We start from the raw sequence: 72,089 nt of genomic DNA, 5'->3' as shown, positions 1-72,089 counted from the left end.
AAGGGGAGGTGAACCATGAGAGACTATGGACTCTGAAAAACAATCTGAGGGGTTTGAAGGGGCAGGGGGTGGGAGGTTGGGGGAGCCAGGTGGTGGGTATTGGAGAGGGCACGGATTGCATGGAGCACTGGGTGTGGTGCAAAAACAATGAATACTGTTATGCTGAAAAGAAATAAAAATAAATAAATAAAAATTAAAAAAAAAAAACAAAATGAAATTCTAAAAAAAAAGAAAGAAAAGAAAAAAAAAGGAATATTGTTGATATAACAATATATAAAACAGAGTATGTGATTTATGGCAGGGTACTAGAACTTGGAACACTGACCAGTTGTCCCATTCTTTCTCATGCTCTGCAAGCTCTGAGACATTTTTGGAAAACTCTGTTCTCTGAGTTTCTCTGAGACACAGAAAATGGGAAAGAGGAGGTGAACTACAAATACTGCAAAGGTAATGAGTTTCTTTCTTCCATGCTGGTGACTCATCTTTTCCTGGAATAGGGGACATTCTTTTTTAAACTAGTGTTGTAGTCTATCCCACCCTTTGCTCAGGACTCCAGTGTGGAGCCTCCAAGAATGTCCTTAATTACTCATTAGTCAGTCTGTCAGAAGTAACACCAGAGGTTTTTTGTTTTTGTTTTTGTTTTTCCTTATTGCTTTGGTTACTGCCATGGGTTTATGATGGTCTTACCACATATCCTAGCATGTAAGAAGTCACCAACAAACACAATTCCCCTCACATGTTTGCTGGAGAACTCTTCCTCTCCCTTCCCATTTTATGTTGGATAAACAGGTTCACATATTGTGTCTGAACACCTCTCATTCCTTCTTTCCACGTTCTGAACGAGTTCAGATGGCTGAAATTAAACATATTTTTTTCCCACTTTTGGAGAGCTAGTTTCTTGGGATGCTAGTGAAAAGACAAATCGGTAATCCCTAAGTAAGATACAAGTAAAACCAATGAGACAGATCCTTGATCCTTGGCTAGAGAGATACCATGGTCTTAGTCTCAGAGAAGTCTCCTAAGTGGCTGTCTGATCCTCTGTTGTATATTTAGCCTTAATTCTTTACTTGGCAGACCTTTCTGAGGGGTAATGAAGGGCTTGCCTGCCTACAGAGTTTGTGCTGATTTTCCCACACATTTCTACTCTCCTTCCTGGATCCTGGCCTCTGTCGCTGTCCCTGACTCTCGTCTTTGGAGGTGCTCTGCATGAAGTGGGGCAATGAGACCCTGGTGAGGGATTTCGTCTTCCTTGGCTTCTCTTCTCTGGCTGGGCTGCAGAGACTGCTCTTCATAGCCTTCCTGCCCCTCTACCTGTTCACCCTGGGCACCAATGCCATCATCATTTCCACCATCATGCTGGATAGAGCCCTTCACACCCCCATGTACTTCTTCCTTGCCGTCCTCTCCTGCTCTGAGACCTGCTACACCTTCGTCATTGTACCCAAGATGCTGGTGGACCTACTGACCCAGGAGAAGACCATCTCCTTCCTGGGCTGTGCCATCCAGATGTTCACCTTCCTCTTCCTTGGCTGTTCTCACTCCTTCCTGCTGGCAGCCATGGGTTATGACCGCTATGTGGCCATCTGTAACCCTCTGCGCTACATGGAGCTCATGGGACACCGGGTGTGTGTGGGACTAGTGGCTGCTGCCTGTGTCTGTGGCTTTACTATTGCACAGATTATCACCTCCATGATATTTCACTTGCCCTTCCGTTCCTCCAACCAGCTCCATCATTACTTCTGTGACATCGCGCCTGTCCTCAAGGTGGCATCCCACCACTCCCACCTCAGTCAGTTGGTCATTTTCATGATTGGTGTATTCGTCTTGGTCATTCCCCTGCTACTTATCTTGGTCTCTTACATCCGCATCATTTCTGCCATTTTGAAGATCCCATCCTCCACCGGCAGGTACAAAGCCTTCTCCACCTGTGCCTCCCATCTCATTGTGGTAACTGTGCATTATGGCTGTGCCTCTTTCATCTACTTAAGGCCCAAGTCCAGCTACTCTTCAAGTCAGGACACCCTCATATCTGTGTCCTACACCATCCTCACTCCACTGTTCAATCCAATGATTTACAGTCTGAGGAATAAGGAGTTCAAGTCAGCCCTTCGAAGGGTAATGGGCCAGATTTCATATCCTTTTAATTAAATTGATTCATTAAAATTAAATTTTAACTATCAGTGAATTGTATGCCTTTTATGTGCCTTTTATTTTATCAACTGTATGTCTATATCCATACCATTTCCTACTTTAGAGTTTTAGTTTTTATCCATCACTTTGTCATAGGTTTTTATCAACATTTTTATAATCTTTGAGAAATTTCCTATTGTTTTCTAATATTTTTAGTTGTGTCTATGTTGCAAGTAAATATTTCATTTTATACAAATCATTGATTATCCACTAATCAAAGAATCTGTTAATATCTTTAAGCTTAGTTTCCAATTTTTTCATTCATTGGTATAATTTTTCTAAGTTTAATTTGTTTTTGCATTTTATTGATATAGCTGCAAGATTTTTTAACTTTTGTGATTTGAAGATTTAAACAGGTTTTTCTCTTTTTCTTAAAGAAGATTTTACTGAATTCTTTGAATGTTAGGTTGAGATCATTTCATGTTTGAAGTTTTGTTGAAATTCTGTGAAATAATACAGGCACACTGTCTATTTGAGGCATAGTCTCATGATAATAACTTCCATTTCTTTCAAGAAAATTTTCCTGCATTTTCATTTTTATTTTTAATTGATCATATCTGAAATTTAGTGCTCTACAAAATCATTCACTTCATCTAGACTTTCAAAATTCTTTGTAAAATATCTACAAAATATTTTGAGATATGAAAATTCCTATAATGGTTTTCTCCTCTGTCATTTTGTATTATGCATATTTTTGCTTATTTTTTTTTTGAATTTATGGTTCATATAGTAGTAGTTTGTATATTTTATCTGTCTTGTCAATTGTTTTCAAAAAGCTAACGTACATGTGAATGAATGGATGCATTCTAGGTTTTTCCCCCCATATTGTTATTTTTAATGTTGTTTGTATTATCTTTCATTTGAATTTTCTTTTAAGTTGATGTTCTATTTCTGACCTTCTCATGCTTTCTACATGACATTTTTTTAAAAAGTTTTATTTATTTATATAATTATTCTGCGAAATTTCCTATCATGCTCGCTTTAAATTTAATCCACATATTCTGCTACATGGAATGTAATTTATAATATTTCCTAGAACTTATTTCACTTTGTTTGGATTTCCTTTTGACCCAAAAATTATTTCATAGATTTTAAAATTCTCAGGTGGAAAAGCCATTTTTCTCTGTTAGTCATTGGATAGTTTATTACACTAGGATTGAGAATATTGTTTGTTATTCTTAGTAGTTTGTGACTTTGGTTGAAATTTTTATTGTGACTTAATACACAGCCAATATTCATACATACTTCATGTGCCTTGATAAGAATATGTGTACTCTTTCATTAGAATACAAATTCCAATAAATATTTATCTGACATACTTCACTATTTTGCTCCTTAGGCCTCCTAACCTCTTGGAGATATTTTTCATCCTGATTTGTTTGAGCAGAGTGCTTTAGGAAAGTTATCCATTATCACTGTGTCTCCTTATAAACATCTTACATTTTCTCTCTTACAAAGGTTGCAGCTATGTTTTGGGGCGGGAGATGCAAATTCATATCTATAATAATTTCATTGTGAATTATAGTTGTTAACATCAAAATGCTTTTTGTTACTGTCTTTTGTTGTTCATTAATACTCCTGGTCTGAATATTATATACTATACTATCAAGTATCCAGATTCCTCCCTTGTTTGGTTTGTGAGTCATGGGCATAATTTCCCATCTCTATATTTTTAGTCCTTCTCTATCATTTCCCTCAATGTCTAGCATTTGCCCTATTTCCAGCCCAAGTGTCTGGACTCACTGGGAGAGGGAATAATATGCCATCTGAAAATAGGAGGACATTCTACCAAAGGAGACATCTAAGCTAAAAACTTTCTCTACCAGCGCGCCCCCATATTTTTCTCCATGACCCAAATTTACCTTGTTTATTTGTTTATTGAACAAATACTAATCATGCTCACAATATATTCTAGGAATGAGTATGTTTCGCATGAGTCTGAAACACTTATGCTGCCTCTGCCGTTCTAGTAGTCTGTCCTTTGTTTGTCCCTTTCTTCCCCTCCTACAGATGTCAAAAATGAGACTGCAAAATTTACATTTTCCTCCAACCTGAGAATAAAAATTTAGAGTCATTAGGTAGGGAAACTCAAAGGAGGCCCTTCCATTGATGTTTGTCTTAACAAATGGTGCCCAGAAAATGTTCAGCTTCCTAGTATGTCCCCAGAGAATTTTGAAGAGGAAACCAACTAATCCCCCTGGTGTATTAAAAACGGCCTTCTCTTTGACCAACAAATTCTCTTAGTGTATTACTATCATTCCACCTGTTAATTGGGGAAATTATGGACAAGCACCGGGCACCATGTGGTAATTAGCTCCTTGTGGAGGAGGGGATCTCAATTCCAACAAGGCATTGAGGCCATGCCAATGCAGAAAGGAAAAACACCCTTAGTGATGCTCATCGAGTCATTAGCTAAACCACCCATGGAGAAGAGGCACAGGTGATATTTTCTGTGGAGTCATATAGACAGTTTCCTTATATTGGTTCAGACGGTTGATGGAAAACGAGAGAAGAACTCTAGTACATTATGACACGGACGACAATTTTGCAAGTTTCACCTAGAAAACCTCATAGAAGATTCAAGGAAGTGTCTGAGAATGAAGAGGCCGGCATGCCACCAGGCACTAGCATTGATTTGAAGGACTGTAAAATTTTTATTTTTATTTAGGGACTTTGGTTTCCACATTGAGAAGAATGGTGACAATCCTGTCATTTCTTGTATGTCAAAATTTAAATCGAGTTTTCTCATGAGTCAGTGACTTACTTTCCCCTCCTGATCAGTAGTGGGAAATGTGATAAAATGTCAAAAAAGACAACTGGATGTTAAAAACTTTGAGGCTGGAGATGGAGGTCACAAGAAGGCAGGGCCACAGACTCAGTTTGATTGTTTCATGTGAGTTTGGGGATACAGTATGAGACTGAGAAAGGATGAAAATGAAAATTTATAGAGAACATGGAATGGACAAAGAACGCAGGCTGTGTTTTCACTTAGGAGCATGTGGTGGTGCCCAGGGAACCCAGCTGCTGTAGAAGGAACTAATTGGGATCCTGACTAATTCATTAGTGGACTATTCGATTTACTTATTCATCAAGCACTTATATGTTATTAATTTAAACATTGGGTAAGTTTTGAGGATTCATAGAGAGTAAGGTATGGTCTTTGTTCCTGAGGTTTTCCAGTCTACTGGAAGAAATAATTTGTACAAAACAGGTTGAGTATTTTGATAAAGACACAGGAAACAATCTTGAAATTCACTAAATGTTACATATAATAGAAACTAAATGTTACATATAATAGAAACAACGAACTCTCCCTGTACAGATTAGAGAAAGTTCAGCAACTGGTGTCTTTAAAAAAAAATGTGAACAATGAGGGGGCCCTAGATGAAGGCAAGAGAGTATAGAGGCCTCTACTTTCTCTCTGTCTCATTCTCTCTCCCTCTCTTTCTATCCTTCTCTCTCCCTCCCTTTCTGTCTCTTTCTCCCTAATTCTGTCTTCTGCATCTGTATCTCTTTGCACACACATTTTCTCAGCATGAAGTCTTGAAAATCAAAAGCATATATAGAAAACTCTAAGTATTTCAGGGATGCCCGGGTGGCTCAGTTGGTTAAAGATCTGCCTTCAGCTCAGGTCATGATCTCGGGGTCAGGATAGAGTCTGCATCAGGCTTTTTGCTCAGTGGAAAGACTGCTTCTTCTGCCCCTTCCCCTGTTTGTGCTCACTCTCTCTCTCACTCTCTCTGAGTATATTTTAAAATATACTTAAAAAAAGAGAAAACTGTAAGTATTTCAGTTAATTTCTGTGTGATGGAGATTTAGAGGAGAAAGTTGTAAAGAAAATTGGGGGTGAAGAATTAGCTGTCTTTTTAACCAGCTTAAGGAACTGGCTTCGCCTCCACATGAAGTCATTGAGCAAGGTAATGAGAAATCAATTCACTTTTCCACTTGTTAAGAAGACAATTGAATTACACAATTTTATTTATTTTCTCCCCTGCCCTTAGTTTCCCAAAGCTTTTCTCTGAATCTGTAGATTCTTCCCTTCCAAGCTCTTCTATTCACCAAATATTTTATGCAGCATCCTCAACCAGGTTAAGGAGAGACAGTATGTTTGTTTGTTTGTTTGTTTGTTTGTTTGTTTTAATAAGGAATTTCTTTTCAAATTTCAATTATCGCGTAGATTCCAAGGATGACTCTGAAAAAGTAGGTGATGTCTTGTGAATGTTGTGGGGGAGGGTCACAACGTGGTCACCCAGTAACATGACCTTTCTTTCTTTCCACACAAACCCCAAACCTCCCTGGATGACAGATCACTGCTCTTTCTGGAGATGGTCCTATGAAAGAACAAACTCAAAGGATGGAGACTGGGATGCTGGAAAGTTGACAATGGCATCTCAGGAAGAGCCACAGGGGAGACTGTTCCTGGTCAAGACCATGGTGTGTGTTTCTTACTTACAAAGTCCACAGATGGGCAATTCAATGATACCAAAATAGAAGTGAAAGCTCCTGATTTTAGTCCCATTTTAAAATTTTCTACACCTTTGGCTAAGCAAAAGAGCAAACGATGATAGAAGTTTTGTTATTTGCACAGGTCTTTAAGACTAACTATTCAAATGAAAATTTACAAGTTTAGTTAGTTAAGGAGGAAACCACTTGATGGTCAGAGAGCAGTAATTTTTTTTAAACTGGTATTTTTACTTTTATTTATTTTCTTTCTTTTTTAAAATTAACATATAATGTATTATTTGTTTCAGGGGTACAGGTCTGTGAATCATCAGTCTTACATAGTTCACAGCAGTGTAGCACATACCCTCCCCAATGTCCACAACCAGCCACCCTATCCCTCCCACCCCCCTCCCTTCTAGCAACCTTCAGTTTGTTTCCTGAGATTATGAATGTTCTTATGGTTTGTTTACCCCCAGGTCACATCTTGCTTCATTTTTTCCCTCCCTTCCCCCCACCCCCAACCTGCCTCTCAAATTCCTCATATCAGAGAGTATATATGATAACTGTCTTCCCATGATTGACTTATTTCACTTAGGGTTAATACCCTCTAGTTCCATCCACATCATTGCAAATGTCAAGATTTCGGGTTTTTTTTTTTAATTATTATTGCATAGTATTCCATTGTGCATGTGTGTATGTGTGTGTGTATCCATTCATCCGCTGATGGACATCTAGGTTCTTTCCATAGTTTGTCTATTGTGGACATTGCTGCTATAAACTTTCAGGTGTATGTACCCCTTCAGATCACTACATTTTTATCTTTAGAGAAAATACCCAGTAGTGCGATTGCTGAGTCATAAGGTAGCTCTATTTTCAACTTGTTGAGGAACCTTCATGCTGTTTTCCGGAGTGGCTGCACCAGCTTGCATTCCCACCAACAATGCAAGAGGGTTCCTCTTTCTCCGCATCCTCTCCAACACCTATCATTTCCTGACTGGTTAATTTTAGCCATTCTGACTGGTGTGAGATGGTATCTCACTGTGGTTTTGATTTGTATTTCCCCGATGCCAAGTGATGTTGAGCACTTTTTCATGTGTCTGTTGGCCATAAGGTTAGTATCCAAAATCTATAAAGAACTTGTCAAGCTCAACACCCAAAGAACTAATAATCCAATCAAGAAATGGGCAGAAGACATGAACAGATATGTCTGCAAAGAAGACATCCAGAAAGCAGCAATCTTGAATGGATCTTTTGACTCTGAGTTTAGAGAATGACACTAGAAAGAGTTTTTATCCTAAAATGTTGAAGGTTAATATTATATATTAAATAAATATTAAGAGAACAAGTTTGGAAAACCTTGGGGGATTTAAAGTTATTTAGAAGAAAACCTGAGATCATGGGTCATTACAATTTCAGCAAGTTTTTTTTTTTTTTTTAACACCTGTCCCTAATAGTCTCATTGTATATGTTTATTGAGATAGAATTTAAACATTGTCTCCAGCTTTACTGAGATACAAGTATAAGGTGTACAGTGCATTGATTTGATACATTTATAGATTGCAAAATGATTACCACCATGGCCAGCGCCTTCATCCTGCCCCATGATTGCCTTTTGTGGTGTATGTAATAGAGTATTGCTGTTCTGTGTCTTTGGATGAATTTAGTGCAGGTTCCTGTCATCCTGATTACAACACAAAACATTCCAGTTGCTATAAGTTTGTTGAGTGCCTCGCTCCACTCAGTTCTACCCAACAGGCACTTGTGTGTCTTTCTTTTCTTTCATGGAGAGTGTTTCTGGAATGCATCCATGTTGCGTGGATCTCGAATCTCTTGTACGGGAATCATCGTGAATCATTACAGTATGTGACCTTTGTGTCTGGCTTTGCTCATTAAGTTCTTTGTGGAGATGAAGAACCAAGAGAATAAGCAGTGAAGCTTGTGGGAAGAATTTGAGATTCCATATGGGACGAAGGGAGTAGATGTTAGGGTCTTGGCAGCAGCCAAAGTGGACTATTTGTGGCCAACAGAATGGTCTGGGAGAACCTTCAGATTGGAGCATATGCTGAGTTGGAAGGAAGGTGTTGGGTGGTCTGTGTAAACCAGGAAGGCTTGGTGGGCACCACGGGGGGATTCTGGAGGGGCATCCATGGGTCCCTTGGAAGAGCTGGTCTTGACTTCTGCTCCAGCTAATTGCTGTTTGGCTTTCTTGAGTTTTGCTCTGTGGTTCTTGAACCAAACCTGCAGTACGGTGGGATGGATCTGCAATTTCGAGGCCATTTCTTTCTGAAGGCTGAGAGTGGGGTATGGGTTCTTGCTGAACAAGGATTCCAAATCGGCCAGTTGTTTCTCAGTGAACATGGTCTGTTTCATTTGTGAATGTTTCTGGTACTTTCCTTTAGGACGGTCCCCTGTGCTGGACATCCCGAGATCTAGTTGTGTCCCCATGCTCTAGTCTTGTGTCTCAATTTCAGCAAGTTTTCAAGCATGTGGTGTATACTAAACACAGCTGTATGTGTGTAGATTTAGATACTGGTCTCTGGTAATTTAAATTTGTGAAGTAAAAGACAACTGCATAATGCTAGTGTCAGATGAGATACTAGTGATTGCTAAGGAAACCAAGGGAAAGTGATAATAAAACATGATTAAGAAGGTATAGAGAGGAGTCAATGTGTAAATGTTACTTAGAGAATTTAAAGAAGGTTACAAAAATAAAAGAAGAAAAAAAAACAATAATCACAAACAAAGCGTGGATAATTTCCAGATTTAGGAGGTAGGACAAAAAACGACATGGTTGTTCAAAGTTTCCCAACACTAAAGCATGTGTGGAGGAATATATAGTGGCAGTTATGTGTGCAAAGTTACATTTGGGAAAATACGAGACACAGTGTATGATTGCTTCAAATTTGCAGATAGTTAAGGGTCATTTAGGTTTGTTAACAGGGTAAGGATTTGTCCTATAAGAAGACAGCTCTGAGGGCACAAAGGAGAATGGCTTAGAGTAGAACAAAATACAATCCAGCAGGTCTGTCAGTCATGCCCTTGGAATAGTCCAGACAAGAACTAATTTCTTATAGAAAAGAAGAAGTGATCCTAAAAGTATTGTAGATCAAAAATAGATTGCATGTGAGGATGAGAAAAATCATGTGTTTAAAGATGTCTCAGGAATTTACAGCTTACGTGTTGGGGAGGATTTTGGACCTGTTTACTGAGACACAGAATCCTTGTGAAGGAATAGATCTGGAGAAGTGTTGGGAGAGGACAAGAATGGTTTTGATTAAAATACATATAATCTATCAATAGGAACAATAACTTATCAGAAACATTAGGGAAATTATCTGAGCCTGCCTACTCAGGAATTCAGAGATGGATCCTGGGAAAGACAGTTTGTTGAGTCTCCAAGTCGAGTGTATCAAGGATAAGACATGAAACCCAATGGGCAACCAGCTAATGTGGAATCAAAGCTAAATTCCTCCAGCCATGGGTTTTCTGCAAGATAAATCAGGTTTACTGTCCTACGAGGGTGTGCAGAGGATTCATCAAACTAGCTCTAAGACAGAAGGAGTAGTTTTAAACCAAATTAACCTTTCATGAATGACTGCATGGAAATGGGGTCAACGGTCAGTAAAGAAAAGGAGCTGCATTCTTCAGAAGCCAGCGGCACAAAGACAGATCAAGGATGTTTCCCTAGATGATGAATGTATTAAAAGCAGGTGAGAGGCAGATCCTCAGGTATTGGTGCTATTGCTTATGGAATATATGTATCAGCAATATGGATAAAACTATGATCATGGAAAATCATAATTAACATAAGGTTTCTTTTGAATCTTAGGTTACCAAAGAATTAAGTAGAGAGAACATAAGTCTGCAAGAGTGGAGTGGGGGGGGGGATGAAAAGACTGGTTTTATGTCAACAAATATTGTGCCTTCATGTGAACACTAACCCCAGACTCACTGATAAAATCATCGGCAGAGAAACAGCACTGTAGATACATATTAATTTAGGATAACTTTTGGTTAATTTATAATACTTTTTTTTCCCTTTATTTCCCATTCATACCAGACTGGCACTGGTTTTGTTATGAAGGGTATGTCTCTCTGATTCCTCCATCCCAGGGGTCCCTGGACCTGATCACACTGACTTTGTTCTGCAGCATCCCCTCCATGGCCAATTCTTCCCAGGTCACTGAGTTCCTACTGCTGGGTTTCTCTGGCTTCGGTGAATTGCAGCCTGTTCTCTTTGTGCTTTTTCTCTGCCTCTATTTGATCATCCTGAGTGGAAACTTCACCATCATCTCTGTCATCCACCTGGACCGCAGCCTTCACACACCCATGTACTTTTTTCTCTGTGTCCTTTCAACTTCTGAAGTTTTCTACACAATTGTTATCCTGCCCAAGATGCTTATCAACCTGCTCTCTGTCCTCAGGACACTCTCCTTCTTGGGCTGTGCCACACAGATGTTCTTTTTCCTCGGCTTTGCTGTCACCAATTGCCTGCTTCTGGGAGTTATGGGTTATGACCGCTACACTGCCATCTGCCAGCCTTTGCGCTACCCCGTTCTCATGAACTGGAGGGTGTGTGGACAGCTGACAGCAAGCTGTATTGTTAGTGGCTTCCTAATATCTCTGGTGGGAACGACTTTGGTCTTCAGCCTCCCTTTCTGTGGCCCCAACAAAGTCAACCACTACTTTTGTGACATCTCACCAGTTATCCGTCTTGCCTGTGCTGAAACCTACATCAATGAGCTGGTCATCTTCATCTGCGGAGTCTTAGTGCTTCTTGTACCCTTGATCTTCATCTGTATTTCTTATGGCTTCATTGTCCATACCATCCTGAAGATCCCATCTGCTGAGGGCAAACGGAAAGCCTTCTCCACTTGTGCCTCCCATCTTATTGTGGTCATTGTCCACTACGGATGTGCTTCCTCGGTCTATCTTCGGCCCTCAGCCAAATATTCATCAGGCAAAGACAGGTTGGTGACAGTGACCTATACTATCATTACCCCACTGTTGAACCCTATGGTATACAGCCTTAGGAACAAAGATGTACAGCTGGCTATTTGGAAAATGATTGGGAAGACTGGGGTTACTCTTAAGACTTGATAGAACGTTTTCACACACATTAGGGCCAAGTGTGTCACTACATGTTTAGTCCATAACAGTTTCTGGTAATATCTGTCCATATAAGTGTGTGGCCTTAGACAACTTGTTTGATGTTTCAGGGTCTAAATGTTCTCTTCTTAAAGCAGGCACGGTAATCCGTTCCTCTCAAGGCTCTTGTAAAGATTCAAAGAGATAGCACAGCATTGGTCCTTAGAGGTTAGCTCTCCTCCTCATGACTTATAGTTCTCAAAAGTCTCTAAAAAACCGTTAGCTCTTGTTCTGTCTTTGGCTTCTTTGTCCCGAAGCTCTGATGGTTCTCTTCATTTAAAGTTATGTCCAGCTTAAAAGGAGGTGCTCGAGTCTGAAGCTGACTTAGACGTGGGGGCATGACCTGATAGGGAAATAATTTACTGCACTAAGAATTAGAAGGTTTCAGCCCAACACTGGTTAAGCCATGGCATTAAGAAAGTCACAATTGTTCTCTGAATCTGAATTTCAAAGTATGGAAAATAAAGATAGTATAATTTTCCTTTTCTACTTCCCAGGGATTTTGTTTGTATCTAACAGATAAGGTGAAAGAAAGCACGTGTAAAATGTACAGCGGCAGAGAGCGGAAGCTCATATTAACAAAGGCTTGGGGCATCTTGGCAAGGACCTTTTCTTCTTCCAGTTCTCTAAAGATTGTATTTCTAGGTTCTTTTTCTGACTACCCCTCTGAACCAGTTGTTATGTAACATAGAAGATACGCTACATAAATGAGTGGAAAAAATAATCCACCATCCAGTCCCCATAAGCAAGCTGGAGGAGAAGTCTCCATGACATTCCACATTAAATTCGTTAAGGAGGGGGAGCTACCCAATGACTCTGATGGCCATCTTGTCCCACATGTCCCCTGTACAGAAGGTTGTTCCACAGTACCTCCCAGGGAAACCATCCTGTGCTGGCCCGGTACTTGTTGCTTTCCCCTTGTTACAGTAGACACTTGCCTTTCTACAGTTTTCACGTTTTCAGTCTCTCATGTCATACACTGACTCCAACATTGACTCACAGATGTTTGAGGTGATTATGACAATTAGGACTTTACCCATTACCTACATAACCTGAATTTCAGACACTCTGTCTTCTTGTGTACGGTCGTCTGGACACACCACAGCATATCGATATTCTCTTAGAAGCCTCATGACTGAAACCGAAGTTCATGTTTCACATGTGACTCCATTTCCCCGTAAAATGTAACTTCACTCTTTGTTAAATTTATTTAGATTTTCAAATTCAAGTGTATAATCGTCAATAATGCTCTCATATTTTAAAATGATTACCTCTCTTTCTATTTTTATCTCCCATTTCTCAGGTTTTGGATTAAGGCTTTTTATATTATTTTCACTCTTGGTCATTAAATAATTAAGGCAATTAAAGCACTATATATCTTTGTAAGCATGGCGTGGGCCATTTCCTTTAGTTCATTCTGTCCTTTTTTTTAATTTCCTTCCTAATATGTTTGCAATTGTCATTTATTGCTCAAATATTTTTTTAGGAACAGGTATTTATTTATGATAGATATTTTCTTGCAAATATTTAAGTAACTTCTGTTATTTATTTATTGTGTGTGTGCATCAGTGACAGAATGTGACTCTGGTACAAGTTGTATTTTTAGAATTCATGCATTTTAATTTTTCCCAAAATTTTCCCTATGAGATATTTTTATTTAGATTAAGATACTATCTTATTGTAGATATCATCTGGATTTTGTAATTAAGCCATCTTACTATGCGAGATCATGATTTGTTTTGTGTGTACATGTCATTGTTTCATTGTGCTGTTTCAAGAACTTCACAATTATATTTCTAGCAATACTGACTTACAAATTTTGTTATGAAATCTATCTTTTAAAGTTAAGTAAACTTTTTGGGATTCCACAGATGCATTTTATTCTGAAACCCACTAACATAGTAAACACAAAGGCTCTCATCAAGAAGCAAATAGGAGAGGATAATATACAGGAAGGATAGAAAAAATTATAAAGGGAAAAGAAAAATTATTCTAAGCAAAAGGGACAACGCTGAAAGGTGGGAAACCTGCACAAGGTGGGAAACCCACCAAAAACAAACTGGGTCCCAGCACAGAACTGCATCTGGACATCCTCCTCACACTCGAGTTACCCAGTGTGGTGGTTATGAGCAAGATTGGTTAGTGTCTCAGGGAGGAGCCCAGCTTCTCAATCGGTACTGCTCAGATCACCTGCAGGAAGGACCAATTTCTTTTCTTTGCCCATTTCCCCACAAGCCAATACTTCAGTAAAACACAATAAAAATGCTAAGTGAAATAAGTCAGTCAGAGAAAGTTAAATACCATATGATCTCTCTCATATGTGGAATTTAAGAAAGAAAACAGACGAACATTGAGAAGGGGGAAAAGAGAAAGAGGAGAGAGGGAAACAAGGCATCAGAGACTGCCAAGGACCCAGAACAACCTGAGGGTTGAAAGAGGGGAGGGGACTGGGGGTGGGCTAGATGGGGGAGAGGCATTAAGGACGGCACCTGTTGTGATGAGCACTAGGGTTTGTGCCCAAATGATGAATCTCTGGGTTCTACTTCAGAAACCAATATTGCACTGTGTGTCCACTGCTTAAAATTTAAATTAAAATATAAATAAAGTATTAGAGAAACGGAAGGAAGAAACATCTGACATCCTATTCTCTGTGCAAAAGGTGTGTGTGCGCTGACGGGATGTCTCAGTAATGTTACGTTCTATAACATTCCCTCACTGCTTTGCATCTCATCACAAGCTGATAAGAAAGACGTCAGAGACCAGCCCACAGATTGTCGTCTGATAGGGTTGTTTTTCATTTCTTCCATGTGGGGTGAGCCTGGGGGTTTCCTTTCTGGAGAGGTGGGTCAGCAGGAGCTGTACTTGAAGTAGGGGTGAGTGTGCGTGCCCACAGCATGGATGATTCACTGGCCTCTCCCCACTTCGGGCTCCAGAAGGGAAATAGGACCGTCTCTTTCTGCCAGAGGTGACTGGAAGTTAGGAGTCACCTCAACAAAATGAGCAACTTTGCTCTGCCTGACTCTCCTCCTACAGAGAGCCCACCAGTCTTAGGAACATCCATGGAGAGAGCTTCTAGCAAGCTTTTCAGTCCCAGAGTCCAGAATATATGTGAACATCCAAGGCTTGCCAGACATTTAAAGAAGGCTTGAAAGTGAAACATGGAGGTCAAGATGTAAGAACAAACTATTTTCAGAGGAAGTATAAAAATGGAGAGAACAGAAAATATTGCTAATACCTCCATATAAAACATATTTCATTCATGAAAAACTAGTGTATCATGTTCACTTTTTATGGAAGCAAAACTCACTGACAGAAAAGTGTACAAATCATGATTGGCACAGCAACGAACTTTCACAGAGTCAACCTAAATAGCTCACACCTGGAATATCACTAACATCTCATCACTGTCTCTTCTTTCTCCAACAGAAACAACCCTTGTGTCTTCTCAGGGCATGCCTCGCTGCTTGGCTGGCTTCAGGTTTATAAGGACAGAAATCTAGAGGATGCATTCTCCAGAATCATCTTCATCCTTTCTCTAGTTCTTCCTCTTTCATATCTGCTTTTCCCATTGATGGCCTTACCCACCATGTTTATTTAGGCATATGCTCTCCCAAGTTTAGACTTCATTTATGAAGTGGTGTTTGGTTCATTTCTAGCTGCTTCCTGATCTATCCTTTTGCTTTCCAAGACGTCCCTTCCTCTAATCACTCACAACTGAATTCTTTTAAATTCTGATCTTTGCTAGTGTTTTGCACATTCTATGGCTTTTTTAACTCTTTTCAGCTTATTCTGAAATATTGGGTAGGAGTTTCCATCTGTTTCACGGATGAATCTACCAGGCTCTTTCCAGGTGAGCTCTCCAGGAAGCCCACTCTGAGAGGGCGTGGCATGTAGGATGTTTATTAGTAAATGCATGGGATTCACAGTTGCCCTGGGCAGAGAAGATGGTCATGCTGAAGGGACTCCCAGGGGCAGCGTCAGCTGCCCTGGGGGTGAGCTCCATAGTACAATGACCATTCAGAGGAGCCCTGCTTTGTGCCAAGATGGCCAGAACTTTATGAACTTACATCAGTCAATGTTTGGGTGTGGGTAGCTGTGGGAAAGAGAGTTACTTATGGCAAGGTGTTCACGTAGGCATGAAGCCTCCCCACCCATAGCACGGCCCCCACGGGGCATTAAGTGTTTATGTGGAGGAACACCTGTGTATCACTGTCACTACACAGGCACACCATTAATTCCAACAGGGGTGCTGTTCTTCTGGGTTTTCCCTTGTCATAACTTTGTGAGTGATCTGAGTGTGATCATTGTCTGAGTTCATCTGGGTGAGACTGGTTTTCCTGCACACCCAGAGGGGAGGCTGGGTCACACCACTACACCGCTAGCCTTGTAGTTGGAGCTCCTCTTGAGTGGTCACCAGAAATTATCCAGCCATTCTCAGAGACCATAAGCTTCCTTGTTTTGGATGATGTTCTCAGGTCGGGGAATAGGTTTTTAGGTTCTTGCCACCTTGAGTTATTTTTCTTCTTGTTCTCATGTCTTTTCTACTGCATTCTCCTTCTCAGTTTTTAATACCGTATGTTGAGTTTCTTGAGTATATTTTGTTGATTCAATTCTTAAAAATGTGGTCATGGGGATTTTAACTTCCCTTTTGCATTCACTTTTTCCCTTAACTTATTTTTAAATTGAGAAATAATTTGCATAAATAAAAGTCAAGTATTTTAAGTGTAAGTTATTAGTGAGTTTTTGCAAATACATTCGCCTACTTACCCATCACAGCAATCAAAAAATAAAACAGTTCTATCACCCTAAATCTTACTTTGTGCCATTTCCCAGCTGCTTCCTGCCTTGAGACAACACAGTATTGATCTCTTCTTTTTCTGGATTTATTGAGATATAATGGCCTATAGCATTGTGCGAGATAACAGTGTGTGATGTAACAATGATACACACGTGTATGTTGTGAAGTAATCATCACAGTCAGATCAGCTAACAACTCCAACTCCTCACAAATTACCTTTTGTGTGTATGTGGTGAGAACATTTAAGATCTACTCTCTCGGCCATTTTCAAGTATATAACCCAACAGTGTTGTTAACTAAGGTCGTCATGCTGTACCTTAGACCCCAGAACTTACTCATCTTACAACTACAACTATGTGACCTTTGACCAACATCTCCGAACCCCCCCTGCCCTACCCCCTGGCAACCACCATTCTACTCTCTGAGGCTGAGTTCAGCTCTCTGAGATTCCACATATAAGTGAGGTCATACATATCTATCTTTCTCTGTCTGACTTGTTTTGTTGAGCATAATGACCTCAAGTTCCATCCACGTTGCTGAAAATCACAGGATTTCCTTCTTTTTTATTGTTGAAAAAAAATCATGGCATTCTCTTCTTTCATTGCTGCATAGTCTTCTCTTGTATGAATATGTAAAAATATACTTACCCATTTATCTGTTGAGAGACATTTGGGTTGTTGACTCTAATGGGCTATTATGAATAAACCTGCCATGAACATATTTTGTAAAGGTCTTTTGTGGACAATTGCTGTTCTACCTCTCTCTTATGTCTGGGTATATATATATATATATATATATATATATATATATATATATATATATTTAATTCTATAAGATGCTGCCCAGTGTTTTTCAAAGCGGTTGTGCCACATGATACTCCCACCGGTTGCCTCATATTCTTTCCAACTTTCGGTACTGCCAGGTGTTTTGTTCTGCTTTTGTTTTTGTTTTTGTTTCCTAAATATATTAGTCATTCCAGTGGGGTAAATAGCATCTCATTTAATTTTACTTTGTATTACCCTGATATCCAATTGTGTTGAATGCTTTTTTCATTTTCTTATTGATCATTCATATGTCTTTTTAGAAAATTGTTCTAGTCTTTTGCCTATTTTAATAAGACTGCTTTTTCATTGTTGAATTCTAGGACGTATTTATAAATACTGGATTAAAGTTGTTTGTAAGATACGTGTATTGTGAATATTCCCTCCAAGTCTGTAGCTTGCATTTCTGTTTTCTCAATGGTGTTTTTAATGAGAGTGAGCTTTTCAATTTTGGTGAAGTTTACTTATAAATGCATGGTTTTATGTTTAGTGCTTCTCGGGTCTTGTGTAAGAAACGTTTTCCTAAGCCAAGGTGAAAGAAACCTCACACATTTGTTTCTAGCTGCTTTCCAGCTTTAGCTTTAATACACAGTGTCGGGTTCATTTAAGTTTCATCCCTGAACCAAAGATATCAAGACATAATTTATATATAGTAGTAGACACCCACTTTAAGTGTGTGACCCACTGTGTTTTGACAAATATGTGTATCCATGTACTTACCACAATGATATAAAACATTTCCATCACAGTGAAATTGTTCCACATGTCCCCCTTCCAATCAGTCCCCTAGACCACCACTGCATTTGACCATACTCGAATTCCATATGAATAGAATCACATAGTATGTACTTTTTGTTTCTGGCCTCTTCCATTAAGCATATTTTTGAAATTTATCCAGGATGTGTGTGACTTTGGAGTTCATTCTTTTTGTTGCATGTGTAAATACACTGCAGTGAGTCTAGGCAGGCACCCACTGATGGGCATGTAGCTCTTTCTCAGTTTTCAGCTCTTAGGTACAGAGCTGCAGAAACACTTGTGAGCACACATTTCCTTAAAGCATGGAGTTTTTTCATTCTTTTAAGCAAATACCTAGGTGTGTAATTGTGGAGTCATGTGGTAAATATACGTTAACTTTCTAAGAGATTGTCCAACAATTAGGCCAAGCAGTTTGACATCTGACACTCTCCACAGCAATGTTTGAGAATTATCAGCTCTTGTCATCTTCAACACAACCTATCAGCTTTAAATTCATCCATCCCGAAGATGTGTGATGGGATCCAACTGTGGCTGAACCGGAATTTCCTTCTGAATATTTTTTGGTGTGTCCGTTGGCTATTTCTGTATTTTCTTTAGTTGAGTATTTCCAACATCTTTATTTATTTCTCAATTGGAATTCAACGGCATTTCCAATTTATTGCATTGGATTATTTGTCCTCCTATTGGATTGTAGGTCTTTGTATTTATTACATACCTTTTTTTTTTTTTTTTGGTCACATGTGTATTATCAAAATATTTCCACCATGTTGTGATTTGCTTTTAATTTTCTGTCAGTGTCTTTGAAGAACAGTTTTCTCTCATTTCAATAAAGCTTAATTTATTGATTTTGGATTTTATAGCTCATACATTTTGAGTCATATTTAAGAAATGTTTGCAAAACCCAACCTCACTAAGAGTTTATCCAGTGTGATTTTTTAGAAGTTTTATAATATCAGCTCTTCCAGACAAGGTAATGATTCATTTCCAGTTAAATTTTTGTATGATGAAAGAAGACAGCAAGATCTTTTTCCGCACCCAAGCGCATCATTGTTGGAAAAATCATTGAACTGAATTCCTTGTAGAAAATTAATTAATTAACAGCCTTGTAGAAAATTAATTGCTATGCACATGTGGATCTATTTCTGGACACCCTACTTTGATCTATTTGCCCACATTTATACTAATTCCAAACTGTCTTTTTAGAGGTAGCTTTGGAATCAATGCAATTCCCTCTGGATTCTTTCCTCTAGGTTTCTCAAGGAAGCCATCTGTAGGAGCAGCTACACCTCAGAACTTGCTGGGAAGCCACACTCTGAGGCACTGGAGATGACATCCATGGGAAGTGCATCAGTATGGAAATTTGGAGGAGAATTGCCAGTGGGGACAGTGTAGCCACTGGTTGTTCCTTGGACTAAGGCCCGTAGGTGGAGGAGAGTATAGGTGAACCAGGAACAGGGTCCCTTTCTAGCTCTGTTATCTCTTCATAATCTTCTATTAGCATAACTTTCTGTCATATCAGCTGGCAAGGGAGAAGTGTTTCAGTATCACAACAAGAGCAATTATAAGAAGGTTTGGAATTGAAATAAAATTCCATGTATAGTTTTTACAATCTACTTAGGGTTAATGTTATGACTATACTTAAAAAGTACAAGCCTTGGAATTGCATAGATCCAATTATCCCACTATCATTTATGCTAAAGTACATTACATTTCTGTGCATTAAAAATCCATAGGTCCTCTGCCCCACCCCTATCAATAAAAAAGAAAGAAATAAAAAAAAGGGGGGGGGCACCTGGGTGGCTCAGTTGGTTAACAGGCAACTCCTGGTTTTGGCTCAGGTCATGATCTCAGGTCCATGAGATCAAGCCATGTCAGGCTTTGTGCTGGGCATGGAGTCTGCTTGAGATTCTCTCTCTCTCTCTCTCTCTCTCTCTCTCAAATAAATAAATAAATAAAACCCCATAGGAAAATGTAGTATTTTTTTTTTTTTGCTTTATTCAAAGTGTTCTATTTTTAACTTTTTGAGGAACCTCCATACTGTTTTCCAAAGTGGCTGTCTTATGACCCAGCAAAGGCACTACTGGATATTTACACCAAAGATATGGATGTAGTAAAAAGAAGGGTCACATACACCCCAGAGTTCATAGCAGCAATGTCCACAATAGCCAAATTGTGGAAGGAGCTGAGGTGCCCTTCAACAGATGAATGAATAAAGAAGATGTGGTCCATATATACACTGGAATATTACTCAACCATCAGAAAGGATGAATCTCCACCATTTGCATTGACATGAATGGAACTGGAGGGGATTATGCTAAGTGAAATAAGTCAAGCAGAGAAAGACAATTATCGTATGTTTCACTTATTTGTGGAACATAAGGAATAACATGGAGGACATTAGGAAAAGGAAGGGGAAAATGAAGGGGGGCAAATCAGAGAGGGAGATGAACCATGAGAGAATATGTGCTCTGGTTTCAGGGGGATGGGGAGTGGGGGTTGGTGGCTTAGCCAGGAGATGGGTATTAAGGAGGACATGTGTTGTAATGAGCACTGGGTGTTATATGCAAACAATGAATCATTGAACACTACATCAAAAACTAATGAAGTACTGTATGGTGACTAACATAACATAATTTTAAAAGTGAAAAAAAATAAGTGCTCTAAAAAAATTAAGAAGAAAAATATTTTTTATGTTTACTCAATATTTATAATTTTAATGCTCATTTCATCTGGATGATAGCTTTTTAAATATCTGTATTTGTTCATATTATTGTGAAAGTAAACATGAGGTTTTTGGAGGATGGATAATTTTTTATTACTTACAGCAATGATCGATTAGGTTCCTAATGACCTAACCCTTCTGGGTTGTGTGATGAGAGGCAAATGTCACCATATACGCATGGAGGTCTGTACTACATACGAACAACCTTGAAATTAGTAATCTGGGAGCTTTTATAGGAGAGAAATAGTTACCCTCCACTCCTGAGAGAGGGGGGGAATGAGTTCTCTTGTTATTTGCAGGTCTTTCAAGATAAACACCTAGTTCCAAGGTCCTATGTCTCCTCCCCTTTGAATGGAAGAACATACTTCTGAGAAGGTCAATCTGCCACTGAATATTTAACATATTTTATGTTTCAAGCCTTGTCCTTCAAGCTAGGTTACATGTTTATTTACTCAGAAAGCCCTCATTATGAAGGAAAATGAAAACATGTACTTTCTGACACCTAACTACTTGACATCCTGTCTATTATAATTTTTCTTTAGCTTGAAAACTTCCCTCCAGTATTTAAGGTAGTTCAAGTCAATTGAGACAAACTTTCTTAGTTTCCTGTTATGAAACATGTCTTTATTTTGCCTTCAATCATAAGGAGTATTTTCAGTAGAAATAGAATCCCAATTCAGTAGTTTTATTAATTTATTTCCTTTTATCATTTTTAGGTTTCTGTTCCACTGCTTTCTGGCACTGATTTTTTTTTCTTTTACTTTTTCTTTTTTTTTCTTTCTTTTCTTTCTTTTTTTTTTTTTGTCTGCTTTCAAGATCATTAATTCAATAAGCCAATATATAGTGCATTAATAGTTTCAGATGTAGAGTTCAGTAGAGTTCAATCCAACATAACACCCATTGCTCACCACATCATGTTCTTTCTTGAATGCCAGTCACCCAGTTACCCCATCCCCCACCCACCTCCCCTCCAGCAACCTTAGTTTCTTTCTTATGGTTAAGAGCTCTAATGTTTTGTCTTCCTCTCTGATTTCTTCCCATCTAGTTTTATCTTCCTTCCCCTATAATCCTCTGTGCTATTTCTTATATTCCACATATGAGTGAAACCACATGTTAATTGTCTTTCTTTGATTAACTTATTTCACTCAGGCTCCAGTTCCAGCTACACCCCTTTTGATGGCTGAGTAATATTCCATTATATATAGTATATATAAATATTATATATACACACATATGTATACATATGCATATATATGCATATATGCATATGTGTGTATACATATATCCATATATATATTTATCCATTCATCTGTCAATGGACCTCCACAATTTGACTATTGTGGATATTGCTGTGGTAAACATTGGGGTGCAGTTGCGTATTTGGATCTCTCCATTTGTATCTTTGGGGTAAATACCTAATAGTGCAATTGCTGTGTCATAGGATAGCTCTATTTTTAACTTCATGAGGAACCTCCATACTGTTTTCCAGAGTGGCTATACCAGCTCGCATTCCCACCAACAGTGTAAGAGGGTTCCAGCAATAGACAACAAAAAAGAAATAAAAGGCATCCTAATAGGCAAAGAAGAAGTCAAACTCTCAGTTTTTACAGATAACATCATACTTTATGTGGAAAACCCAAAAAACTACCCCCAAAATTGCTAGATCTCATACAGGAATTCAGCAACATGGCAGGATATAAAATCAATGCACAGAAATCAGTTGCATTTCTATACACTATAAACTAACAAGGAGGCAGATGAAAGAGAAATTAAGGGATAAATTCAATTTTCAATTGCACCAAAAACCATAAGATATCTAGGAATAAACCTAACCAAAGACATAAAGGATCTGTACTCTGAAAACTATAGAACACTCATGAAAGAAATTGAAGAGGACACAAAGAAATGCAAAAACATTCCACGCTCATGGATTGGAAGAACAAATATTATTAAAATGCCTAAGCTACCTAGAGCAATCTACACATTCAATGCAATCCCTATCAAAATATAATTAACAGGGGGGAGGAGTCAAGATGGAGGACAAGTAGCAGGCTGAGACTACTTCAGGTAGCGGGAGATCAGCTAAATAGCTTATCTAAAGATTGCAAACACCTTCAAATCCAACAGGAGATCGAAGAGAAGAAGAACAGCAATTCTAGAAACAGAAAATCAACCACTATCTGCAAGGTAGGACTGGCAGAGAAGTGAATCCAAAGCGACGGGAAGATAGACCGCGGGGGGAGGGGCCGGCTCCCGGCGAGCGGCGGAGCAGCGGAGCACAAAATCAGGACTTTTAAAAGTCTATTCCGCTGAGGGACATCGCTCCAGAGGCTTAACCGGGGTGAAGCCCACGCGGGGTCAGCGCGGCCTCAGGTCCCACAGGGTCACAGAAGGATGGGGGTGTCTGAGTGTCGCAGAGCTTACCGGTATTAGAACGGGGAAGCCGGCTGCAGAGACAGAGCCGAGGAGTGACTCTCAGCTCGGGGTTGCCTTGAACCGGTCGCAGGCTCGGTCAGCTCGGAACGCGGCCGGAGGCCAGGGTGACGGGAGTCATTGGGCGCTGTTCTCTGAGGGCGACTGAGGAGTGGGGCCCCGGGCTCTCAGCTCCTCCGGGCCGGACACCGGGAGGCCGCCATCTTCATTCCCATCTTCCGGACGCTACGGAAAGTGCTCAGGGAACAAAAGCTCCGGAAAGCAAACCCAGCAAACCTAAGCGGATTACTCAGCCTGGCCCCGGGTAAGGGCGGTGCAACTCCGCCTGGGGCAAAGACGCTTGATAATCACTACAACAGGCCCCTCCCCCAGAAGATCAACAAGAAACCCAGCCAGGACCAAGTTCACCTACCAAGGAGTGCAGTTTCAATACCAAGGAGAACGGCGGAATTCCAGAGGAGAAGAAAGCAAAGCACGGAACTCATGGCTTTCTCCCCATGATTCTTTAGCCTTACAGTTAATTTAATTTTTTTTCTTTTTCAATTTTTTTTCTCTTCTTCTGCTAAATTTTTTTAACTTTACCGTTTTCTTTTTAAACGTTTTTTAAATAGTTTATCTAATATATATATATATATATTTTTTTTCTTTTTTATATTTTTATCGGCTTTCTTTTTTTAATAGTTTCTTTTTTTTCTTTCTGAACCCCTTTTTATCCCCTTTCTCCCCCCTCACGATTTAAGATCTCTTCTGATTTGGCTAAAGCATATTTTCCTGGGGTTGTTGCCACCCTTTTAGAATTTTACTTGCTCCTTCATATACTCTTATCTGGACAAAATGACAAGGCGGAAAAATTCACAACAAAAAAAAGAACAAGAAGCAGTACCAAAGGCTAGGGACCTAATCAATACAGACATTGGTAATATGTCAGATATAGAGTTCAGAATGATGATTCTCAAGGTTCTAGCCGGGCTTGAAAAAGGCATGGAAGATATTAAAGCAACCCTCTCGGGAGATATAAAAGCCCTTTCTGGAGAAATAAAAGAACTAAAATCTAACCAAGTTGAAATCAAAAAAGCTATTAATGAGGTGCAATCAAATATGGAGGCTCTCACTGCTAGGATAAATGAGGCAGAAGAAAGAATTAGAGATATAGAAGACCAAATGACAGAGAATAAAGAAGCTGAGCAAAAGGGGACAAACAGCTACTGGACCACGAGGGGAGAATTCGAGAGATAAGTGACACCATAAGATGAAACAACATTAGAATAATTGGGATTCCAGAAGAAGAGGAAACGGAGAGGGGAGCAGAAGGTATGTTGGAGAGAATTATTGGAGAGAATTTCCCCAATATGGCAAAGGGAACAAGCATCAAAATCCAGGAGGTTCAGAGAACCCCCCTCAAAATCAATAAGAATAGGTCCACACCCTGTCACCTAATAGTAAAATTGACAAGTCTTAGTGACAAAGAAAAGATCCTGAAAGCAGCTCGGGAAAAGAAGTCTGTAATGTACAATGGTAAAAATATTAGATTGGCAGCAGACTTATCCACAGAGACCTGGCAGGCCAGAAAGAACTGGCATGATATATTCAGAGTATTAAACGAGAAAAACATGCAGCCAAGAATACTATATCCAGCTAGGCTATCATTGAAAATAGACGGAGAGATTAAAAGCTTCCAGGACAAACAAAAACTGAAAGAATTTGCAAATACCAAACCAGCTCTACAGGAAATGTTGAAAGGGGTCCTCTAAGCAAAGAGAGACCCTAAAAGTAGTAGATCAGAAAGAAACAGAGACAATATACAATAACAGTCACCTTAGGCAATACAATGGCACTAAATTCATATCTCTCAATACTTACCCTGAATGTTAATGGGCTAAATGCCCTAATCAAAAGACACAGGGTATCAGAATGGATAAAAAAACAAAACCCATCTATATGTTGCCTACAAGAAACTCATCTTAAACCCGAAGACACCTCCAGGTTTAAAGTGAGGGGGTGGAAAAGAATTTACCATGCTAATGGACATCAGAAGAAAGCAGGAGTGGCAATCCTTAGATCAGATCAATTAGATTTTAAGCCAAAGATTATAATAAGAGAGGAGGAAGGACACTAGATCATACTCAAAGGAACTGTCCAACAAGAAGATCTAACAATTTTAAATATCTATGCCCCTAACGTGGGAGCAGCCAACTATATAAACCAATTAATAACAAAATCAAAGAAACACATCGACAAGAATACAATAATAGTAGGGGATTTTAACACTCCCCTCACTGAAATGGACAGATCATCCAAGCAAAAGATCAACAAAAATCAAGGCCTTAAATGACACACTGGACCAGATGGAAATCACTGATATATTCAGAAAATTTCATCCCAAAGCAACAGAATACACATTCTTCTCTAGTGCACATGGAACATTCTCCAGAATAGATCACATTCTTGGTCCTAAATCAAGTCTCAACCGGTATCAAAAGATTGGGATCATTCCCTGTATATTTTCAGACCATAATGCTCTAAAGCTAGAACTCAATCACAAGAGGAAATTTGGAAAGAACCCAAATACATGGAGATTAAAGAGCATCCTTCTAAAGAAAGAATGGGTCAACCAGGAAATTAAAGAAGAATTGAAAAAATTTATGGAAACAAATGATAATGAAAACACAACAGTTCAGAATCTGTGGGACACAACAAAGGCAGTCCTGAGAGGAAAATATATAGCGGTACAAGCCTTTCTCAAGAAACAAGAAAGGTCTCAGGTACACAACCTAACCCTACACCTAAAGGAGCTGGAGAAAGAACAAGAAAGAAACCCTAAACCCAGCAGGAGAAGAGAAATCATAAACATCAGAGCAGAAATCAATGAAATAGAAACCAAAAAAACAATAGATCAAATCAACGAAACTAGGAGCTTGTTCTTTGAAAGAATTAATAAGATTGATAAACCCCTGGCCAGACTTATCAAAAAGAAAAGAGAAAGGACCCAAATAAATAAAATCATGAATGAAAGAGGAGAGATCACAACGAACACCAAAGAAATACAGACAATCATAAGAACATACTATGAGCAACTCTACACCAACAAATTTGACAATCTGGAAGAAATGGATGCATTCCTAGAGACATATAAACTACCACAACTGAACCAGGAAGAAATAGAAAGCCTCAACAGACCCATAACCAGTAAGGAGATTGAAACAGTCATCAAAAATCTCCAAACAAACAAAAGCCCAGGGCCAGATGGCTTCCCGGGGGAATTCTACCAAACATTTAAAGAAGAACTAATTCCTATTCTCCTGAAACTGTTCCAAAAAATAGAAATGGAAGGAAAACTTCCAAACTCATTTTATGAGGCCAGCATCACCTTGATCCCAAAACCAGACAAGGATCCCATCAAAAAAGAGAACTACACACCAATATCCTTGATGAACACAGATGCAAAAATTCTCGCCAAAATACTAGCCAATAGGATTCAACAGTACATTAAAAGGATTATTCACCACGACCAAGTGGGATTTATTCCAGGGTTGCAACGTTGGTTCCACATCCGCAAATCAATCAATGTGATACAACACATTAATAAAAGAAAGAACAAGAATCATATGATACTCTCCATAGATGCTGGAAAAGCATTTGACAAAGTACAGCATCCCTTCCTGATCAAAACTCTTCAAAGTGTAGGGATAGACGGCACATACCTCAATATTATCAAAGCCATCTATGAAAAACCCACCGCAAATATCATTCTCAATGGAGAAAAACTGAAAGCTTTTCCGCTAAGGTCAGGAACACGGCAGGGATGTCCGTTATCACCACTGCTATTCAACATAGTACTAGAAGTCCTAGCCTCAGCAATCAGACAACAAAAGGAAATGAAAGGCATCCAAATCGGCAAAGAAGAAGTCAAACTATCACTCTTCGCACATGATATGATACTATATGTGGAAAATCCAAAAGACTCCACTCCAAAACTTCTAGAACTTGTATAGGAATTCAGTAAAGTGTCAGGATATAAAATCAATGCACAGAAATCAGTTGCATTTCTCTACACCAACAACAAGACAGAAGAAAGAGAAATTAAGGAGTCCATCCCATTTACAATTGCACCCAAAACTATAAGATACCTAGGAATAAACCTAACCAAAGAGACTAAGAATCTATACTCAGAAAACTATAAAGTACTCATGAAAGAAATTGAGGAAGACACAAAGAAATGGAAAAATGTTCCATGCTCCTGGATTGGAAGAATAAATATTGTGAAAATGTCTATGCTACCTAAAGCAATCTACACATTTAATGCAATTCCTATCAAAGTAACATCCATTTTTTTCAAAGAAATAGAACAAATAATCCTAAAATTCATATGGAACCAGAAAAGACCTCGAATAGCCAAAGGAATATTGAAAAGGAAAGCCAGAGTTGGTGGCATCACAATCCCGGACTTCAAGCTCTATTACAAAGCTGTCATCATCAAGACAGCATGGTACTGGCACAAAAACAGACACATAGATCAATGGAACAGAATAGAGAGCCCAGAAATGGACCCTCAACTCTATGGTCAACTCATCTTCGACAAAGCAGGAAAGAATGTCCAATGGAAAAAAGACAGCCTCTTCAATAAATGGTGTTGGGAAAATTGGACAGCCACATGCAGAAAAATGAAATTGGATCATTTCCTTACACCACACACGAAAATAGACTCAAAATGGATGAAGGATCTCAATGTGAGAAAGGAATCCATCAAAATCCTTGAGGAGAACACAGGCAGCAACCTCTTCGACGTCAGCCGCAGCAACATCTTCCTAGGAACATCACCAAAGGCAAGGGTAGCAAGGGCAAAAATGAACTTTTGGGATTTTATCAAGATCAAAAGCTTTTGCACAGCAAAGGAAACATGGAACAAAACCAAAAGACAACTGACAGAATGGGAGAAGATATTTGCAAATGACATATCAGATAAAGGGCTAGTGTCCAAAATCTATAAAGAACTTAGCAAACTCAACACCCAAAGAACAAATAATCCAATCAAGAAATGGGCAGAGGACATGAACAGACATTTCTGCAAAGAAGACATCCAGATGGCCAACAGACACATGAAAAAGTGCTCCATATCACTCGGCATCAGGGAAATACAAATCAAAACCACCATGAGATATCACCTCACACCAGTCAGAATGGCTAAAATTAACAAGTCAGGAAATGAGAGATGCTGGCGAGGATGCGGAGAAAGGGGAACCCTCCTACACTGTTGGTGGGAATGCAAGCTGGTGCAACCACTCTGGAAAACAGCATGGAGGTTTCTCAAAATGTTGAAAATAGAACTACCCTATGACCCAGCAATTGCACTGCTGGGTATTTACCCTAAAGATACAAACGTAGTGATCTGAAGGGGCACGTGCACCCGAATGTTTATAGCAGCAATGTCTACAATAGCCAAACTATGGAAAGAACCTAGATGTCCATCAACAGACGAATGGATAAAGAAGATGTGGTATATATACACAATGGAATACTATGCAGCCATCAAAAGAAATGAAATCTTGCCATTTGCGATGACGTGGATGGGACTAGGGTCTATCATGCTTAGCGAAATCAGTCAATCGGAGAAAGACAACTATCATATGATCTCCCTGATATGAGGGAGAGGAGATGCAACATGGGGGGTTAAGGGGGTAGGAGAAGAATAAATGTAACAAGATGGGATTGGGAGGAAGACAAACCATAAGTGACTCTTAATCTCACAAAACAAACTGCGGGTTGATGGGGGAAGGGGTTGGGAGGGGGGGTGGTGTTATGGATATTGGGGAGGGTATGTGCTATGGTGAGTGCTGTGAAGTGTGTAAACCTGGTGATTCGCAGACCTGTACCCCTGGGGATAAAAATATATGTTTATAAAAAATAAAATTAATAAAAAGCAATATATATATATATATATATATATATATATATATATATATATATAAAATTAACATTTTTCACAAGATGTTCTTTTTATTTTTTCTTCTTCAGTTTTGCTCGGAGGCACCAAGGTATGGATTTCTTCTTATTTATCCTGCTTGACATATGCTGGGATTCTTGAATTTGCAAATTCATGTCTTGAAGAACATTCATGAAGTTTCTGGCCATTATCTTTTCCAATAAATTTTCTGCCTTATTTTTTAGTTCATTCCTGTCTAGAGCTCTGATTCCACATGTGTCAGACTGATCAGTGTGGTTCCTCTTGTGCTTAAGGTTCTGTTCATTGGTTTTCATCATTTTCCTGTCTTGTTCACACTGAATCATTTCTAGCACTCTGTCTTCATGTTCACTGCTTCCTTCCTCTGTTACCTCCATTCTGATGCCTATCTCATCCATTGAAGTTTTGTGGTTTATTTGTTTGTTTTTCCAGATAATGTATTTTCTAGATAATGTATTTCCCATTTTTTTTATTCTCTTTCTGTAGCTTCTATTTCTCATCTGAGACTTGTTATATGTTCACTCACTGCAAACACATTCTACTTTTTATCTTTGGACACAGTTGTCATAGCTGTTTTAAAATTTTGGCCTACTAATTTCAACACTGAATTGCATCTCATTAGGTCTAAACTGACTGCCTGCTTTCCTGAGAATGGCCATATTCTTCTGGTTCTGTTTATGTAAAATAATTTTGGATTTAAAGTGTGACTTGGTAAATATTATGTTGTAAAGACTCTGTTATAATAATTTGACAATTGTTGGTGTTTTAGTTTTAGTAGGCAAATAACTTGGTTAGACTAAAACTGAAAATTTATTCTCTTGGGTGGTGGTTCAAATGTCTGTTTAAGTCTCTCATACTCTGGGCTGCTTTGAGTCTTGCCCACACAGATGTGCTTAAGGTATCAGCAGACATTTGGGCAGAACATATGTGTAGAATGAATCTCTCTCTCTGGCTTTCCCATTTCCAGGATTCTATCCTTACCTTTCAGCATTCTGATTACCTTTTTGAGTTTTAATCTTTTTACAAACAATGATGACTCTGGCCTTCATTAAAACCGAAAGCTATGTCAAAGAGGAGCTTATCCTTGTGTACTTACCTTCTTCCTGCTGTTGACTACATGCTGAATCTGCCTGCTGAATCCTATCTTAAGCGCCTTCATGAAGTTGTCCTTTGTGGGTTTTTTCCCCCAGATTTTGTAGTAGGTATCTTTAGGAGGGTTGATCCAGTAGACACTTACTCAGTGAGACCAGAAGCAGAATTTCTACTTCCCTTTACTTTTATAAAATTTTTAACCCCATGATTTAAATAGAATATTTTTATTTAATATTTTCCCTAATTCACTACTTAATCATTGATTCACTTGAAAATTAATGCAGGAAACAGGAAATTATATAAGTCATCTTCAAAGAAAATTTAATTCAAGTAACTATAAATTATTGGAAAGTTTGAAAGGATCAAGAAACTGTCACCGGAATTATTGATTAAAGAACACAGGACAATAGCTGAAATCTCTAGCCAAGGAAATGCTGCTGCTGTCAAATTTTACTGCTTTCTCTCAATACAACACTTAGGAGAAGAAACAAAGTCTAATTCCTACAAAATACTCAAGTTCTTACTATTTTGTTTCTCTGTACAAGCAATATTCAAAAGAAAAAAAAAAAAGATGACTTTAGTTTTGCTTCCCGTTTTCAGTACCATGAAGGAAACTGCAGGTAGAGGGTGAAACTGAAAGAAAGAAGACAGGAGAGCTAGAGAAACAGACTGAGCTCTGATGATATCATGGTCCAATGACATCATGGTCTCATGACTTCATGGTCCAATGACATCATAGTCTGTGACTCACACTTTGCCTGCAGCTAATCTCTTGATGTGCTGATGTATGTTCAGAGAAAGGGGCAATGGATTCTTCTTCCTTTTTATGTACTGAATCCAGTATAAGTAGGAATTTTATCACTTTTTGCAGTACAATAAGAAATAATTTATCTAGGAATCATTTCGTGTTTCAGTTGAGATACAAACCCTACTCCCTCCATCCCTCAGTATAGGGTTGGGTAAAAAGGCCTGTGAAGTCAATCACTCAGTGTTCCACCTTCTATTCTATCTAGGAGGAATTTTGATTAAATTCCATATATAGCTATGTAGACTGACAGCTGTAGCCTTTTGAATTGTATCTCTAAGAATGAAGCTTTAAGACTTTCATCTCCATTTTTAGCATAACAAATAGCATGGAGGACAAGGGGAGATGGAGAGGAGAAGGGAGTTGAGGGAAATTGGAAGGGGAGGTGAACCATGAGAGACTATGGACTCTGAAAAACGATCTGAGAATTTTGAAGGGGTGGGGGGTGGGAGGTTGGGGGCACCAGGTGGTGGGTATTGTAGAGGGCACGGATTGCATGGAGCACTGGCTGTGGTGCAAAAATAATGAATACTGTTATGCTGAAAAAAAAAATTAAAAAGAAAAAAAAAAAGACTTTCATCTCCATTTTTATCCCGTTATTCGGATAAAGCCAGCTTGTGGAGAAAGAAATCTAGCACAAAGAATGAACCTAGGTAGAGTGAAAGAGAAAAAGAGGAAAAGACTTATTTAATAAACACCCATTCACTCAACAAATAGTTATTGAATATCTGTTATGCATCAGGCAATATCCTAGAGATGGGGTTTATACATTTAGCAAAACAGAGAGGAAGATGCCCATGAAATGGAAAACAGATATGTAGAGGAAAAAATAATCCTAACTGTACATAAAGTTGTGAGACATGTTAGAGAGAAGTAAATTATGGATGAGGACACTTCTCAGAGGTTAACCTCTGAGTCAAGACTCAGCATAATGATGTAATACAAGTTCTTGAATTGAGCCATATCTGGTCAGATTTGTCCTGGACTTCCCAGTTGTTTAAGCTAAAAGTCCCTTTCTTATGCTAATTTGCACCATACTTCTTTCACTTGAAAACCAAAGGTGCTAACATAACACAGTCATCTTTTTACAATGTAACTTTAACCAGTAGAATATCTATTTATCTTATATAGGTAGGTTATACAGAGGCATCAGGTAGATAGACACATGAAAGACAGATGATAGATGATGATGATAGATGGATGGATGATAGATAGATAGATAGATAATAGATAATTTGGATTTGGCTCCAAATAGATAATTTGGATAAAGGATTTGGCTCAAGCAACTATGGAGGCGGACAAGCCTCAAGATCTTCAGCTAGCAGATTGGAAACCCAGGAGAACCAGTGGTGTAATTCCAGTTCAAGACTGAACACCTGAGAACCAGTGGTGTAAGTTCAAGTCCATGTGCAGATGCTAGGGCAGGAGAAGACAGATGCCCTAGCTCCAAGACAAACCTGTCCTACTCAGCCTTTTTGTTCTATTCAGACCCACATAGAGGAGTGCAATCTGCTTTTCTCAGTCTATTAATTTAAATATTAATCTCATCCAGAAAACCCTCACAGACACACCCATAATAATATACAACCAAATACCTGGGCACCACATGGCCCAGTCAAGTTTAAATGAAAAGAAAAATAACCATCATATCTTGTTAGTTTTTATACTAAACAGTAGTCTTAAAGTTTAACTATCATCTAACAGCCATTTTCATTATATCAAATATAGAACTTTTCTTTTTCAGGTCAAAACTGTTTATATGTTATGTATTAAAAATTTTTGTTTTAATTTTTCTTCTCAGAGGTTCCATATTTTAAAAAGATTTTAAATTGTACCTTTGATATATACTACCTTCTTTTTCTTCACCTAATGTATCTTTCTTTTACTTTAATGCAATGCAATATTGTTTATTTTTCTTCTCTCCCTCCCTCTCTGAGGCAGAGAGAGGAGCAATGGAAATGAACATTCTTGAAAGCCTTCATCTGATAGAATCCTAAAAAAGTGTAAATATAGAAATTAGGATTAGTTTTCTATAGCAGTTGCTGGAAAATATAACTAGAACCTATGGTTCACGTGTTTGCATTGTTCATACGTGGAAATGGTGCCTGATTACAATGTTTCCTGGGCAAGTCAGCCACCCTCACAGCTGTGTGGACCTGCTGTTTTGGGGGCCACACGTACTATTTACAAACAAAACTTTACCAAGGTGAAGGGTCTCAATTTCAGTTTCGTTTACATACGTTTCTCTGAATGTGGAATTAAGGACGTCCAGGGCTATTTCTTCACTTGCGTGCATGAGCTACATTGAAATCTTTGAGATGGAATTATGTTTCATCTAAGTTTACTGGAAGCCTGAGTTTAACAAAAGAGAATGGTTATTTTTAACTTCCTAGAAAGTATCTTTCCATGCCTGAGAAGGAAATAAGAGGCAGGTCCTAAATCTGTAACTGTGTCAAAATGTGATTCCAGAAATGTGACTAAGGGCAGTGTTTTTCAGGTTTCTTCTTGCTTGGAAACCTTAGGGGTCTTTGAATGGCTGCTGGGCAGCAGCGAGGCTGAGGAGAGGTCAGCAGCGCCCTGGGTGGAAATGTTAATTCAGGAAGATGCACTGAGGAAACCAGATGTCCCAGAAAGCCCAGAATTCGTGGCTTTTTGGAAGGACTCACGTGCGCATATGACAGTTGCTGGAAGCAGCAGTAGCTGTTGTCATATCCCTGCTGGTCACCTCCGAAAGTTATATAATGGCAAAGAAAAAGACACAGAGTCACGATGAGCTCATCTGGGAGTTTCTTCTTCTTTGCTGGCGTCTGCTAGGGATTGCAAGTAGGAACATCTCTGCCTGGAGCCCCTCCAGGATCTGCAGCAAACAGCACTGTGGGGGTGGACCTTGCTGCCAAGTGCCTTCAGTCTTCTCTCACATCCTCATGTGAGTCACTCATGATTCATGAGGGAAGGTACAGAGGGTGGGATATTTGTATTCTCTCACTGAAGAGGAAGCATAACAATTTCCAGGGAACTTGCAGTTCTGGAAATTGTGTTGGCTGAGTCCAGCAATAGAGGAGTGTGACTTTTACCCTCCTTTCCAGTGCAGGATAGGGAAGAGTGGCACACAAATGCAGAATGGGCACTTCATTGATTTTTCTCCAATGCCACAGCCATTTTCGTCTATCTTGGGTCAGGCTCTCTGAGAATTGCTGGGACGAATGAGGATCACTGGGGGACCCCAGGGCCACGCCCTGGAGGGTGCTACCCACAGGTTTTAGTCCTAATCCCTTCTCTTGGGGCAGACATTGATTGGAGATCTTGTCATCTCTAGGAAGCTAGCAAAAAGCAGAGAGTCAGGTCTGTGACCTGATGCAAACTCTCCACCCTTCCCTTCAGCCCTCAAATCTGCTCTTTGCTGCTGTTCTTCCAGGTTTCAGTTCTGCCAGCTAAGACGTCACCCTTTCCCCCTTCCCTCATACTAGGTTCCCACGCCCAATCCTCCGTGCAAAATTTGTGGGGTTCAGATGAACCTAGACTAACAGGGAGAACTTTGTTTCTTCTTTTGCATGATAGAATAAGACTTGATTTGTCCTGCAGATTCTAAGGAAAGAAAGGGCTCTTCCTCACATGAAAAACCTTGGAAGAGATAGCCCTGTGTCACCCTACGGTATGGGTTCTGACATTCATGTTTCGTTCCCTAATCTGCAACAGATTTCAGCTACTAATGAGCTACCAAGCAACTTGGGACTAATTGCCAAATAATTGCCAATGCCAGTTTTTCTCCTGTTCCCTTTCTATCCAATTTGACCCATGAGACTTGAGGTCCATGGTGTTTCCTGCATCCTCTCTCCTCATTGAAAGCACTGGAACTGTGCCAAAAATAATATTGCAACAATGGCTCCCTGGAGATTTGGAAAGTATAAATATAAACCAGCATGTTGGCACCAGAGCTAATAAGAGACCAAAGAAAATTTTCCAATGTTGCGTTAGGGGATGTTGCTCAGAATTCTCAGAAGAGGAGGTAGGAATACACAGTTTTGGGCATTGAAATGTCAGCCATGGAGAGAAATAGAATATATCCATTTCAGGATAGAAAGGATTGTAGTAACATTAATGTTTTAGTCTCATCTGGATAGAATCTCTGGGTGTCACAGAATTCTAATAGCCGTGTGCTAAGGGCATAAAGAGAAATAGGCCCTGTTGGGTTATTTTATGTGGAAAACTAAGTGAAGATGTGTTTCGGTCTACTGATAGCCAAGTGCCAGTCACAAATGAAAATTTGGGGAATGTTCTCATTATCCCATAAGCTCTAGTCTCGTTAGTGATGGTTACAAAGAGCATGTGAGGAGAGCAAGGCACACATGTGCATGGCAGCTTAAAAACATGGAGGATTGTATAGGGTTTGGGGAAGATAAAATAAAATAGAGCATCACCAACTGAGCTGTAGAGGCTCAGAAAAGGCTTCAAACCAATTCCATAAAATGTGTTTCCCAGAGCTCATGGAATGGACCCTCCTCTATCCACCATCCCTGAGAGCCTGGTTCCTCTGGGTAATTGAGACCCCTGGATAATTGAAAAAGAAAGGATAAATACCTATGACTCCTTGTCAAGAGTGAGTTTCCACTTTTAGTTCGCTCAACTTCCACTGTCGACTGTCACATGAAACTATTCTCTGGTGACAGTGGTGTACCAGCAAAGTGTAATAGGGGACAAAAGGGTAAAAGGAATGTCTAACTGAGATGTTTTCCCTTACAGACCTTCCGCTGTCTTTAGACTCACTACCAAATACTGTGTGGACAACAAATCTACAGCATAAGCCTCAGGGATGGAAGCTGAGGAGGTAAATGAATGACATTGCTCAGGGAAGAGCCTGGTGCTCTGCTATCATGAGCCATCAAGAGATGCAGAGAGGACTGTGAAGAGCCAGAGTCATAGATAGAAAAACAGAACCAATATCCTGCTTCCAGCCTTCTCTTAAAAGCAAGGGAACCTACAGCAAAAGCACTCAGAGCTGGAGTGGATGAAAGACTGTACTCCAAAGGTATGGGGTCAGCAGTCAGTTGGTCTCTTGAACTGAGCTACCTTAGCTGAGGAATTTCATTGTGCAATCTACATGGTGTTTTTATTGTCTGCAATTATTTGGTTGTTTGGGATGTTCATTTATTACTTTATTAAATTCAAACTTGATTTTAATTGAGTTGAGGGGGAGGATCTGCCCATCCTTTAGTGGAAAAAAATTGCAGGTTCTGGGTCCCTCAAGATAAGGTGCGTCTAACACAGCAGCGAGCTCTGTTGGAAATCCAGGAAAAAGGTGCAGAGATATAACATTTCATGCTCAGGAAAGGTCTGATGCGTTGGACAGATTTCTGTCCTAAGTTTAAAACTACAACTATAGCAGAAGGCTAAATCAGGTTTCTCTTCCTGGCAGAGTGGTATGCAGGTGGTAAAACCAATGACCAGCCTGACCCTGAGAACCTGAGCTCCTTCTAGAGCCACTTCAGGGCGCTAAGGCTCCAACTCCCTTTTCTTCAGTGAGTCAAACAGGTCGTGGGATCAGATCAAAAGATAAACTGACATCAGCACATTATTATTATCATCACTGAAAATATGCACAAATAAGAGTTGGGTTTGACGTTGGTTCAGTGATTTTGTAAAAATAAAATTATAGGGCTAAAGAGAAATTCTTAGGTGGAAATACACTTAAAGCACATCCAAAAGAAAACAGAAGAGCTAGCCACCACTTCCTGAAGATTAGTAGCAGAAGCTGACATCTACTAACAGTCTGCAGTGTGCATATGCTGTGCTAAGTCCTCTAACTTCCATAAGGAACCAGGGAGAGAGGTGCTCTTAGCGTCTTTATGCTACAGATGGGAACACGGAGGCACAGAAGGCTACACAGATGAAAAATGGCAGAGTTGGGTTGTCACATGGGAACTCCTCAGACATTTCCATCCCTAATTGCTATTTGAGATAGGCACTGTGAAAAAATTACTTTGACCTAAGCATTGTAAGAGAGGCAGAAATGTCACTGGAAACAGGTGTACTCTGAGTTTTGAAACAGCTCCATAAACTGACACGATGGACAGGCCATTTCCTGCCAGCATCTGCCTTTCCCCCTCTATTTGTTGTTCCTCCACCATAGTGGGATGCACTACCTGCATCTTTCACGGTAAATAAACAGTCGCTTCCTTCATTCCTGTTCTCTGTAGGTCAATCTTGGGGACCAAGTCAACCAAGCTAATTTCTCCTTTGTCACAGAGTTCGTGTTGCTGGGGTTCTCCAACCTTGGAGAAATCCAGCTCATCCTCTTTGCTGTGTTTCTGTGCCTGTATCTGATTATTCTGGGTGGGAACCTCACCGTTGTCACTGTCATACGCCTGGATCGCAGCCTCCATGTACCTATGTACTTCTTCCTGGGGATCCTCTCCATCTCTGAGACATGCTACACCTTTGTCATCCTTCCCAAGATGCTCCTAAATCTGTTGTCTCTGCTGAGAACAATCTCATTCATTAACTGTGCCATTCAGATGTTTTTCTTCTTTGGTTTTGCTGTCACTAATTGCATGTTGCTGGGGGTCATGGGTTATGACCGTTATGCTGCTGTCTGCCATCCACTTCGGTACCCTATCCTAATGAGATGGCAGGTATGTGGACAGCTGGCAGCCACCTGTGCTGTGATTGGCTTTTTGTTCTCACTGACAGGCTCATTCTTAGTCTTTGAACTCCCTTTTTGTGGTCCCAATAAAATCAACCACTACTTCTGTGACATTTCACCAGTTATCCATCTTGCCTGTACTGAAACCTACATCCATGAGCTAGTCATCTTCGCTGGTGGAGTTGTAGGACTCATGGTCCCCCTGACTTTCATATGCATATCTTACGGTTTCATTGTCCATACCATTCTGAAGATCCCATCCACCGATGGCAAGCGGAAAGCCTTCTCCACCTGTGCGTCCCACCTCACTGTGGTCATTGTCCACTATGGCTGTGCCTCCTCTGTCTACCTTCGACCCTCAACCAAGTTCTCCTCTAACAAAGATAGGCTTGTGACAGTGACCTACACAGTTGTGACTCCATTGTTGAACCCAATGGTGTATAGCCTCAGGAACAAAGATGTCCAGATGGCCATAAGAAAAGTGATTGCCAGAGGAAGGTTTTATCCTAAAGTTCTGTGATGAGAGTACTTGGCATCTATGAAAACCTTCTTTCTGAGGATGTAACAATAATTATACAGCTGATGATACTGTCACCTTTCATTTACATAGCATGGGATAGCCTCACAGTGCAAGCTTCCCCAGGTTATTATTTTGATAAGCATTGTGGAGTGCAGCTGTGAATTTGAGTTGATTGTTAATCAGATACAAGTCTCAAATGCCTTTAAACTTGCACAAGTAAGTATTTTGATTTCTCAGAACCGGAAACAGGCATTCTTAGATGCATAGACCGAGTTCATTCCATTTCAGGGAGGACAGCACATTGTGAAAGGGCATTCCGTTTAGAAGGTTCGGCCATCACAACTTCTCAGTGATTTAGAAAAATCTTCATAGGATCTTTCACAAAAACCATGGGTAAAATGGAATAAATCTAACTGAAAATTATTACTATAATCAGGAGCCATCCACACTGGAAAAGATCCAAAGCTATACTTCCAATCACTCTCATCACGGAGCCCCACCTGCAGTAGCCCAGCCTCTGACTGATGACTAACTAGGGGCCAGACAATGTTAAATGCCCCTAAGTGTTACCAAGTCTTACCTTTGTTTCTATTCCTCCTTTTGGCCCTAGTTATTACCTCTGGATGTGCATATCTTCTATCTACTATTTCACTTATTGCAGTGACAACTCAAACATTTTAACAGGATGATGCATTGTCCTGTCTCAGCTGACGACTCCTTTGTCCTTCATGACAACTCAGAGTCCACAGACCCCTCAAAATCCTGGTCATCCGTCTCTTCATTATTTTCAAGAAATGTCCCATTTTGTTAAGAGTATTCTTCAAATGGGTCACCAGGAAATGGGGACAATATTCCAGGTGACAGGATAGCCATCTGCCTTGTGCTGGAAGTCAATTTAATGTTAACACACCTTAGGGATTTTTGTTTGTTTGTTTGTTTGTTTGTTTTTCTCTCCCATTTCCTATTAATTCTGTCATAGGTGTGCTCTTCCCTAACTCCTATGTCCCTTAGGCTACAGGATTTTATGTTGTATATCCCCAGTCCTATCTTTACGAAGCCTATTTTGGTTAGTTTAGTTTAGTTGTGTTATTCTCTAAGACAATTTCATATCTGGTATTTTCCCCTTAAATCTCTGCCTTTAGCTTGTGCCTAGAATATCCAGCTCTTTTCATACTTTACTTATAACCTCAAGGCTACTGGTCATCTCTCTTATAACTGCATTCTGTTCCTTCCAGAACTGGAGGCTACATGGTACATGTACTGTGCAGAAACACAATTAACAGTGGCTGCACAGAATCCCATGTTGATTTATGTTCAGTGGCAAGGAGCCCTGTGCTAGATACACGTGCCTACCAAGCACTCATTCTGATGGTGCATGCGCTCAGAGGCTTCCCACCCTCATCTTGGGTGCTCCACAAAACAGAGTCACTTTCTCCATCTCCGGAAGATTCCATTTAGGGGCACTCACACTTTGACTTCAGCTCCACGGAAATCACAGAATACGTGCTCTTCTCCAGCAACTGTGAGTTCTAAAAAGAAATAGTTCCTCCCTTTCACAAACTACACTATGGGAAGGGATGTCAGATGGGCAAGAAGATGGCATGGTAGGGACATGGTAGGGACTCCCTGGGCCGCCACGGGGCTCCAGCAGTCTTCCAATAGTCTGATGATGGAAGCAGGAGCCTGAGGGAAACTGGGCATGGCTTTCTGAAGTACCATCAGAAAATCTTTTGAGGGGCTTGAAAAGTCCCCTCCATTGTCACAGAGACCAGTGCAACAGTCCTGCTCCCTGACCAGTCCCCACGTCCCCACCTCATACCCTTTACAAGGTACGGTGGTGGCAAGGATGCCCCATAACAATTATGCTATTTGTAACCACTCTTAAAGCTCAAGTTCTACACTTTATTATTGAGGGCTTCCCTTCTTCCTTTTTACAAAACCCCACTGTGATGAGATTAAGTGGGCAGAAAAGGTGCAGAGCATTAAGGTTTCCGGATCCAGAGATGATCCTGAGAAGGCAGCCTCGCCCCTGCAAGACTCTCCTGGCTCATCACAGTATTTTTCCTGACTCTACAGTCAGAACCTCTAGCCAGCCCACCTACCTACTTTCCTCCATTTCACTTGTCCTTTTTAAATGTTTGTTTATATAAGAAAAGAAGAGAGAAGTTTTGTATGGCAACACCTCAACCTTAAAAACCCAGAGATCTAATTTTTCCACCGTTCCCTTTGAAGTGAATCCCTGGAGAAAATTCTGTAATAAATCTGATTATTACAAAAAGCTGACAATCAACATCTAAAATGTAAATTTTTCATATTTTTTTTTCCTGAAAAGTATCAGCCTATTCTTTGCTGAAGCTGCTGCACATAGGCTCCCTTCTACCTAAAACATTAACTAACTGCTCCCTTCCACAGCCCTCTCCCTCAGTCCTTCCAAACACAGTGCCACTCCAGGACCCTGCTTCATTCTTTAGGGGAAAACTCCAGGGAGTGGACTGAAATGCCCTGTTCCTCTTGTCTCGGACTTTGCAAATGTACGCGCCCCACAATTATTCCTATATCTTCCTCCATCCCTGTTGTAGCACGAGCGTCCCCTTCAGTGTTCTCAAATACACTTCCTTCTCACATGCCCTGCGTTCTGTCCTTTCCCTGCTTCCGATGCTCCCCGAACCCCGAACCGTCTCTAGGGAATCAGGCCTCCCCGCATCCTGCACAGCAGGGACTGACCCTGCGTGAGCAGACACGAAGCAGGCGTGTGTCTAGGTGTTTTCAGACTGTGGGTTTACGCCAGGTCACACACGCCCGCCCGAAGCGGGCGTGCGAGAAGCCCCAGCCGAGCTCTAAGGAACCAGACAATCGATGCCCCAGGTCGACCCCTGGCCGCTTGATGGGTGACGTTTTCAGGCAGCAGCGGGAGCGACTGGCTGATGCCCCTGCGACCACTCAGCGCACCAGCTTCCAACGCCAGCCCTGACTTACTCCTTCTGCACACATTTACTGAGCACCTGCCGAGAGGGGAGATGCGGGGCTGAAGGGACAGGGGCTCCCGGTGCCAGCGCACTCCCCGCGCTCCCTCCCGCAGGGTCCTCGCGCGGACGCGCTCCGGTTCTAGTTCATGACGTAAAGATGCTCAGAGCTGCCGTCCTACACGTTGTAAGTGATGCTCCCCTCCCTTCCTACACTTGTGAAAATATTTTATTTACTGATTTGAGAGAGAGACAGACAGAGCACAAGCCGGGGGCAGGTGCAGAGGCAGAGGGAGAAGCAGACTCCCCGCTGAGCAGGGAGCCCGACGTGGGGCTCGATCTCAGGACCTGGGATCCTGACCTGAGCTGAAAGCAGACGCTTAATGGACTGAGCCACTCAGGCCTCCTTTTCTACACATTTTTAAATTAAAAAAAAATACACACACACACACACATATGTATGTGTGTGTGTGTGTGTGTGTGTGTGTGTGTGTGTGTGTATATATATATATATATATATGAGGATGTTGGTATGTATATATACATACCAACATCCCCAAATTTTATTTATAGTAAGCACTGGGTGTCGTGTATAAACAATGAATCTTGGAACACTGAAAAAATAAAATTAAATTAAAAAAATCCATTCCCGGTTCGCCTGGGTGGCTCCGTAAGTTAAAGCCTCTGCTCAGGTCATGATCTCAGGGTCCTGGGATCGAGCCCCACATCGGGCTCTCTGCTCAGCAGGGAGCCTGCTTCCCCCTCTCTGCCTGCCTCTCTGCCTACTTGTGATCTCTGTCAAATAAATAAATAAAATCTTAAAAATAAATAAATAAATAAATCATTGCCAAGAAAAATAAAATATGTATATACCAATGTCCTCAAACTTCATTATTTATTTATAATATTAAATAATATATTTATAATCTTATTTATATTTAAATATAACTGTTAATTTATATTTAAATACAACTGTTAATCATATAACTATATTAATATATATTAATAAATATATAATAATTAGTATTAATAATAATTTATTGATAGTAAAAATAATTAATATTTATTGCATTAAATAATATATAATATACAATAATATATAATATATGTTATATGTTATATTATGCATAGTCTGTGTGTATATCTAATGTATGTATATTACATATGTAATATATATTATGTATAATAAGAAAGGTATAAAATATGTTATATATGTATATTATACATGTATTACTTAATAATATATATGTGTTATGTTTATTATGTATTTACATTATATTTATTATTAAAATATGTATATATTTATATTCTTATATTATAATTAGTATATAATATATAACATTTACAAATATATAAGTAATAAATATATATTTATTGAGTTTAGTTATAAATTTTTTATGTTGCCTTGAGAACTTAATGAATATTAAAAAGGTAAGTAATGACTCTTGCTCTTACCAAGATGGGTTAATAGAAATTGGAGTTGAACTCCCATCTTAAAAAATTAAATTCTGGGGGCGCCTGAGTGGCTCAGTGGGTTAAGCCGCTGCCTTCGGCTCAGGTCATGATCTCAGGGTCCTGGGATCAAGTCCCGCATCGGGCTCTCTGCTCAGCAGGGAGCCTGCTTCCCTTCCTCTCTCTCTGCCTGCCTCTCTACCTACTTGTGATCTCTGTCTGTCAAATAAATAAATAAAATCTTTAAAAAAAATTAAATTCTGGGAAAAATGAACATTTTCCGGACATTGTACAATAGGCAGCATAAGGTCCCCAAGAGAAGAGACGGCACAGACCCGCAACACTTCCATCGTCACAGAGAGTTGCCCTAAAGCAAACACCTATAAGGTAAAGGTGACATAAAATGGAGTTACTCAAAACGGAATCTACTCAATTAATTTCAAAAGGCAGTAAAAAATGAGATTAAAATTTAACACCAGAGATTACTCAATTAGATAAAAAGAAAATCTACTTATATACAATCTCTAAGGTGCCTACTTTAATTATGAGCCAGAGGTCACTTGAAGATTCAAAGATGGGAAAAATACATGCCATGACCCCCAAATTGAATCCAAGCTGTAGTGACTGTATTAATATCAGCTAACGTTAATTTTAGAACCAGGGACATTCCTTGAGATAAAGGGTGTAATTTCAGAATAGTAAAGTGTTCAATTCATCAAAAGAACATAAAAATCCCAAATATATATGTACACAATCATAAAAATTGAAAATTCATTAAAGAAAACATTGATAACTGACAAATCTGCCATTATAGTTGAGTTCAACACTTCAGTCTCAGTAACTGAAAGAACAAGGATACCTCAAATAAGGATATAAAAGGACAAAGAGGGGCGCCTGGGTGCCTCAGTGGGTTGGGCCTCTGCCTTCCACTTGGGCCATGATCTCAGGGTCCTGGGATCGAGCCCCGCATCGGGCTCTCTGCTCAGCAGGGAGCCTGCTTCCTCCCCTCTCTCTGCCTGCCTCTCTGCCTACTTGTGATCTCTCTCTCTGTGAAATCAATAAATAAAATCTTTGAAAAAATAAATAAAAAACTAAAAGGACAAAGATATACTATATTTGTAACTATGAAGTATATAAGCAAATAACACAATCAATATAAAGATGAAATAAAAATGTATAAGATTTAGCAATACTGTTAACCAACATGATCTAACTGATATTTATGGAATGCTTCACCCCAAAACTGAATACACTTTTTTTTCAAGTGTGCAAGGAATACTTACCGTGATAGACCACATGCGTGGCTATCAAGTCTCAGAATATTTTGTAAGATTTAATTAATACGTAAGGATATATTCTCTGGTTACAACTAAGTTAAAACTAAAAAAATGTTAATACAGAGACCTCTACAACATACTGACCAGATTATTAACATTTAAATTACATTTAGATTACACACGTCTAAACAGCTGACAGGCCAAAGTTGGGGGGTATCACAAAAAAAATTAGAATTATTTTAAACTAAATAAAATGAAAACATGACATAGCAAAATTACTTGGAGGCAGCTAGAGCAGGGTTTATGGGGAGATTTATATTAAATGCTTATAATACAAAAGGAGACATCCAAATCTATAAGCTAAACTTATGTCTTAAGAAACAAGAAAAAAGAACACATTACAGTAATTCAAGCAGTAGAAAGGATATTATAGATGTTCTTCACACAATAAAATAGTAAAGAGAAAATCAATAGAAAACCAATAAAATCAAAGTACTTTTATTGGAAAAAATTAATAAAAATGATAAATCTCTAAGAAGACTGATCAAGGTAGAAAAGACACAGATTATCAATGTTAAGCAATAAACAAGAGCTATCTTACATATACTGTAGACATTTAGAAATACCATGAACAACTTTGTGCTAATAAATTTGACAAATTAAATGGCATATGACCTGAAAGACAAAGTTTCAAAGTTCATTCAAGAATAAACCAAAAACAAATAAGTAGTGTATGGTGACTAAGACAACATTAAAAAAAAAAAAAAAAACATGAAAAAGTGCTCCATATCACTCGGCATCAGGGAAATACAAATCAAAACCACAATGAGATATCACCTCACACCAGTCAGAATGGCTAAAATTAACAAGTCAGGAAATGACAGATGCTGGCGAGGATGCGGAGAAAGGGGAACCCTCCTACACTGTTGGTGGGAATGCAAGCTGGTGCAACCACTCTGGAAAACAGCATGGAGGTTCCTCAAAAGGTTGAAAATAGAACTACCCTATGACCCAGCAATTGCACTGCTGGGTATTTACCCTAAAGATACAAACGTAGTGATCCGAAGGGGTACATGCACCCGAATGTTTATAGCAGCAATGTCTACAATAGCCAAACTATGGAAAGAACCTAGATGTCCATCAACAGACGAATGGATAAAGAAGATGTGGTATATATACACAATGGAATTCTATGCAGCCATCAAAAGAAATGAGATCTTGCCATTTGCAACGACGTGGATGGAACTAGAGGGTATCATGCTTAGCGAAATAAGTCAATCGGAGAAAGACAACTATAATATGATCTCCCTGATATGAGGGAGAGGAGATGCAACATGGGGGGTTGAGGGGGTAGGAGAAGAGTAAATGAAACAAGATGGGATTGGGAGGGAGACAAACCATAAGTGACTCTTAATCTCACAAAACAAACTGAGGGTTGATGGGGGGAGGGGGGTTGGGCAGGGGGGTGGGGTTATGGATATTGGGGAGGGTATGTGCTATGGTGAGTGCTGTGAAGTGTGTAAACCTGGCGATTCGCAGACCTGTACCCCTGGGGATAAAAATATATGTTTATAAGAAATAAAAAAAAATGTAACTTTAATAGTTAAAAACTTTTTACAAATAAGTGTCCAGGTTAGTTCAGCAGTGAATTTTAACCAAATATTTAAGGGGAGAGTAGTATCAACTCTACACGCTCTTTCTTACGGACTGAATGTTTGTGGTCCCGTGAACTCCTGTGTTGAAGCCTCAGCCCCCGACATGACTGTATCTGGAGATCCCGCCTTTATGCAGGTCAGTCAGGCTGAAGGTGGTTACGTTCTCTCTCCATTCCATGAGCCACAGGAGAAGGAGCCCACCTGCGAACCAGGATGCGTCTTCATCAGGAACTGAACTGGCAGGGACCGGATCTGGGACTTCAAGCCTCCAAAACTATGAAAGGATAAATAACTCTTATAAAACACCCTTTTAAGAAAATGAAAGGTCAACCACCAAGTGGGAGAATGTATTAGCAAGACATATATCTGACAAATTATTGCTTCAGAGTATAAGAAGAATTCTTAAAGCTTATAGATAATAATAAGACAAAAAACCTAGTTTAAAACTTAAGGAAAATATCTGGTCAGACACTTGCACAAAGAAGTTTTCAAAATTGCAACTAAGAAAATGAAAATATGCTCAACATCTGGACAATGCCAGTTTCAGCCCACGTGAGACCCCTCATCTACCCTACCAGATGGCCACAGGGGATGTTTGAATTACTAACCATTGGTAAGGTTATGAACAGCTGGAGTTCTCATACATTGCTTGTAGGAATGGGAAATAATTGAGCTTCTCCGGGAAGTTGACAATCTTTTTATAAACTTACGCAAAAATTTTATCCTACTATGTGGTAACAATACCATAACTGCCCTCATCTCCTGGAAGGAAATTACAGTCTATAGTCACCACAAGACGTATTTTAAACAGGCATAGTAGCTTCATTGACAACAGCTCCAAACCAGAAACAGCCAAAACAAACTGTGCTGTGCATGTAGTGGTGCAGCACTCAGCAATTCCAGGTAACCCACACACCCAACAGCATGAAGGAGCGTCAGTGCATCTGTGGGCTTGTAGCTGGGAGGTGTCAGCAGTGGGACCAGATGCCTGACCTCGGTCCCTCTGTGGGGCCGCATTTTCCACATGGCCAGGTGCTCTCCCTGGGCTGCCGTGAGGGGCTTTAATGGGTGGGTGGGCTGGCAACAGCAACCTGGGACCTAGAGGATACGCCACTACATGAAAAAATCCAGACCGAGAGAGGCAGATAACATACAATTTCACGTGTATGTGGAACAAAACAAAACAAAAAACCAAAACCAACCAATCAACAAACAAAAAGAAATAAGTAAAAACAGACTCTTAAATGCAGAGAACTGGTGGGTGCCAGAGGGGAGGTGGGGGTGGGGTTTGGGGGACACAGATAAAGGGGATTAAGAATCCACTTATCATGATGAGTACTAAGAAATGTATATAACTGTTGAATGTGGGGTGCCTGGGTAGCTCAGTGGGTTAAGCCTCTGCTTTTAGCTCAGGTCATGATCTCAGGGTTAAGCCTCTGCCTTCAGCTCAGGTCATGATCTCAGGGTCCTGGGATTGAGCCCCACATCGGGCTCTCTGCTCAGTGGGGATCCTGCTTCCCTTTCTCTCTCTCTGCCTGCCTCTCTGCCTACTTGTGATCTCTGTGTGTCCAATAAACAAATAAAATCTTTAAAAAACCCCACAAAACCTGTTGAATAATTATATTGTATACCTGAAACTGATGATACTGCATGTTAATTATACTTCAATTAAAAAAAATTTAAGAACCCTAAAGGCATTATGGCAAATGAGCCTGACACAGAAGATTATAGATTGTATGATTCCATGTATATGAATTTCTAGAAAAGGGAAAGCTAAAGGGACAAAAAGCATGTCAGTTGCCAGTGGTAGGTCTAGCGGTAAGAGTAAAAGACATAGTGAGAAAGGCACAAAGAAACTTTTGGGAATGATGGAAATGTTCTGTGTACTGATTGTTGTTGTTTGACAACTATACACTTTTCCAAAACTTAGTACACTTTAAAAAGGTGAAATTTATTGAATGGAATTATACTTTACAAATCTGATTTTAAAAAGGCTGACTGCAATATAAGAAGTGAAAAGTAATTGCTAATAAAATCTACAGTAAGCAGACATAGAAAATCTTCTTTTTAGTGCTTAATATTTTGAAAACACATGGTATGCGTTCTAAAATTTACCGAGGTTTTCACAAAGCTTGGGCCACTCATTGGCTTTGAACTTTTGAATCCACAAATGATAAAATGATGACTTTATTTGGATGAACACATGCCAGTGTCTCTAGAAAAATAGAGAGATGGGAGGAAGTGGGGAGGGAAGGAGGGAGGCAGGGAGAGAGGGAGCAAATCTCCAAGTCTGTAAGAGGGAAGATGGGACAGAGTTAGAAGGGAAGAAGAAAAAAAGGTAGAACAGAAAGAAAGAAGGGAGAAAGGGAGGGACAGGAAGGGCCAACACGTCAAAATGTATTTACAATTCCCATTTTCATCTTCTGTGTTCAAATGTGTATTTATTCAATTATCCCTTCTACAAATATGTAGTAAACACCTACTATGTGACAGAGCTGAATGCACAGATGACACATTAGTAGACAGCATGCTCTTATGGACTCCGCATGTTAGTGGAAGAACAAAATATGTCCTCATTTCAAATAATTCTTGGAAAATGTTTAAAACTTGTCTGCTGAGCTAGAAGAGGCTATCTCTTGGGGATCTGGCTCTTCAGCCATGCTCATGCATGCACAGATATGCAAACACAGGGGATCAGTGTTGAAGTACTGGAGGCTGATGGACAAGGTGTGGAGTGTGGAGTCATGTCCTCCTGACTCAGGCCTGAAGGGATTCTGTACGTTTTTAATTACTCAAAGCCATGTCTTCCATGGGCCCACTTCCTTTGCAAAGTATGGTCTTCTTGAGGGCTGCCTTTACTTCACGATTCCTCAGACAGTAGATGATAGGGTTGAGGAGGGGGACAATGACAGTGTAGAGCACAGACACCGCTTTGTTGGAATCATAGGCATACATGAGCTTGGGGCGGGCATAGGTGAAGAGGGTTGTGGAATAAAAGAGGATGACAACTGTCAGGTGAGAGGCGCACGTGGAAAATGCCTTTTGGCGGCCCTGTGCGGAAGGGATCCTGAGGATGGTGCTGAGAATGGAGGCGTAAGATGCCACCACTACACAAAGGGGGACGGCAATGACCACGAGGGCCAAGAAGAAGTCTACTAGCTCAGCCTGTGAGGAGTCCTCACAGCAGACATTGAGGAGTGGAGAAATATCACAGAAGTAGTGATTGATGTGGGGTGTGCCACAGTAGTAGAGTCGGGCTATGGACACCATCTTAATCATAGCAGTCACGAGCCCACAGAGCCAGCATCCCCCAGCCAACGTACCACACAGCTGGTTGGTCATGATAACTGAGTAGTGTAGTGGATTACAAATGGCTACATGGCGGTCAAAGGCCATGACAGCAAGGAGGATGTATTCCGTGCAGACAAAGGTCACAAAGAAGTAAAGTTGAGTCATGCAGCCATTGAAGGAGATGGTCTTGTCATGGCTGAGGAAGTCTACCAGCATCTTGGGACTGATGACTGTGACATACCACATCTCCAGGAAGGAAAGATTGCTCAAGAAGAAGTACATGGGCTTGTGCAACTTCCCATCACTGCGAATGGCCAGGATAATGAGAGCATTCTCCAGCAAGGTCAGCAGGTAGGCTGCCAGGAACACAAGGAAGAGCAACATCTGGAAGGCCGGCCGTGTTGGAAATCCCAGAAGAATGAAATGTACGGCTGCTGTACGGTTATCTACTTCCAGAACCTTGGTGACCATACCTGGCTGGGAGCACAGACAAAATCAGTTTTTCCCATGTCCTGAGCACCAGCCTATGGTTCCTGACATTGACAGAGCCCAGCAAACTCATGGCAATAGAAGTTCTCCTGCCGTTATACCTTTACTTCCTCCTACGGCATGATCAAAACCAAAATTTGGGCAAAAATGTACTTTAGAGAGCTTATATTTTATTTTTTCTCAAATTGAACCGAGGTCCCACAGAAGTGAAATTGGAAACTTCTGACTCCAGTTAGTTCTATACCTTCCTAATACATCTCCATTGGGCATAGGAGGATGGCCTTCATACCACCCCTTCACTATAAGCAAGAAATCCAATCTACTGCATAGGGGAAGGAGGCAGGAGACTCAAGTGTTCATCCCCAGGCATAATTTGTATGACTCTGGAGAAGTCTTATGGCCCCACTTACCTATAAGGAAAGATTTCTACTGCTTTGTTTTGTTTTGTTTCCTATTTAACAAGGTTGTAGAGCTTAAATGAAGCAATATTTGAGTAAACACACAGGGTTAATAGCAAATTTGATATGAATATTCACCAGCTTCCTCGAGAACAAAATCAAATAGATAATTGAAAAGGTAATGTTTCTTTCATCCAATTCATTGTATGGAGTACTTGATTAGGAGTTTGGAAAAAGTAAATCAAATCCTACTTTTGTATCCCTCCAGCTAAGTGAGCACATGACTTTATTTTCAGAATGCTAATTCTTTTATTTTCAAGGTGGATATAATATAATTTCATCACATCTATAAACATCTAATGAGCTTTAAGGTTTAAATTAAATTCCCATGGAAATTCTTGTGACCTTTCCAGGATGCACTGCTAATTCTCCCTGCCAAAAACTGAACACAGATAGACACAGCCATTGTTAATGAAAATGGAGGGGATTGCAAGACCTTTCCAGGGGTATCAGGAAAAATGGAAAACCTGATGCCTCTGCCATCAGTGAGCCTCCTGTATGGCTCCCCCACCACCACCACCATGGATGCAGTCTCCTTCCGGGGGGCAGAAATACTCCAAACCTGAACCTCAAACCTCCCACCTCCCATGTCGAGTGCCTCACTCTTCCCAGGCTTTCTCTGGGACCTATGACCTGATTCCTCCCTCCCACACTCGCCCAGAGTCAATCTTTCTTGTTCTTTTCTCCTCAACAACTCTGCTTGTGTGCAGGACGTATGACGCACAGCTGGGGAAGGCTGTCTGTTTTTCCTGAGCTGGAAAATGGCTGCCCACCCCATCTACCTCCCTCTCTCTACCCAGACCTCGCTCTAGGATCCTAAAGTGAGGCAGAACAGCCACCTCTTAAGGACCCACGTTAGAGAGGAACACAGACACGGATAAACAAACCATATCTAATAGTGCAAATTCAACAAACAAGTTTGTTTTCTGTTGGAACTCAGCCTTTAATTCACACACACACACACACACAGAGCACAAAATGGTCCCTGCTTGCCATGGCCTAGGATTCATGAGGTAGTGTAGGGATGGTGGAGCTTACAAACAAGGCAAGGTCCATGAACCCCGAGCTCCCTCAGCTGCTTTCTACTCTTCTCTGAGTGTGAGGATCCAGCGGCAGGAAACTTATTAGTGAACTAACTTAGGCCCATCCTCCAGCCAGGCTTTCGCTCAGCACACCTCTGTCCTGGCAAACAGATGCATGAGATCAACCTGTTTCCAGCTACTGAGGACCCATGAGATCAACCTGTTTCCTCCCTCCCAAATGGGGGGAGCATGTCCATTTGGGAGGCACATCCTTGATGCCCAGTAATAAGACACCAGTCTCTTGAGCTGTGTCCTTGGGCTCATTCCCTCTTGCATTTCTCTATTCCAACAATGGGCAAGGAGGGCATTACACCTGGAAGTCCTTTCTTCCTGGAACCCTTCCCAAGGTCCCCCAGGAAATGGGATGATGCAACATATTGTCAGGACTTCAGCAACAGGCACTGGCTGTCATTGTCAGAGGAGATGCCTCAGCCCTGAAGCTGGGCATGAAGGCAGCCCCTGGAACTGGAGATGAAGACCTAGCACATGCAGGGGGGATGTTCTCACAGGAGTTGTGCATTCTTTCCTGTATTTCCCACAGGAATGTAAGGGTCAGAGGCAGCACTGCTAGGGAAATGAGCATGAGAGGAAGATAGGACAAAATAAAGGAGAAAGAAGGAGGTATACGGAATTCTGCCAAAAACATCTGACTGAGCAATCGTATCATTTAAGCATGGGATTAGCTTTGTTTTCTAGTAGTCCACTAAAAGAGGAAAAGTCAAATAAAAGAGAAAAAGAATTGGAATTACAGTATAAGCACATCTGAGCCTTGAAACGCTCCATAAATATAACATGTACATATTACAGAGAGATAGACAGATGATAGATAATAGATGGATGATGGGTAGGTAGATGCATAGATAGACTTGTATCTATATATATAATATGCTTTGCCAATAGTCCCGTGCAGTGTAAATGCAGGATGGGGTCTACGTCTCAGATCTCCAGGGCTGAGTCATCTTAGTCCCATCGATGGCTTCCAAGGTCATTTATCAATTCTGTCTGGCAGACAGAGGAGGAAGAGAGCAAGGCTCAGAGAGTGACAGCCTTTGTTCCCACACGAGATCGGCAGCAAACGGATCCCTGCGCAGAATGGGCTGCCCCCATGGCAGACAAGGCCTCACGTTTGCAAGATCTGACGGCACAGTACTTCACGTGAGCCTCACCATCGGCAGTTAGCCCGGACAAACATCATAGTGCCTCGTTGACCCAGAGATGAATCTTACCGTCTTCCTCTTACAGTATATGCACAAAGAACAGTGAAAACTTCTAAAGGGTTAGAAATCATCAGAACTGCAACCACCATCACCTTTGCCAGACCCGCCTCGCTTAACAGAGAAACAACACACTTACTCACATCTCTGTGTTCCACCTGTCCTGCTCCCCCACGCCCTCATTCTCGTTCTCTCGTTCAGTCATTCTACTTTCTCTGCCACTTTCTCTCTGTCTGTTTCCCAGGTCAGAGCACTCCTGGACTCTGCATTTTGCGAGGCATACAGGTGGGCCGATGCAGTAAACTGAGGAATCTTCAGGAGCACAGATCACTGGGCAATCAGAGACTCAGGCCTAGTTTATCTAGAGTTGGTGATTACAGCAGAGTCTTAAAATGACATGACAGACTACATTACCAGCACTTCTGCATACGGCTCAATATGCACCCGTGAGAGGGAAATACCGCTGAAGCAAAAGGTACTAAGCTCACTCCCCAACTGTACGGTGTACCTGCACTTAAGCTCACCACACAATAAGCTCACGGAAGACAACTAGTTTTAAACACCAATAAAATGAAAGCTCCTAAGAACCAGTGATTGAAATAAAAATGATTTTCAATCATCCCCTGGAAATACCTAAGAGCCTTTTCTCAACCCACCATTTTCCCAGTCATGTAACTTAGGACTCTTCTCCCAGCATTGTCAGGCATGACCACCGTGAATGGAGAAAAGAGGAGAGATCATGTAGACCAGGAGGAGGAAAGCAATGTCCTCAAGCTCAAGAGGTGCTAGGCAAGCCCAGTTGGGTCTGTTCAGCTTGAAGAAGGCACAGAATGAGCTATTTATTCTCTGCCAGCTTCTGAGCTACTAGAGGAGCAGACACAAATCCCTCCTGCCCACAGGGGACCTCCCAGCAGACACAACCCTCAGGAAAGTGTTTGGCCTTTCCAGGGCCCAAGAGGACCCGGGGGAAATACTAGAGAAGAGCTCAGTTAAATGTTACAAGTTAAATGGCACAAGAGAGACCTTAGGCTTGAGGCACATCGTCTTCCTCCCACCAGACTCTGGGACAGAGGAAGGTGAGGGAAAAGGGCATGTGTGTGTGTCCTCTTCTCTTTCTGGAGAATGGTCTCGCAAATCACAAGATCCTCTGGGGGATATAGTGCTATAACTGAAGTCATTCAGCAGAATATCAGAATGGCATCTACTCACTCTTATTTGGGGACCCAAGTACATGTACACACACATATACAAGCTCCAAACACCCTTAGATGTCACACACATGAGTGTCAGTTCTATACACCTACATGATTCTTATGCGTCAGTGACTCAGTGATGAGCACATCCATATGTATTTCAAAGAAATTTACACACCCCCATGCTCATCACAGCATTATTAGCAGTAGCCAAGATATGGAAACTACCTTAATGCCCATCAGTGGATGATTGGATAAAAAGATGTGCCATGAGACTCTGGCCATGAGAAAGGAGGGAATCCCACCATTTGAGACAACATGGATGAACCCTATAAGCACATATGCCAAGTGAGGTAAGTCAGATAGAGAAAGACAAGTACTGTATGACATCGCTTATATGTGGAATCTTAAAAAAAAGTCAAACTCATAAAAAACAGATTGTAAAATGGTGTTTATTAGGTAATGGGAGTGAGGAGATGAGACTCACAGAGTTTAAGGGTACACATTCGCAATGAATAGCAAATAAGCCATAATTTTCAATGCACAGTATAATAGATATAGACAACAATAGGGGACTATAATCATGTAACGTGATAAATACGGCTACAAAGACAATCATATTACAATATATAAATGTATCAAAGTACCATGTTGTGCACCTTCAATTTACCCAGTGTTATGTGTCAAATATATTCGATAAAACAAACAAACAAAAAAACACGAGTTTTCATTGCTCTCTGTTAGCTCTGTGGGGCAAACACATGTCTCAGGTCTCTCCAAGTACTATGTTACTCATTTTTAAAAGGCAATGGTAACATTAACCTAGAAGTTAATAAAACAAAATACCATCCTTTCTTGTTACAACTATTTACAACCATTCCTTGCTACAAAGAAAAAAGCTGTAGTTAAAACTCCAAGTGCTTAAAGCAAAAAAGGAATTCTAATTTCATTCTATTGTTCCTTGTCACAGAAGAAAAAAAAACAGTTAATTAAGGGATAATATTAAAAGATAGGCAGAGCCTATAGCTTTGAGTTGAGTGAAAAAAAAGCACAGAGCTTATGTACTGTAATATGTCTGACTCTGAACCGTATTCAAGATCATTATGTTTTAGTATAATTATGCGCTTAGCTTTAGCAAGGAGAAATAGAGTAATTTTTAAATGTAAAAGTTGAAGTTTACTGGAGAAATTCACATTTTTCCTTGTATTTTATGGTCGTTTCTGAAAATTGTGTTTTGTATTTGCCCTCTATATAAAAATTTTGAGGCAGATAACCACATTGTGTGCTTTCTATGCACTGTTTTATGAATAAAAAAAATCACACAATTTATGTTTTCTTTTTAAATGCAAGAACATTCTTAGTTAATTGTGATGAAGAGTGCCCCTGTTTTAAAATAAATGAAGTTTTCAAAGAATCATAATGAACACAGGCTCTTCTCTTGTTCCCTTTCTGCTCTCTCTCTCTGGTGAAAAGTTGGCTCCACTGAGTGGATGTTCATAACCTAAAGAAGAGGAAATAAAACAAAATGAAATAAAACAAAGTGTGGCAAAATAAAAGAATGTAGAACTTACTTGCAGTAGCTACTGGAATCCTAGGTGTAGTGTCTGGGAATTAACCCACCGCTCTCTGGCTAGCCTGTGAATTACGACTTTAAAGAGACAATAAATCTCACACTTCCTGGAAAGACAAAATAGGAGGTGTGGAGGGAGCTGTCACCATCTTAATCTGGCAACTTAGTAAAATATATGTCATTTGAAGAAATTTTAAAAATCTAAAACTAAAAATCATTTGAAAACTTCTCAAAGAATGCAAGGTAAAAAGCAGATGAATATATTACATCAGGCATATAAGGTTGAAAATTAAAGAAAGCACAAATTACAATGACTCCAACAAATGGGGATTGATTTTTTTATTGTTTAATTTAAAAAAATAAACAAAACTTGGGAGATCCCTGGGTGGCTCAGTCAGTTAAGCAGCCCACTCTAAGATTTCTTCTCAGGCCATGATCTCATGGGATCGAGCCCCTGTTGGGCTTCATGCTCCCTGAGGAGTCTGCTTGAGGGTTCCGTCTCCCTCTACCTCAGCCTCTCCCCCCACTCACCTACCCTCTCTCCCTCTGAAATAAACAAAATAAACCTTAAAAAAAAAACACTTGGATACAGGAATTAGCTAATGCTGGTTCTGCTTCTCCACCATGGTATCAAAGACCCATGATTTTAATGTGTTTCTGCATCTCCAGGCTCAGTGAGCTGACCACCCTTCCTCATGTCTGTTACCTTGTGGACTATTGGGTTGTCATAGCAAAGAAAAATGAGCCATCTACCCCAGTGAGTACACTGTGGGCACCTCTCACACTAGATGAAAAGCAAACGTGAAGGGCTTCCACCTCCTGCTGGGCAAGAGATGACAGGATGAGAACCATACATGAAGGCCATCTGACCTTCTCTAGCTCCTCCTTCCAAGAAGGTTGGTATCAAGCACAAAATCCAAGACCAAAATGGCTAGGAAGAGATTAACATTCTATGCTAATATTCTAATAGAGTTATGATACATTCCGATCATCTTTAAAGGGAGTGCAAACCTTACTGAGTCAACTCAATGACGAGCTGTGACATTTTTAGATCAGATCATTGGAAATGCTGAGTTTTCTAATCAATTTATCACCCTTTCCACATAATTACAAAGGGTGCTCTGAGCTTAGCTTTCCACATAATGGTCTCGAGCACCTGCTCAGTCCTCCAATCTCCATTCATGGTTAGTAAAACAAACACATCTTTTAGAAGTACATAATCATATGATTTATGACAAAATGATAATAAAGATGGGGCTTAGCATTTATTGAATAGTTACTGTTCGTTAGCTATTACATGCCAGAAGATACGAGTCTTCACCAAATAATCAAAGGCCACACTTGGCATCAGTTTCACTTAGAGAAATAGAGGACAGAGACACAACACACAGGCAGGCAGCATCAGGAATTTCTCTCCCGTGGAAGGAGTATTGAAAACAGATGGGGCTTTGTCTCTGGGCTTCAAATTCATAAGGCAAGGGAGAGGCCATGAGATTCACACACACAAGCACACAGTCCACCTCGATTTGGAACTCTCAAGCCTCAGAAGAGCTATCGTCTCTTCTAAAAGTTCTGTGGGGTCCACGGTTTCCAGGGCTCCCAGCAAAAGGCACGCCAAGTTACGAAAGCAGCCTCAAGCTGTAACTTACCCCCAGTTACCTATAATACTTTTCATCATTCTCCCAGTCCAGAGGACTTTTGCTCATTGGACCTCATTGTACCATATGCAGTGTTGCTTAGCAACGTTTACCAGGCTTCCAAGAGCCCTGAGCTAGAAAGTTCACAGAAGGTGAATTCTTTCCCAGTGTATATGAATATCAAGTCATTACATTATACGCTTTCAATACCTTACAGTTTTATTTGTCAGTTGTAGTTGAGTAAAGCTGGGGGAAGAAAAAAAAGCTAATCCAAGGTGAAATTTACCTACAAAGAGAAAAGATGTTAACACTTCACTCCCACGTACACTAGTTCATATTCACAGCAAGCATATGAGGTAGGTGGTAATATTTTCATTGTAACAGGGACATAGAGGTAAAACTAAGATCCAAGTGAGATTTCTTGGTTTTAGGAGCAAAATTCTTAGCATAAAACACCAGGTCTTCCATAGTTCTATGAATGGAAGGGAGAACATAGTGAGGGAAAACTCCATGGAGCCAATCTCAGAAATGTTTCTTTAAAAGGCTATTTAGAAATTTCATGAAAATAAAGTAACTTATATTTTTAAAAGGGTCAGATTTCTTTGTTGCTTTTGTTATTTCAATTTAGATCCTGGAAAACCCAAAATGATTATTGATCAAGTAGTTTTCTTTAATAAACAATCATCTTTTTCCCTCACAAATTGTTTTAAACACAATTTGTGTTTTATTTACAAGTATTTGTTCAATACAATTTTTTTTTTAATTCTTCTACATACCCCACAACTAAAGAAACATCAAATGTGGTTCACATGTGCAGAACATAACCTTGAGTCAGGGTGTGAAAATCTCCCTAAGCAATTCAAGCAAGTTTGCAAAAATCAAAGAAACTTGAAAGAATGTATATAATTCAGGCTTTGAATCTGAGGCATCTCACTCACTCTAAGGGAGATACCTGCATCCCACATCTCATTCCTTCATTCCCTCTCTTATTAAGACATTTTCTACTCTTAGGGCGCCTGGGTGGCTCAGGTTGTTAAGCATTTGCCTTCAGCTCAGGTCATGATCTCAGGGTCCTGGGATCGAGCCCCGCATCAGGCCCCCTGCTCAGGAGGAAGCCTACTTCTCCCTCTCCCACTCCCCCTGCTTGTCTTCCCTCTCTCACTCTCTTTCTCTGTCAAATAAATAAATAAAATATTTAAAAGAGAGAGAGAGACATTTTCTGCTCTTGTGCTCATTTGCCTCAGGAGCAAAACTTAAAAAGTATTTAGCAATTGGTATAAACCAGGTACCAACTAATTAAAGCAGAAACTGTACATAGTGCTGGAGAAGATTCTGAGAGCAACCTATGTACAAGATTTCGATTGCATTTTGTTGACTCTGGAATCAATATTCATTATGTCAATCCCCCTGAGAGTCAAAGAAGGGAGAGGCAGATGAATACGGGACCGTGTTCAGATTGGTGCACATATAGCTGAGTATCGATGTGACATTTTTCTCCTCCTTGCCTTGCAGAGGGTGTAAGACTTGTAGAGGCACAGAGTATTGATTAGGTGACATGAGTTTCGGTTCTTGGGGTGCAATGATTGTACTTTTGTGATTTCTCATGGAAGTGGGATTTGAGAATTTGGATCTTTGAAACTGCTGTGATAAAGCATATATCACCTTGACATATCCATCTGTAAGTCCCCTTTCTTTTATTTTCTCATTTGTAACATAAGAGGGTTGATCTAAAGTAGGGAATCTCCAACTAGCTATGAACCAAGAGTTGCTATGAAGTTGGAAACTGTGCAAAGCAGAGTTGTAACCTGGACATACTCTATCAGACCCTCTACAGACATTTTTTTCCGGGAATTTGCATCTTAACCAACCCCCAGGAGATTCGTATGCAGCTAACTCAACTTTAGTTCAGAAAACTTGTGCAAGATCAATGACTCATAAACGTTTGTTTGTGTCAGGAGATTCCCAGACGCTATTTAGCAGAACCACATACTAATTGATACTTATGGTCCCTCTGAGCCTATTTTATGATTCCTTGACTTGGCACTACTAAGACACTGTTCCTTCCTGCCTGCTAGGTTCTGCTGCACATCAATCTGGAACATCCCTAGAATAGTGGCATCTGCCCAGGACCAACTTTCTGAGAGCATCCTTCACTTCTTTGTTCCTCAGGCAGTAGATGGCTGGATTGAGGAATGGTACAATGACGGTGTAGAGCACAGAGATGATCTTGTTGTGGTTGAAGGTGTACATGGCCCGGGGCCGTGCATAGGTGAAGAGGGTGGAGGAATAGTAGATGACAACCACTGCCAGGTGAGAGGCACAGGTGGAGAAGGCCTTGCGACGTCCCTGGGCAGTAGGAATTCTCACGATGGCGGCGATAATGGCAGTGTATGATGAAACCACAGCCAACAGAGGGAGAAGGATCATCACCAGGGCCAAGAGGAAGTCTACCAGTTCTGCTTGCTCCTTGTCAGAGCAGGTGAGATTGAGTAGAGGAGAGATATCACAGAAGAAGTGGTTGATAATGTTGGGTCCACAGTAGGACAGTCAGGAAATGAAAAGAAGCTTCATCATGGAGCTGAAGAAACCACTACCCCATGAGGAAGCTGCAAGGCGAATGGCCAGGCTGGAAGGCATGAGAGTAGGGTAACGGAGGGGCTCACAGATGGCCAGGTAGCGGTCATAGGCCATGACCGCGAGCAAGACACATTCAGTGCAGGCCAGGGCAATGAAGAAGTAGAGCTGGGTCATGCAGCCTACATAGGACACTCTTCGGTCCTGGGTAAGAAATGCTCCCAAAAGACGGGGAACTGTGACATTGATGTACCACAGCTCCAAGAAGGAGAGGTGGGCAAGGAAAAAGTACATCGGGCGGTGGAGGCTTGGAGTGAGCCAGATTGTAGAAATGATGAGCGCATTCTCCAACAGTGTCAACAGGTAAATTGCGAGGAAGAGGACAAAGAGGAGTAGCTGGAAGGGTAGCAACGTAGGGAAGCCCACCAAGACAAACTCTGCTACGTGGCCTCCACTCAAATTCCCCATCGTCTCTGTCCACCTGCCTACCAGAAAAATAACAGGAAGAACAAGATGTTGAGAGACAGGAGGACCAAACTGCTAACCTCCCCTGCAACCACAGGTTACAACCTTGCGAAGGCGCTCGGTAGTACACTATCAATTACTGGGACATCTTTTAGTGCCTTCACTTTGCTATTTCATCTCCCACCTCAAGGGAAGAGTTCTCAGACTTGAGGATTGTACTTGATAATTCAGCAATCTAACTGCAGTGGATATTTGATAAATGTTTGTCATACCGGTCTTACTATTTCCATTTTTATTTTCTTATCCATGACATGTTCTTCCTTCACTCCCTGCAAAACTGTAAGCCCCAGAGCGTCTGGACTCAGTATTTGTTGAGTGAATGAATAAAGAAAGGAGGGATAGCTAGCTGGAGACTGAGGGCTTCTCTCTCCAGTGAAAGAGGAAGTAATAGGTCGAGGACATCACTGAGCTGTAGGCTAGGCAGCGTGGGAGGAAGGAGGGCTGGTTTGGGAAATATCCATGCACAGTTAGAGAAATAATTCAGTAAAGATGAGCTAAAAGAGTTCTTTTAAAAAATTATTATTATTTTTTACAGGAGAGAGTGCCAGTGGTGGAGGAGTGGGACAGAGGGAGAGAGAGAGAGAGAATCCTGCGCAGCCTCCATATTCGGTATGTAGCCCCCACATGGGCTTGATTTCACAACCCTGAGATCCTGACCTGAGCAGAAACCAAGAGTCAGATGTTCAATCAACTGAGCTACCCAGGTGCCCCATTCTTTTCAAATTAATTAATTAATTAATTAATCTGAGAGAGAGAGAGAGAGTGAGCTAAAAGAGTTCCGCTCCCAAAAAAGAATTATTTTTCCATTCATTTTACAACTATTTTTTAGTACATTATCTGTGCTACAATTAGGTTGTCTCCTTGCAGGGCTGGTGTGGAGGTTGAAACATGGACCCCCAGAAGTGCCCACACCCAAGCTCCAGAACCTGTAAATATTACAGCCACTGACAAAGTCTTTGCAGGTGTGATTACATTAAGGGTATTGAGACGGTAGTCTATCCTGGACCATTCAGGTGGACCTTAAATGCAATGTCAAGCGTCCTTATAAGAGAGAGGCAGAGAGAAACGTGAGCTAGACACATGGAGAAGGAACTGCAGAGGTGGAACGGAGCGAGATTTGGAGACGCTGGCCCAGAGGACTGGAAGCCCAGGGCCTACGATCCGAGGAACGCCAGCGGCCACCAGAGGCAAGGAGTGGATTCTGCCCTGGAGCCCCTCAGAGGGAGTGCGGCCTGGCTGACACCTGGCGTGTTGATTTCACATGGCTCACTTCCAGAAAGGAGAGAAAGAATAAATCCCCATTATTTTGAGCCACCAAGTGTGTGGAGTTTGTTACAACAGCAACAAAACTGATGCAGCCATTGAAACATCAGATTGGAAGAGACCATCATATGCTCCTGACCTCCCCTCTAAGCCTGGCAGTCTCCTCTCCGTACCGCCAGGGGAGGGCACCCAACAGACACGGAAATCTGACCTGAGATTCGATCACGGGCTACATATCATCACGCTCTCTCATTTTTTGGTGGGACTTCCCATTTTTTTTCTGTAAGCAACATGAAAAACAATACATCATTGTCACAGCGCTGCTGCGTGGGGAGAGAAGGCAGCTGCGAGTGTGGGGAGCACAGATGAACAGAGAAACTGAATCCGGATGCTGTACTCCTCGACCCCTGTAACCCTCTGTGTCAACTATACTCAAGTTAAAAAAAAAAAAAAGAAAACAACAAAATCCCACTCCCAACCACAAAACACAAAATAAAACAACAATACATAGGCATGCCAATTGTAAACTGGACATCACATTTTTTTTATCAAACATTTAAATAGTTGTGTGGAATCTAATGTCCACCACATGTGGGCATTGACATTTTAAATGAAATTATTATGTCACTCCTTTATGTGTTCAGTGATACCTACATGTTGGTGAGAGGATACCCATAAATACGTCTTTCAAAAATTACGTGACTGCATGTGCCTTTTAAAAAAATTGAAATTTTAGGGGTGCCTGGGTGGCTCAGTGGGTTAAAGCCTCTGCCTTTGGCTCAGGTCATGATCCCAGGGTCCTGGGATCGAGCCCCACGTCGGGTTCTCTGCTCAGTGGGAAGCCTGCCTCCCCCTCTCTCTCTGCCTGCCTCTCTGCTGCTTGTGATCTCTGCGGGTCAAATAAATAAATAAAATCTTTAAAAAAATTGAAATTTTACATTAATTTTTCTCACTGAACTCATAATTCAAGGTATTATATTTTTATAATTATAAGTCTTTTATTGATTTCTCTATATCTGCATGTCTTTTTTGTCTCTTATACTCTGGAGGCTATAAAAGTTTTGAAAAGATTTTCTATTAGATTTTATTCTGTAATCAGCACGCATTTCACCAAAACAATAAAAATACATGACATATTTTAAAATATGTTATTTTTTATTGGCGTATCATTTTATAATAACGAGGACTGTGCTTTCTCTCGATTCTTGTGTGCGTCCATGAAAACCACTTATCATCAGAATGAGAGCAGTTTCAGAATCCATTCCATTCTTACTCTTCATTTTGGAGATATAAATACCGAGGAAACTAGTTCATGGAAATAAATGACATTGATACACCACAGTTCGGGGGATGAAAGTCGTTTTGTTATAGTAATAACACTAAATTATTTGAACTTTCTATTAGTTATATGCCAGAAATTACACAGTCATCTATCATCAAAATGGTTTTTATTGATCTATTAACTGACAACTCAATCAGCTTCCATTCAGTTGTGTTGGAAGAAATAAATTGGAAAAGGCAGACTTGTAAAAGGACGTGCTGCCCAGAACGGTTCCTTCCCTCTCCCAGCACAGATGCTGCCCCCACACTACCTTCCCTCTGCGCCACGTGGTGGGTCAGTTATGCCCTCCTTTGTACCAAGGGAGAACAGGTTTTGAAAAGCAGAGAGGGAAAGGTGAAGACGTTCTTTCTCTAGCAGACCAGTTCTAGGAAGGGCTGATAAGACCTTTGAAGATCAGGGAATGGTTCCCTTGAAAGGAGTCATACCTGGATCTTGGAAAGCCTTTCTGCACCCTCCTGAGCACATAAACCTGGGTTTGGAAAACTGACTTAATGCATCAGATACTTTTCTGAGAGCAAGTTTGGAGAGGAGGACTGGGCAGCAAGCCAGGGCGGGTAGCAAGGGGAGCAGGACAGGAAGGAGACATAGCGCACCCTGGGGTGAAATACAATAGAGGATGGAAACGGCTCTAAAAGGCCAGCTGGAAATGCCAGAGCCAAGTTCAGGACATTAGATGGTGTGCTAGAGTGAGCAATGTCCCCACATCTGAAAAGGGACCTGCCCTCACCGTCTTTCCTCGGTGTACAGATCAGTGCCTAGAACATGGCAGGCAACGAAAACATGAGCAGGGCTGAGTTTCAGCCTTGATTTGTATAATCGTGAATCATTTACTTCATTTGGTTACATATTTTGGAACGTACACACACTGAACACAAGCTAGAGTTCTTTCTAGCTGCGACACTGCATGAAATTTGCTTGAAAGTCCTGAGGGTAGGGGTGGGATGAAGCTGTTAGAAAGTAGGTAGAGGGTGGAAAGTACAGACTGGAAAGTACACACCATCTGGTTTCAGGTGTGTTTGGGGCCAGTCTTGCTCCGCAGCCCCTGGTGCCTTCAGTTGTCTGCTGGTTGCATCGCAAGCCAGCAGACGAGGTCCCCAAGACCCTAGCTTCCGCCCACTCTGCAGTGTCACTTCCCATCACCATCACCCTTGGTTTCCAGCTAAGTCGTTGAAAACTAAATCCCGTATGCTGCTCAGACTGGCCTGCTATTGCCAAGAACTTTCCCCTCCAGCCGGAGCAATGCTGGCCCCTCGCCCCTGTGACCCCATCTCTCCGGGCTCCAGACCTGCCCTTCCTTTCCTAGGAGGTCCTCCTAGACAGAGTGCTTCTGACTCATGGCCGTCAGATGCCTCAGGTCGCTCTGAGTTACCCGTGCACTGTGCACACTGATCTCTTGTGTTGTTTGTTCCTTGTTTTCCCTTGTTTAACCTCTGAGCCACGTCTTGTCCTCACAGTCTGGCTTAGCCCAACAGCCCTCCTCTGCTGCCACCTCGACAGGAGGTCAGGGCAGCATTCTACCATGAGGCCAACACAGGACAGATGAGCCTGAATGTCAACACTCACAGTAATAAGTTCTTCTAAAACATCCTTCTTGTTTGACAACTTAGGTTCCAGAGAATAATTAAGGAGGAAGATTTAACGAGGAATAATCCATTGCTTTTGCCCTAAGACCCCGGAGCAGCTTGTTACCCACACTCAGGACTGGATGACGCTGCAGGAGGCACCTTGCCTTCACTCTCCTGCTCCCTTCCACGTACCCTCCCCCATCCATCACCTGCCACCCACTGCAGGGGAGCCGCAGCTCTTTAAGACACCTCCACGCTATAGCTCTGGTCGTCTGCAGGTGAGCAGACTTCATGAACATCAGTTCTTTGGGAAGACTTTGTCCGGGAGTCCCTCACATTTGTACTGGGACGAGGACTCTATCAACAGATCTACTAGCAGATCGGGGATAGTTATGCGTTGACCTGGATTTTCCCTCCTCCAAAGCAGAAACTCTCACTCGTTTCTTGACCCTCCTCAATTCAGTGCTTTGCAAATAACAGATACAAATAAAGGTCTCTGGAGTGAGATAAATAATGTCATAATTTAGAAGCTTGGCAAATCGATGCTCCTCTCTATTTCAGAGGTAGAAGGTTGAACCCGTTTCTTATCTTAGCAAATGGGCTCCTGCTCCTGCTGGTGACATGGGCCATTCTTCCTCGGTTAGGCTGTGTGACAAAGACAGGATCTATGAGCATGATCTGCCCACAGCATGGAACGTACTCATGATTGCAAAACGCGTTGGTGGTCTATGGGCGTGAGACCATGTGGACATCACTGGGGACACCCTGTGTCCTGACAGCAGCACGAGTGCCTGGCCTCCTGGCTGTTCCTCTCCCAGCGTGCCCCTCTTCCACGCCATAGAAATGGAGCCTGACCAGCGCCTGCCTGGCCCCAGGGCCCCCAGAGGAAGCCACACAAACCTTCCTCCAGAGACACGTGGGGCAGGACACCCTGCACCCAGCCACCCCTCAAGTTCAGGGAAAACGCTTTGCTTTGTTTCCCTTGAATTCTTCAGTGGATTATCGCAGATTGAATAATTGTAAGTCAGGAAGCCATGTCATGAATCAAAAGCTGCGATCTGTCTGAAACATAATTATCGTCCTGGTCTGTGTCCACATGGCATACATGATGTGGGAAACACAGGCCGAAGAAAAATTATTAAATTTCCTTACCCACTGACGAGCTCTTAAAAAAGGCAGAGTGACATTCCCTAGGGACTCAACTGCCTGCACCTTAACACTTTGCTAAAGGCAAGGGGCAATCCTAGCCTGACTGGCCCCTACACCCAACCAGGATCCTGTAAGTCTACTTGAACAATTCCGTCCTTTGGAAACTTTATCTCCAAACCCTCCAAGATAGTTGACAATCATCCCCAAGCATATGGCCCACTGATAGACATCTAAAGGGTCTCATGACTACGGTTTTATTAGACGGCAATGAATGACCTTTTCCCAACAACAGCTAGCCCCTCAAGGTCCTGGAAACCTTGCCTCCAAAATTCCTTAGAGACTTACGCCATCTCCGGGCCCCTCCCAACCTGCAAGTATATAATGGGCCACTCACTCCTCACAGCCCCGGGGTAGCAGCTCTTTCTGCCCATGGGTCCTGTCCCCATGCTTTAATAAACCACCATTTTGCACCAAAGATGTCTCAAGAACTCTTTCTTGGTCACTGGCTCTGGACCTCACCCCACCGAACCTCACTTATATTCTAAGACTTCATCACAAAGAGAAGACATAACACAATTGATACGATGTGCAAGGTGTGATGAGACCTTTTCCTGTGCTGGCTTAATCACTCCAGCAGCCCTATGAGCCCAGCACCGTTGTCCCTTTTTAGAGAGGATAAAGATAGAGGAGTGATATTTTTTCCCCCCAGATCATACATGTAGGAAACTGTGGACTTGGGATGTACCCAGAAAACTTTGGCCATGGAGACCTGGCAGCAAACTGAGTCACATTCCTCTATGTGTTTCCGGACACAAGCAGCTGCTCACTGGTGCAGCTAGATGGACTCAGTCAGATAAAAGCAGAGGTGTGTTGTTGGCTTATCTGCATTCAGCAGTCAAATTGAATCAACAGTTTTCTAACGTTCTCATTTGAATTTGGGCTATGAAGCTCAGGACCAAATATGGTAGATATGGCTTTGGTCATATTAGGGCAAAGACGGTGCTACTCTCCCAACATGCCAAGATGGGTCCCCACCTGTCCTCCCATCAGCCTCTGCTCTTAGGAGTCCCCCTTTCCTTACACAATGTCCTGTCTTCTCAGAAATGGTCACAGATCTCCAGCACTCCACTTCAGTGGAACTGAGAATCATCCCTCATCCCCATGAGCATTTTAAAGGCCCCTCTTGGCATCAACTCTGTAACTGCACACTTTGGATACTAGCAAAATAGCAGGGTTCTCAGTATGAGATATTTGCATGACTAAGCTTGTTCAGGTTTTAAGCCAATCAAACATCTGGAGAAATTCAAGAGATTTTCAGGATTTTGAGGGAGCTGGAGGCCATAGGGAATGAATGAGGCAAAAGTTTCTCACAGGGGTTTGCCTAGTTCTGTGCTTGCCTGACCCCTGCATGCACTCACATGCTCTGTCTTTGGAAGCTCGTCAGGAGGCTGGTTACCTGCTGCTTCTGGATGGGTGCAGTCGGTCCCAGCTGCTTGTCAGGAAAGCTGTTTTTTCCTGTTGGTCTCAGAATCGTCTGTGGCATGACAGGACAGAGGCTTGGCAGGTGAGCCCTGAAGCAGACAGGGACAGCGGTAGCCAGCTCTTGTCACGTCATCACTGGGGACAGAGTCCCTTAGGATGCATTGCCATGGTGACCTACTTCTCCCCAACAAGACTGGGTCCAAGACACCCAGAGGCCGTTCTGTCATGAAAGAGCAAACTCCAGTGGGACATAGCCCATGAGGGAGCCAGGATAATGCTGTCGACTCCACCGCCTGAGCACTGGCCAGGTGGCGTCTGATGACGTTCTAGAACATAGGTGAGGTTCTGTGTGGTGAGGTCCGGAGCCGATGACCAAGAAAGAATTCTTGAGACATCGTTGGTGCAAGATGGTGGTTTATTAAAGCACAAGGACAGGACCCCGTGGACAGGAAGAGCTGCTGCCCCGGGTTGTGAGGGACGGCAGGCTCTGTACCCTGCGGTTGGGGGAAGGGGAGGGAAAGGGAGGTTTCAACGGAGCTTTCATATGCTAAAGAGGGCCTACAAGGTGCCTGGATACCGGAAGCCTTCCAGCTTGATCAATGTTGTCTTTTGGTCAGTCATTAACATCAAGATAGTTGGGAGATTCCTGTCCTGCAGGATTGTGATCTCTGCAAGTTAACTGTTTCTCGTTTATGGCAGTCAGGGGTCACACATATTACCGAGGGGAGCGGGTGGAGAGGGGGTGCAAGGTACCAGCTTTTGCTTTGTCCTCAGTCGGCCTCCTGCTCCCTCATCAGCGTCCACATCCTTAGACAGACTTAACAACGATTCGAGTTAAAGTCCATCTGGCTTCCTCAAGACTGAGGAAGTAGAACAATGAAGTGAGAAAGTTCCAGATAAATTAACTGACTGGTATTTTAGATCATTACGTTAGATCATTACATCACTGACAGAAAATATCTGTCAAACTTGGACCGCCTTGCGTCAGTGTGGTCTGTCCATGAGTGAGGAGGAGATGCTTCATCTCCACATCTACGATCCAATGGGGTTAGCATCTTTCCCTGCTCTCCCCTATTCATGTCCCTTCATGAATAGCACTGGGCTAGGAGGGGGTCTGGGGGGCCCAGGGGCTGAGGCTGGCCTGGGGATTCATTTCAGGCACCGGATTCCTGGCTCAAATCTGAATCTGTTTCTCACCATGAGGGCTTTTCCTTGTCCCACAACCCTGGGTCCCTGCCTGCCCCTCATGCCCAGGCAGCTTCAGTGCATCTCTGTCTACCTGGGCTGTCAGGAAAGGGGCAGTTACCTCCTGTGGTATGTGCTGATCTCCCCATCACTGGAATTATTCAACCAGAGGTCGAACTGATGTGGGAAACAAAGGCAGAAGGAAATGTAGATACAATTAAACACCCTTTTCAACCTGCAGCCCATTGGCAAATACTTGAAGGGGCAGAGGACAGCCTTCCTTCAGGAAGCTCCTGCTGTCCTAATGTTAACGCTTTGCTAGAGGGGAAAACAACCTGAGCCCAACAATAGCAAGGCCTGCGGGTCCTGTGAGTCTCCTTTAACATATGAAAGTCCTTTTGGAACCCCTCCCCCCTTTGTCTTTACTTCCTCCAATGCCCAAGTATATAATCCACCATTCCTCCCTGCCTCTCACCACCGCAGGGTGACAGCTCTTTCTGCTCTCAGGTCCTGCTCCTGTGCTTTAATAAAGCCACCATTTTTGCACCAAAGATGTCTCAAGAATTCTTTCTTGGCCATTGGCTCTGGACTCCAACTCCCCAAACCACATCAAAATGTCCTCCTATTTAGGATGCAATATTGGGAGGAGGGGGGGAGGGGAGTGCCCAGCTCTAGAATTTCCCACTCCTCTCTGCAAAACAATAGGGCTACAAAACATAGTACTTTGCAAAACATTAGATGATGCTATAAGGGTGGGGAGAATTATAGTTATCTCCGCAGGTTTTCGGCAGGTTTTCGGCTTGAGGGATGAGGAGTGAGAACTCAGGGAGGAATTCACTCTTGACATATGAAGCCCAAAGAAAGGCAGTGATGTTAGAATTGTTGGCCTCGATCTTAGGTCTGTTTTCAGATTACAAGCCTGGAAATGATAAAAAGTAATCATGAATATGACAGAAATTGCTGGGATAGATGCAACCAGAGGAACAGATTCTAGAGAGAGAGGAAGGTGAACAGACACGCTGGAGGAACGTCCTGCGGCTGACCAAAGGAAAAAGACCAACAATGAGCCAAGAAAGGAATCACAGAAGTACAGTCAGATAGTTTCGGGAAGCGGACGATGGTGACAATCAGGAGTGAAGGGAAGCAGAATGGGCTGTGCTTACACTCCTTCCAAGGGAGCCCAAAAAAATAGTTGTGATGTAGTGAGCACTTTGACATGGTGGACACGTTAGGAATTTGATAAATATTGCATTGAATTATATTAATACAGTGTGGCGACAATTTCAACCACCCAAACCCCCAAATTAAAGTGGCCTAAATAACAGAATTCTATTTCTCTATCACTGGACAGTACAGCGACAAGCCGCTGTGATTGGCAAGGTGCGCTGGGCAGGTTCACAAGGATGCACGAGGCTCCAGTGGGTGGCCAGCTCTGCCATCCTCAAAATAACGGTTCTGAGTCCAAGATCCCCAGTTTCCTTCCTTTGTCTTTTCCTCACCATGCCCAACGCTCTGGTTTTTAACCTGCCCTGGAAGGTAGGCTGCTCACAATAATAACAAATGCAGGCTCCTTCGAAAGGACAGCTCCCAGGGTCAGTATCCCAGATTTGTACTGACCCCCCAAGCTTCTCCTGGTTGTCTCTTTCTTGTTTGTTCTGGGCTTCTTCAGGCTGAGATTCTGGGGCAAAGCAGTCTTCTCTGGGGACAATGGCCCTCAGTATGGCTGAAACCACCTAGTCATCTTGTCTCATGTGGGTCTGTGTCCCAAGTGTTGGGTCCCCCAATAATGGGTCCATGGTCAACGGACCAAGACTGATACAAAGCGAAGGTCAAACAAAACTTTATTTTGCGCCAAGCATCAAGAATCAAACTGACCGTCAAACAGACCGGTCGGGGCCGCCCCTTACAGAGAGGGTGACCTCTCTCTTCATTATAGACTAGCTTTTAAGGGCAAAGGCCGTGTGGTTGGGCCTGGCCACACACAGGTGACCAATGAGATTGTAACACAGAGGAAGCTGCACAGTCCTGCTAGGTCACGCATAAGTGACCAATTGAATTACAATTTACCCTATAGTAGATATTTGAACTAGCCTATCACCTCAGTCAGAATTGGCACCCAAAGGGCACCCAAAGGGCAGGGCCCATACTCCTTGGTAGCTAGGGAGACAATATGCGCCCCCACTGATTGGATACCTCCATGTGGCCTGATCCACCCTTGTATTTGGGCTTTGTTACCTGGGACTGGTTTCCTGGACTTGTTTTTAAGTAAGTTCCCTGAAGCGGTGGGGGGTGAGGGAGGGGCAGGGTCAGGGCGGAGCTGCTTTGGGTAAATAGGCCCTCACACGGAGCACGCCCACAGATCTCTGTGAAGGCTCCAGTCCACATTATACCACCATTTCCTGGCCTTTCCACAGGGAGCATGTGAGTCTCTTGGAAGAAAAATCTTTCCTTTGTGGTTTCATTTTTCCCCATAGCCAGTGCAGTGTCTTGAACAGGGTAAATTCTTAAAATATGTAGAAGAAACAAATGACCACTTTGCACATTTACGTTGAGAACAGAAGTGACTTGATGCGTGAAAGACGTCAGGATTCGGAGCTGATGGCCAGGAAAGAATTCTTGAGATGTCTTTGACGCAAAAGGGTGATTTTATTAAAGCGCGGGGACAGGACCTGGGGTCAGAAAGAATGGCACAGGGTTCGTAGCACATTATATCCTTTCAAGTTGGGAGGGGGTCAGGGATAGTGTAAGTCTAAGGAATTTGGAAGCAAGGCTTCCAGGGCTTTGAGGGGGCAAGCTGTTGTTAGGAAAACATCATTCATCACTGTCCGATAAAACTTGAGTCACGAGACCCTTCAGACGTGTATCAGTGGGCCATGTGCTTGGGGGTTTAGAGATGAAGGAAGTTTCCAAAGGAATTTGTGTGTGTTAAAGTGGACTTACAGGATCTTAGAGGGTTGGGATAATGCTAAAATTGCCTTTTGCCCTTAGCGAAGGATTAACGTCAAGGCAGCTGGGCTCTTACAGGAATGTCACTTTCCTGTTTCAGGAGTCATCAATGGGCTGCCAGTAGGAAGGAAATTTAATTTAATTTTGCTTCCGTTTCCCACATCGCATTGATCTCTGATTTTATTTCTTCGGATTTATTTTATTATTATTATTTTATTATATTTCTCATTGACAAGACAGAATATCTTACTGCTTTGTATCAGGGACATTTATAGAACAAACATTTAGCAAAATCTAATGAGAAAATAGGCCAGAGGCAAAGGCCTTGGGTTACAACCTGTGGTTTAGATTGTCTGAAAAAGTGACAGTGTAGAGGGGAAAGCGCTATGCACACTTTGCGCGGGTGGGAGTCTGTAGCCGTGGTTATCGCTTCTGCTGACATAACTCTCCCTGCCTGCCAATCCTCTGTGTGGACATGGACAATTTATTGGTCTGTTCTGCTGTTGGGGAATAGTTGAGCAATTCCCATACCTAAGAGTAGAGAAGTAGATCCCCAGACCGTAAGTTCTCCAAGGTCAGTGTGTACTACAGGCTGCTCTCTGCAGTGACTCAGCCCATGAGCGCTCTTGGGGGAACACCGGAGACTTCTGTGGCCCCGCTCTTTACCCCATCCTGCCAACACTCACCGCCCACGTAGGGGAGTTAATGTCCATGACCATGCTTACCAACGAGATGAAGCATCTTTCTGTATTTATTGGACATTTGGATATTTTCTTTTAGGAAGGATCTCTTCATGGCTCTAGAACATTTTTTCTATTGATCGGAATGTTCTATGTATGATATTTTTGTTTACTGTTTGGTTTTTGGTAGGGATTGTATAGATACTGCGTAAGAGCCTTTCGCCAATTGTATCCGTTGTATATATTTTCTCTCATTCTTTGGAATTCCTTGATTAGCTTTTATATTTTAAATAAAATAAAATATTTTATATTTTAAAATAAAACACAGATTCAGAAAATCACCCAAACAAATAGAGAGCTTAGTGAAATGTTTATTATGCAAACACCTTTGTAATCACTGCCCAGATCAAGGAAAGAATTTTACCAGCTAGGAATCCCTTTATGGGCCCCTCCCTCAGAAAGTAGTCTCTATCCTAAATTTTACATTAATCTTTTCTTTAAATTTCGTTTCAGTTTTATGTGACTCGCCTACCCGTGGGCTGAATAATGCTGTGTCTTAATGAACACAATTTCTCCATTTCAATTTAATCAATCTTCTCAGTTTTAGTTAAGGCTTTAATGCCCACTTTAAACAATCTTCTCATGCCCTAAGAATATTGTAAAGGTATTTTTTTATATCAGCAATAATTTAATATATTTAAAAGTTTTCTTGTTTTGTCTTTCAAATTCAGGTTTTGATACCCAGAAATTGATTTCCTTGCTGTAGTTAT

At 41.4% G+C, this 72,089-nt stretch overlaps 6 protein-coding genes across 6 annotated transcripts; 3 read left to right on the top strand and 3 right to left on the bottom strand.

Annotated features, from left to right (window-relative positions):
* The first annotated feature begins 1,135 nt into the window (after positions 1 to 1,135).
* On the top strand, positions 1,136 to 2,148 carry LOC125086206 (olfactory receptor 10K1). Its single transcript, XM_047705410.1, has one exon. It carries the CDS (start codon positions 1,207 to 1,209, stop codon positions 2,146 to 2,148), a length of 942 nt encoding a protein of 313 aa, XP_047561366.1. The 5' UTR covers positions 1,136 to 1,206.
* Positions 2,149 to 8,643: 6,495 nt separating this feature from the next.
* Positions 8,644 to 9,078, bottom strand: LOC125085614 (divergent paired-related homeobox-like). The gene has a single exon (XM_047704076.1). It carries the CDS (start codon positions 9,076 to 9,078, stop codon positions 8,644 to 8,646), a length of 435 nt encoding a protein of 144 aa, XP_047560032.1.
* A 1,716-nt stretch (positions 9,079 to 10,794) lies between these two features.
* Positions 10,795 to 11,733, top strand: LOC125086304 (olfactory receptor 10R2). The gene has a single exon (XM_047705527.1). It carries the CDS (start codon positions 10,795 to 10,797, stop codon positions 11,731 to 11,733), a length of 939 nt encoding a protein of 312 aa, XP_047561483.1.
* A 20,722-nt stretch (positions 11,734 to 32,455) lies between these two features.
* LOC125085613 (olfactory receptor 10R2-like) lies at positions 32,456 to 38,327 on the top strand. Its single transcript, XM_047704075.1, has 2 exons — positions 32,456 to 32,518; positions 37,362 to 38,327. The coding sequence occupies exons 1-2, from the start codon at positions 32,456 to 32,458 to the stop codon at positions 38,325 to 38,327; spliced, it is 1,029 nt and encodes a 342-aa protein (XP_047560031.1).
* A 10,131-nt stretch (positions 38,328 to 48,458) lies between these two features.
* On the bottom strand, positions 48,459 to 49,436 carry LOC125086415 (olfactory receptor 6Y1). Its single transcript, XM_047705735.1, has one exon. It carries the CDS (start codon positions 49,434 to 49,436, stop codon positions 48,459 to 48,461), a length of 978 nt encoding a protein of 325 aa, XP_047561691.1.
* A 9,260-nt stretch (positions 49,437 to 58,696) lies between these two features.
* Positions 58,697 to 59,650, bottom strand: LOC125086269 (olfactory receptor 6P1). Its single transcript, XM_047705483.1, is given in 1 exon segment — positions 58,697 to 59,650. A coding segment is annotated over 1 exon segment (954 nt).
* Positions 59,651 to 72,089: the final 12,439 nt, after the last annotated feature.

This window comes from Lutra lutra, chromosome 15 (genome assembly GCF_902655055.1).
Source record: "Lutra lutra chromosome 15, mLutLut1.2, whole genome shotgun sequence".
Classification (NCBI taxonomy): domain Eukaryota; kingdom Metazoa; phylum Chordata; class Mammalia; order Carnivora; family Mustelidae; genus Lutra; species Lutra lutra.
Note: the sequence above shows the minus strand (reverse complement) of the source record. Positions and strands in the feature narration are given on the sequence as shown.

Excerpts from the sequence above, each read along its gene's own strand:
- LOC125085614 (XM_047704076.1), bottom strand. The coding sequence starts at position 9,078 with ATGGGGACACAACTAGATCTCGGGATGTCCAGCACAGGGGACCGTCCT.
- LOC125086415 (XM_047705735.1), bottom strand. The coding sequence starts at position 49,436 with ATGGTCACCAAGGTTCTGGAAGTAGATAACCGTACAGCAGCCGTACAT.
- LOC125085613 (XM_047704075.1), top strand. The coding sequence starts at position 32,456 with ATGGAGGCGGACAAGCCTCAAGATCTTCAGCTAGCAGATTGGAAACCC. Across the intron at positions 32,519-37,361 it reads AACCCAGGAGAACCAGTGGT|GTCAATCTTGGGGACCAAGT; the intron begins GTAATTCCAGTT and ends TGTTCTCTGTAG.
- LOC125086206 (XM_047705410.1), top strand. The coding sequence starts at position 1,207 with ATGAAGTGGGGCAATGAGACCCTGGTGAGGGATTTCGTCTTCCTTGGC.
- LOC125086304 (XM_047705527.1), top strand. The coding sequence starts at position 10,795 with ATGGCCAATTCTTCCCAGGTCACTGAGTTCCTACTGCTGGGTTTCTCT.